The sequence below is a fragment of the Pinus tabuliformis genome, chromosome X (genome assembly GCF_031772625.1).
Source record: "Pinus tabuliformis cultivar Carrire ecotype Pingquan chromosome X, CPIR1, whole genome shotgun sequence".
In the NCBI taxonomy this organism is placed as follows: Eukaryota; Viridiplantae; Streptophyta; class Pinopsida; order Pinales; family Pinaceae; genus Pinus; species Pinus tabuliformis.
Genome location: NC_142308.1, coordinates 229,920,413 through 229,992,501, shown reverse-complemented (window position 1 = coordinate 229,992,501; position 72,089 = coordinate 229,920,413). Strand labels below are relative to the sequence as shown.

Sequence of the window (72,089 nt, the reverse complement as noted above, 5' to 3'; positions counted from 1 at the left end):
TTGTAAGATAGTTAATCAAGCCAAATCCATGCAATTGCATCTATAAAACAATAATGTTGAACAGATTTAGAAATTATATCAAGATGTGTATGCTACATTTTATCTCATCTAAGCTGAAATCATTTTAGTTGACTACTTTGCATGAATGCATGAGCCTCAAATGTTTTTTTCCATGTCATGGATGAATTTCCCTAAACACCTGAAGATCAAGTTTAACCATTTCTCTCCATTCCAAACTCTATAAAGTCACCATTTATAAATATGATATACAAGAAGATGAGCACTACTAACCTTGATTGCATCAATATTTTTTTTCTTGACGCCAACAATAGAGTGCAGAGATGTGAACTTCGCGAAAGAAGTCACAAAACATCTCACTGTGTTTGATTTATCACTGTCTACCACTTTATGTATACAATTATTTAGATACCATAACATATAGATATGCATTGGAGATATGTAATTGAATTAGTAACGGTTACACTTGGAAATCTCCAAGAGATTATTCAGATGACAAGGTACCATAAATGGTAGATTTAGACAACCCCGTGGAAAATAAAATCCTAGGGGTAGAGTCAGACCCTAATAAAAATATGATCCAAATTCATTTGTATTTTTTCATAAATGAGACATTATTAAAAATACCATAGTCTCCATCAACTACGACACTATTAATCTTTGAAAACTATGGAAAGTTGGACAAGAACTAACACAAAAAATAGCATGAAATCAATTAAAGACCATTGAAGTACCAATTAGAACCTTCTCTAGTATGTGTGCATCATAACACAACCAATTGGGGAATTTCTAGAAGCAAACATAATAGAAATCGCCATTGAAGAAATATGCAATGAAATTAGAATGAGCTATGTTCATAGTAAAAAATGTTGTTTTCGAGCATAACAAGCTGCCCAAATTAAACCAAGCTAAAAGGAGTTCAATTTGAAAGATAAAAGAGAACAAACCTCAACATTCCCATTGCCAATGGAATTCCATCGTTGAGTAGCAAATGCGCCTGCAGATAAGATATTTTCATATTGATTTTTAGACAATGCATTAGCTTCTGCATTTATATGCGTGACCATTTGTTCACCTTCGACCATCTGATGCCTAACAGTGGAATTAGTGGTGTCTTGAAGGTACCTGTGAACAGTGGCCTTCTACATGTTGGACATGAGTATGTCTCTCCAAGGCCTTGGTCCAACTTGAAAACATTTTTAAGATCTATCAAAAGAACCCATATTGCATCCTTAGCAAATTAATGGGAAACCAAAATCCTCTGCAAGAACCCATCCTCTACAAGATCTATCAGAAGAACCCATATTGCATCTTTCATAAAATCAAAATGAATCCTATGCTTTTTCTATAAAAAAAAAATGATATTTTTTGAACAACCACTTTTGACTCTAGGTTTTTTGAAACCATAATCGTAAAATCAAAATGAATCCTCTGCTTTTTCTAAAAACAAAATGATATTTTTTGAACAACCGGTTTTGACTCTACTTTTTTTGAAACCATAATGATAGGCCTATGATGGCAATGCCGGACCTGATTTACTATTTTGAGCTAGTACAAATTGTCATAAATTAAGATACAATAAATTGCATTTATATGTATATGTAGTTTGAAACAAAATAATCCACTTTTAAGATTTCTATTAAAATAGAAGAATGAGTTGCAATATTCTTATTGGACAAATCACATCAAAATTCATCAAAACAAAACAAACAAAACATTCATGGCTGAATCTGATAAGAAACATGCATGTCTATATGCAAAAAAGTGATCCACAATGTATTTCAGTCACCAACTTGGCAGTGACACAATTCAATATCTCCTCAAGTGGGCACTTTGACCGAATGAGAGTTAACATCTCAGCCAGTGATTGCCAACAGAGGGATGATATTTCCACTCTAGCCTCTATCCCTTATATTCAACCATATAAATTATTATGTGGACATGCCAGTGGAAATGAAGAGGCAAGGCATTTTAGAAGATAGGCTTCAAATGTGAAGGGATTTTAGTGGTGCCTTTAAACCTAGAATTCAGAGAGCTTTCGTTGGTGTCAACAATGAATCGAGGGGAATGAAACAAGACCTAGAAATGCTTAATTTTATACATTACACTTCATTTTATTCACGATTCAAATAAGCTTCCAGAAACAAATGAAAGAAATCTTGAATTCATGAGAAGCCCTTCATATTAATTCTCAATATAGGGATTGGAATAACCCATGTGGAGGGATCACAAGATGACCATCAGGTCCGACCTTGCCATCCTCCTTAACATTGACAAGGAACTACCTTGAAAGATGTGCCTGAGAAATTCCACGAGCAGTAAGGAACAACAAGTGGTAACCATCATCCCTAAAGGCCCAGAAAAGGTGTGCTACACCTTTCTATGTCCACTATTTTCCAACCAAAGGCATGAAATAGTTTGTTTTTGTTTTTGTTTTTTGTTTTTTGTTTTGTGTTTTTTGTTTTGTGTTTTTTGTTTTTTGTTTTTTTTTTTTGGTGATTATTGCACTTGAACTATGGAAATACTACAATGACAATTAATGAGAATCAAAGCCTATCTCACAACCCAAGTTCCCATTTCCTATGCCAGTAGGTGTCCACCAACATAAATTTCAATACTAGACTCAGATTGCACACTTGTAATCACAACTTCAGTGCATTCTCCCTATGAATAACATCCTCATAACTATTCTTGGAAATTGTGTCAACATAGTAACCACCTACCTTTATTGGAGTGGATTGGGGTTAGGGGGGGGCAGGTTGGGGGGTGTTTACATAATGATCACAATCATTATAGTGTAGCATATCCATTTTTGGTTAAGACTCCTCTACGCTTCAAAAATATGGGAATGATTTCTTTCATGTGGTGTATAAGAAACACCTTTCCTATATCCTTCTATGGAAAAATGTAATCTTTAGTATAACATCTACAGGAAGGCCAATTCCATAGTGGTTTCTAGACTATCCAATTAGGCCTTCACCATGTGTACATTAGACAATGAAGTTGTATATTTCCAACTTTCGTACTAATCTCATAGCAGAATCTCGATGTGAACTTTGTGGGTGACAAAAATATGTAGTGAACATGATGAAACAAACCCCTAAGGTTAGGAACCACTAGGTAATTTTAAAATTTATGATAAAAACCTTTTAGCTTGATCTGCTTGGTGGTCTCTAAGATCAGGCCATCATGTTCTCCATGTGTCTATGGATTTCTTATCAATATAGTCGATTAGTCCACTAAAGTCTTTGGCTTATCATTCACATCAACAATATTACTTCATACTCACTAGTAGAAACAAAAGGTGCACAGTGATTCCATAAAGCATACTTAATTTGTAAGATAGTTAATCAAGCCAAATCCATACAATTGCATCTATAAACCAACAATGTTGAACAGATTTAGAAATTATATCAAGATGTGTATGCTTCATTTTATCTCATCTACGCTGAAGTCATTTTAAAAGTTGACTACTTTGCATGAATGCATGAGCCTCAAATGTTTTTTTCCATGTCATGGATGAATTTCCATAAACACTTGAAGATCATATTTAACCCTTTCTCTCCATTCCAAACTCCTTTCTAAAATAAAAGTCACCATTTCTAAAGATGATATACAAGAAGATGAGTGCTACTAACCTTGATTGCATCAATATTTTTTTGCTTGATGTCAGCAACAGAGTGCAGAGATGTGAACTTCGTGAAAGAAGTCACAAAACATCTCACTGTGTTTGATTTATCACTGTCTACCACTTTATGTATACAATTATTTAGATACCATAACATACAGATATGCATTGGAGATATGTAATTGAATTAGTAATGGTTACACTTGGAAACCTCCAAGAGATTATTTAGACGATAAGGTACCATAAATGGTAGATTTAGACAACCCCGTGGAAAATAAAATCCTAGGGGTAGAGTCAGACCCTAATAAAAATATGATCCAAATTCATTTGTATTTATGCATAAATGAGACATTATTAAAAATACCATAGTTCTCCATCAACTACGACACTATTAATCTTTGAAAACTATGGAATGTTGGACAAGAACTAACACAAAAAATAACATGAAATCAATTAAAGACCATTGAAGTACCAATTAGAACCTTCTCTAGTATGTGTCCATCACTTTACATAACACAACCAATTGGGGCATTTCTAGAAGAAAACATAATAGAAATGACCATTGAAGAAATATGCAATGAAATTAGAATGAGCTATGTTGATAGTCAAAAATGTTGATTTCAAACATAACAAGCTACCCAAATTAAACCAAGATAAAAGGAGTTCAATTTGAAAGATAAAAGAGCACAAACCTCAACATGCCCATGCCAGCGGAATTCCATCATTGAGTAGTAAATGGGCCCGCAGATAAGATATTTTCATATTGATTTTGAGACAATGCATTAGCTTCTGCATTTATATGCCTGACCAGTTGTTCACCTTCGACCATCTGATGCCCAACAGTGGAATTTGCAGGTGTCCTGAAGGTACCTGTGAATAGTGGCCTTCTACATGTTGGACATGAGTATGTCTCTCCAAGGCCTTGGTCCAACCTGAAAACATTTTTAAGATCTATCAGAAGAACCCATATTGCATATTTTGTAAAATCAAAATGAATCCTCTTCTTTTTCTAAAACCAAAATGATATTTTTTGGACAACCACTTTTGACTCCACTTTTTTTGAAACCATAATTGTAAAATCAAAATGAATCCTCTGCTTTTTCTAGAAACAAAATGATATTTTTTGAACAACCGCTTTTGACTCTACTTTTTTTGAAACCATAACGATAGGCCTATGATGCAACGCCGAACATGATTTACTATTTTGATCTAGTGCAAATTGTCATAAACAAAGATACAATAAATTACATTTATATGTATATATAGTTTGAAACAAAATAATCCACTTTTAAGTTTTCTATTAAAATAGAAGAATGAGTTGCAATATTCTTGTTGGACAAATCACATCAAAATTCATCAAAACAAAAGGAACAACACATTTATGGATGAATGTGATTAGAAACATGCATTTCTATATGCAAAAAAGTGATCCACAATGTATTTCAGTCACCAACTTGGCATTGACACAATTCAATATCTCCTCAAGTGGGCTCTTTGACCGAATGAGAGTTAACATCTCAACCAACCTAACATTTAGAGAGCTTTGGTCGGTGTCAGCTATGAATCGAGGGGAATGAAACAAGAACTAGAAATTCTTAATTTTATACACTACACCTCAATTTATTCAGGATTCAAATAAGCTTCTAGAAACAAATACTAGAAATATCGAATTCATGAGAAGCCCTTCATATTACTTCTCAATATAGGGATTGGAATAACCCATGTGGAGGGATCACAAGACGACCATCAGGTCTGGCCTTGCCATCTTGCTTAACATTGACAAGGAACTACCTTGAAAGATATCCCTGAGCAATTCCATGAGCACTAAGGAACAACAAGTGGTAACCATTATCCTTAAAGGCCAAGAAAAGGTGTGCTACACCTGATTATGTCCACTATTTTCCAACCAAAGGCATGAAATAGAGTGTTTTTTTTTTCGTTTTTGTGATTGTTGCACTTGAACTATGGAAATCCTCCAATGAAAATTAATGAGAATCAAAGCATGTCTCACAGCCTGAGTTCCCATTTCCTATGACAGTAAGTGTCCACCAACATAAATTTCAATACTAGAGTTAGATTTCACACTTGTAATCACAGCTTCAGTGCATTCTCCCTATGAATAACATCCTCATAGCCATTCTTGGAAATTGCATCAACATAGTAACCACCTGCCTTTATTGGAGTGGATAGTGTGGGGGGGGGGGGGGGGGGGGGGGGGGTTGGTTTACATAAAGATCACAATCATTGTAGTGTAGCATATCCATGTTTGGTTAAGACTCCTCTATGCTTCTAAACTATGGGAATGATTTCTTTCATGTGGTGTATAAGAAACACCTTTCTTATATCCTTCTGTGGAAAAATGTAATCTTTAGTATAGCATCTACAGGAAGGCCAATTCCATAGTGGTTTCTAGACTATCCAATTAGGCCTTCACCATGTGTACATTAGATAATGAAGTTGTATATTTCCAACTTTCGTACTAATCTCATAGCAAAATCTCGATGTGAACCTTGTGGGTGACAAAAATATGTAGTGAACACCATGAAACAAACTCCTAAGGGAAGGAACCACTAGTTAATTTTTAAATTTATGATAAAAACCTTTTAGCTTGATCTGCTTGGTGGCCTCTAGGATCAAGCCAACATGTTCTCCATGTGTCTATGGATTTCTTATCAATATAGTCGATTAGTCCACTAAAGTCTTTGGCTTATCATTCACATCAACAATATTACTGCATACTCACTAGTAGAAACAAGAGGTGCACAATGATTCCATAAAGCATACTTAATTTGTAAGATAGTTAATCAAGCCAAATCCATACAATTGCATCTATAAACCAACAATGTTGAACAGATTTAGAAATTATATCAAGATGTGTATGCTTCATTTTATCTCATCTACGTTGAAGTCATTTTAAAAGTTGACTACTTTGCATGAATGCATGAGCCTCAAATGTTTTTTTCCATGTCATGGATGAATTTCCCTAAACACCTGAAGATCAGATTTAACCCTTTCTCTCCATTCCAAACTCCTTTCTAAAATAAAAGTCACCATTTCTAAAGATGATATACAAGAATATGAGTGCTACTAACCTTGATTGCATCAATATTTTTTTGCTTGATGTCAACAACAGAGTGCAGAGATGTGAACTTCGTGATAGAAATCACAAAACATCTCATTGTGTTTGATTTATCAATGTCTACTGCTTTATGTATACAATTATTTAGATACCATAACATACAAATATGCATTGGAGATATGTAATTGAATTAGTAATGGTTACACTTGGAAAGCTCCAAGAGATTATTCAGACGATAAGGTACCATAAATGGTAGATTTAGACAACCTCGTGGAAAATAAAATGCTAAGGGTAGAGTGAGAACCTAATAAAAAGATGATCCAAATTCATTTGTATTTATGCATAAATGAGACATTATTAAAAATACCATAGTTCTCCATCAACTACGACACTATTAATATTTGAAAACTATGGAATGTTGGACAAGAAATGACACAAAAAATAACATGAAATCAATTAAAGACCATTGAAGTACCAATTAGAACCTTCTCTAGTATGTGTCCATCACTTTACATAACATAACCAATTGGGGCATTTCTAGAAGCAAACATAATAGAAATGACCATTGAAGAAATATGCAATGAAATTAGAATGAGCTATGTTGATAGTAAAAAATGTTGATTTCAAACATAACAAGCTCCCCAAATTACTCCAAGATAAAAGGAGTTCAATTTGAAATATAAAAGAGCACAAACCTCAACATGCCCATGCCAGCGAAATTCCATCATTGAGTAGTAAATGGGCCCACGGATAGGATATTTTCATATTTATTTTGAGACAACGCATTAGCTTCTACATTTATATGCCTAGCTAGTTGTTCACCTTTGACCATATGATGCCCAACCGTGTACTTTGCAGGTGTCTTGAAGTTACCTGTTAACAGTGGACTTCTACATGTTGGACATGAGTATGTCTCTCCAAGGCCTTGGTCCAACCTGAAAATATTTTTAAGATCTATGAGAAGAACCCATATTGCATCCTTAGAAAATTAATGGGAAACCAGAATCCTCTGCAAGATCTATCAGAAGAACCCATATTGCATCTTTCGTAAAATCAAAATGAATCCTCTGCTTTTTCTAAAAACAAAATGATATTTTTTGAACAACTGCTTTTGACTCTACTTTTTTTGAAACCATAATGATAGGCCTATGATGGTGTAATCATTCATATTTCAAATTATAAAATACTAAATCAGTTATAAGTTCTTCAAACATTTCTGAGCCAGCCCTCCTACGTTTTGAAATCTAGCGTATCATTTTTTTCTCTTTCGATCAATCATTCAACATCTTCCTTTTTTAGTCATTTTTTGTCTCTACTCTTTCTCTTGGTAGCTAAGGGCTTAAGTAGATCTATAAGAGAATCCAAGAGATCAAATGGTTTAAACGGAATTAAAATAGGGATCTCTTTTACCGTGAATCATGTTTTATTTGTGAACAATGTCTTGTTGTTTATAAATGGATCTGTTTGGAAAGCAAGTAAACTGAGAGAGATTTTGGACAGTTGCAATATGGGTTCAGAGATGGAAATAAACTTCCAAATCAACCACTCGTTTTAATGGTTTTAATGAAGAATAAGAACAAAGGGGCCTTCTCTATTTCCATATATGTTATTTATTTTCAATGTGGGGTCAAATACATGGGTTTAAAACTTGAAGCCCAATGACTACAAGAAAAAAGATTGGGGATGGCTATTGGAAAAGCTGTAAGCTTAAATTCCACATTGGAGTAACAAATAGTTGTCACTTGGAGAACAGTTGACATTGGTCAAATCAATATTAAAGTCATCCCAGTATTTTGGCAAGCTCCCTAAATTCAACGTTCATTGTGCCCTGATTCCAAAGAAAGATAGGCCAGAATCCTTTGCAGAATTCAGACTCATCTCTTTGTGCAACTACGTGTACAAAATTGTTTCAAATATTCTAGCCTCTAGAATATTTTTTTTATCACAAATTCCATTTCTCGAGAGAAGTTTGGCTTTCTTGGAGATAGGCAACTTTATGAAGCAATTGGTGCTGCCCAAGAAGGGCTTCACACAAGAAAATCTAAAAAGTGCAAGGCAGTAGTTTTAAAACTTCACCTCTTCAAGGACTATGATCAAGTTCTATCACACAGGGCCATGTATCCTACTTTTCCATGAGTTCAACATGTAAATTAGTTGAAACACAACATGTCTTCTACATGCCTATGAGAAATTTCTGTATAGCCTCAACTTTTGAAGTGATTGAAATAATTTTTCTAAGCAGATTCAAAACTGTAGAATCCTCCATTTTTTTTTTAAACAGAACATATTATTTTAATAACTTTTGATTGTTTTTCGTAAAATCAAAATGAATCCTCTACTTTTTCTAAAAACAAAATGATATTTTTTGAACAACTGTTTTTGACTCCATTTTTTTTAAACTAGAATGATTGGCCGTAATCATTCATATTTCAAATCACAAAATACTAAATCAGTTATAAGTTCTTCATACATTTCTGAGCCAACCCTCCTACGTTTTGAAATCTTCCTTTCTATAAAACAACAATTGAATAAATATGGATTTTATTGCAAATATGGGTAGCAAAAGTCCCTATCCAAAAAGATGAAATTAGCATAATCCCAAGACAAGATTAAAACAAGCTCTATCTACTTGGAATGAGATATGGATCCCCCTTCTTGCACTACTAGTTTCACTTCCTTGCTCAGCTCCTCTGCCCTTTTCATCTCATCTCCTTCTCTTCGCATAAATTGTTTCATTGCAGTTATCAAGTCATCTCTATTGGGCACTGTGGTGTCACCTTCACAAAACTTGATTCCCACCTTGAGATAATCAACTAATAATGCATCAATATAGTATTGATCTGCAGTCATGGGCCACGTTATCAGTGGGACTCCCATTGTGATGCTCTCCAGGGTAGAATTCCACCCACAATGGTTAAGAAAACCTCCAACAGATGGGTGTGAGAGGACCAAGAGATGGGGTGCCCAACCTCTGATTACCAAGCCTCTGCCCTTCATTCTCTCTTCAAAACCTTGAGGAAGCATGCCATATTCATCAGCAGACATACTACTAGGTGGATCCCTGATGACCCAGATGAAGGACTCTTCACTTGCCTCCAACCCTGCTACCATCTCCTCTATTTTTTTATTTGAGACAAAGGTCTGGCTGCCAAAGAAAATATAGATAACAAACTTATCCTTCTGAGAATCCAGCCATTGCAGACATACCAATTCTTTGATTAAAGTGGGTTTCCCTCTCTCAATCATGTTTGTTCCCCACTCCAACCCGAAAACATCAAGAGGAAGCAAAGGACCTACAGACCAAACAGGCCTACCAAAAACAACCCTGCACAGATGATCTATATAAATGGCTTCTAGATCATAGAAAGTATTGATAAGGGTACCTACAGAGAAAGAGGGAGATTTGATACCGAGGAAAACTAATAGGGTGAGGTAGATCAAGAATATGGATTGCATCATTATCTACTGATACTTGTTCATGCGGCATGTATTTCTAGAGAGCATGAATGACAGAAGCAGAAAAAGCAGTGATGGGGTAGAATACTATCCTGGGTATGCCGAGCTTGGCAGCTATGTTCTGAGTCCATCCAAGGAAGAAATCGTTGATAATGCAAACAGGAGGGTGGAACCCATCTGAGCTCTTCTTCTGATGGTTGAACCAATCTTCTATTGGATGAGCAAGCTCCTTGATTGAATACATGAAGAGTGGGAAGAGATGAAGGGTGGGAAGCTGCTCTGTGTTTTCACATCCCGGGGGAATTCCTTGGGTAGGAGGGAAGGGGATGATAAGAGTTTGAGGCTGCCTCCTAGGTAGTCTGCACTGCGCAACCCTAGAATCGACTCGACTGACTGTCACCCAAAATAGCGCAAAATTTTCCCAGCAAAACATTTCAATCTGCACTACCCACAAGCACATCAACCAAGCCTCCAGCTGATTAACGAGAGAATTTGATCGAACAGTGACCCCAAGACTAACTCCCCTAAAGAATTGCACAAAAACTGGAACGCATGCCCACTCCGTTGACTGAAGAAACTATGTAGACATGCTAGATAGACACACTGTGTCAGTCACTATCTCCCTAAAACAATTACACAGTTTTTCCAGTCAATCACGTAGTTAGATGGCCTACTGCATACCCAAAAAATTACGCAGTTTTCATGAGCATTTCCCTATATACCCAGCATCCCACTCAGGTTAGAAACTACACAAGGACGTCCATCAGACCAACCTCCCAACATTGCGTATTTTTTTCCAGCAGCACTCCCGTAGCTTGCTAGCATCTCCCCAGAAAAATTGCGTAGTTTGTGCCAGCAGCACTCCTGCAACCCACTGCAAGATCCCTAGAAAAATTGTGCAGTTTTTCCCAGTAGCACTCCTGCAGCCCGCTGCCAGCTCGCTAAAGAAATTGCGCAGGTTTTGCTGTCAGTCCCCCTCTACTACCTGCACTACCTCCCTGAAAAAATTACGCAGATCTGCCCTCCAACCAAGCTAGATGCCACGGACAGTCACTGTTGATCTAGATTGCTTATCACAGACTCCTAGTGACCTCTACGCAACTTTTATCAATAGTGACCAGAGCCTGCATCCCGGCTTGAAATATGCCTTGCGCAGTTCCAGACCCTTGTCCTCTCTCTCGGTCACCCACATCCGAAAGCAAGTGACAATGCATCATGGTAGACTAGGAGATTTCTATATTTGATTTCGTCTCATCATGAGTGATTGCAGATGCAGGTATGTGGATGAGACATGACGTGACGATGAACATGATGAACAAGGAGAGCATACGAGGAGATTCATTCACAAATAGACGAACAAGGAATGCATGCGAGGAGATTGTTTCGCGAACAGATGAAACAAGAATGCATGGAAGGAGATTGTTTTGCGAACAAAAGAACAAGGAATGCATGCGAGGAGATTTATTCGCGAACGAACGAACACATGAAGCATGACAAAGTATAAGTGAAGGAGCGATGTGCACATGCAACATCAATCAAACACAAAGACCATCAAAGACTCTGCACACCTTGCCATGCAAAGGTGAAGCTATGATACACCAAGAGGACATCCATAAATCAACAACATTGTAGCTCGACATGCACGCCACTAGCAGCATGAACATACCAGCTCTGTCATGTCGATTCATGCCATGAGTCATCTCGGCCACATCACTACAGTGGGCCACACTATTGTAATCAATGTAATGTAACGTGGAAGTCCAAGAGACCCACATGTAAATGTGAAGAGTCATGTAAATTTGAAGAGTCATGTAAGTCAAACAGTCATGAGGGAAGTCAAATAGTCACAAGGGCCAGTTTTCCCTTGGCTATAAATACCCTTCATTTGTACATGAAAAAGACATTTCATGTTGGCTCCTCCCACATAGCCTTAAGAATCTGTAATATTTTCTTTGAGGAGAGAGAAGTGGCTCCAACGCCCCGCTATCGGGGTTAGTGATGTAATGGTGTACCTATGTGTCTTGGAACTTTTTCTTTATTAAGAAGCCTGCTAATCGATCAACACATTTTCACACATGTATTATATTCATTTGTAAGACTATTCTTTGGACGCTTGTAATGCATGTTGCTTTAACCTGTATTAAGACAGTTGAACTATTTCAGGTGTTTTAGTACATATGTTGTTGGAAATGTGTTGTATCAGTTGCTAATGTTGTCTCGGTCATGTGGGCTATCCCACCGGAAACTCAACAGATTCATTCGTGTAAAATTGTTATAACGTCTGTCAAACTCATGTGGAGTATTCCGCTAGGTGTTGTACATTCTATCTATTCACCTTATGTTTGTGACTACTGCATCCATGTGGACTACTCCACTGGAAGTTGCGCATGTCCTATTATCTTGTGTGTCTCTAGCAGAGATGGGACTATTCCCTTTCAACCTGAGACTCACTTCCACCCTCTCCTTCTGCAAGTGAAAGAACTTTCACACATATAACACCAAGCACGCAAACCTCATTGTCCAAAGAAAAAGAAGACCACTCTCATGTGCTAACAAGCAAGAGATAAGGCATATCTTTAAGATAATGGCAACTGGGCCATCATACCGGATGGTACTCCTACACCAAATGGTGTGAGGTCTAGTTGGGACTTCATATCGTGGAGATCCCCTTAATGTTGGCAGGTCTAGCACTGTCAACATTTCTGGCACTAGAAGGAGGGCTAGATGACAAGCTGAGCCCTCACAATCTGTTTTGAATCTCCGCACATCTATCATGGAGTTTGTTATAGTGCACCCTCTGAAATGTTTGTCCAATGGACACATCTTTCACGTCGAGAGGGAGTTCTGGGATGACTTTTCAGAAATCACGTATGATGGTGGAGGTGTAGTGGCCTGGCCTGAGCATTTAGATGACTTCAATGCACTCATGGAGAATGTGGAAAATTTTAATGAAACAGAGGTCTGTTCACTACTCGCACACACACTTCATGACAAGCCATTGCAATGGTGTACCATATTGCCTCATAACTTCGTGCACTCATTCAAGAAGTTCAATGATCTAATTGAATCTTCTTTTTACCATTTTGATCCTAAGGCACTTGATAAAAAATTGCTAAAACAACAGAAGGCCCTGCATGAATCGCCTATGGATTTTTCAAAGTGCTTCCATCTATTCATGTTTGAAGATCTAAAAAGTCAGATGAAATTCCAGTATCTCACCAATAGATTTGAATATTGCCTCACTAAATCACGTTGTCCCAAGATGAAGCTAAAGTTCAAACCCCACTCAGCATACTTCAGTGATGGAGCTACACAATCACAAGAGGATGTCATCGCTGTCGCAAGTGACTGTCCGCCTTCTCCTCATCAGACAACTCCACCCCCGTAGAGTAATGTGGGAGAACATGCACACACAATTGTTCAATTGTCACATCCTCCCACCCTCACTACTCTCAATTTCTACACAGATTTGGTTGGGAATCCCATGGGTAGTCATACACACTTGTTACCTCAACCTTCGTATGCACGTTCTACTAATCCTCTTGATTGCACTATCTTCTGTTCTTCCGTTCTGAACTCTACACCTATTGTGATCAAGGATCAAGCCATCAACGAAGTTGATGTTACACAACCAACCTGCGCTGTCATTCACGAAGATTATGACCGAGCATCTGAGCATGAACCCACAGTGAAGGATGACCTCCTTATGTCCACACCTCCTCTGCTTTTTCTTGACATCGTTGGTGATTATGTTATCTCTGATTGGACTTGTGTAAATCCATCCATAGATGCATCTATTTATGATCATTAGCAGAACAGACCTAATGTGAGTTCATCATTTGATAGTGGAGAGTACAAAACTTTCATTGACAATCCACTTAACGTTTCATCTAATTTTCCGGAAGTGAAAAGGGTGAACATTCTTGCCTCTCATCTACCCCTCCGTATGATTCACCAAATCATGAAGATGTCGATAAACATCCTGAATTTTTTGATCATGGTTGTCACAATATTTGTACTTATTCATTTGATCACGATGTTCATTCACTCGTTGTTAATTGGTCTAAGCCACTGGTCCCCAATGATCTATCTATTGATGAAGTGGAAACCTCGCGGGCTATTGAGGAACTTCATTCAAAGCTGATGGTCATGTCAGGCCCTCGCTGTCCTGAGGTTAGTTCCACTTCTGATCAGAAAATTTGTGAAACACCCAAGGCTCCTCATCACTCATGTGTGTGCACTAAAGATAAATCCTACACACATATTTCTCCTCTCCCACCAGAATCACATGATCCCATCACTTGTGCACTGGAGAAATCATCCACAGCAAGCACACTTGCAAGGTGTAAGTTATCTCATTTTCTCATTTTTTCTTGTCTGCCACAGTCAAGAGAGTGCATATGCTTATCATCTATATGAAGTGTGTCAGAACACCATGGTAAGTCCACAGAGTGTTTGTCTTGCGCTTTCACTCATTTCTTTTATGTGGACACATTTAAACTCGGAGTGTGTTGATCTTCATTGTTATATATTTTATGTTTTTTGGTTCGCTTGACTGTGCTTCTCATGAACCATGCCTTCACCAACATGGGCAAGCCAATGTGCCTGTGGCTGCATTGGAAATATCACTTCACGTGAGTAGGCCCATGCACTGTTTAGCGTAGGAGTAGGAGTAGTGTTTTCTTTCTTTCTTGCATGTTTGTTTGCTTGCTAACTTGGTTTGGTTTGTTTGCTTCCTCGCTTTGCTTTCTTTTTTTCTTTTCACTTTACTTTGCTATTTTTGTTTCTCTTTGTTATGTTTGCTTAATATCATGCTATTTTTGGTTTTTCCAATAAGTGTTTCCCTCTACTGAATTCTAGCTTTTGAATGAGTATGTGGCTGAGATCCAAGAGTCTTGTGACACTACAGTACTTGGCCAGTCCTGCGTCCATCTTCTTTGTGCTTGGTTAAACCTTTTGGCCGATGAGGTATTGACAGAAAATTGAACCGTCTACAAGGGAAGCTTGGCTCCAACCATGAACCTATGTCCACACTGGGAAACCCCATGCTTGCACTCAACCTTCTGCTCTATGTGATCAAGATCATCCAACTAGTAGAGATGGAGAAGGGGAAAATCTAAACGAGCAAACCTATGTCAAAGGTCTTACATGCTTCTCTGAAGGAACAAGCTCTTCTGCTCTCAATACATCGGGATCCTTCTTCCGCCCCAAAAATAAATAAGTTCCTATGCACATTCCTCTTAAAAAATAAAAAGGCTTAAGAAGATAAAGGCTTCCTATGCAGAGACGTGAAGCATGAAACTCCACCAGGGTACTGACCAAGCTCGTTGGTAGTGGAGAAATGTGTGTGTTCCTGCATGACTCCGTCGGGGTAATTTCCAGGCCTTCTGGCAGTAGAGAAACGCCAAAGATGAAAACTTATACTCTGAAAATTTTTAAATCACGAGGAAAACTACCCTTCCCGATTTCGAAACAATGTGATCAAGTTGAAACTTGTTGTTGTGTTTAACTGAGTTGGAAAAAGGTGAACCATGTCTATCCACGGGGTAAGTGGGGAAGCCGAAGTAACCCGCATAGCGATTCAATACTCCCTGAAAGACCAAGGCCCTCTGCTGTCAATAGACCAAAACAGAGTAGCTAGAGTTTGACCAGTGTGTTTCCAAGTGTTGTAGCGACTGCAACACCCTCCAAAATTTTGGCCTGCACCCAATTTCAGAGCCTTCCTTGGGTTTTTCCTTGATGTTTTCAAGCACTCGAGCTCACCCCGCGAGCTCGTGTTGAGTCTTTTCTCCCTCCTCGCTTGACCATTCAACGGACATCTTTTGCATGTTGGTCACAATGTCATGCTTGCAGTCATGTTTGGGCCATGCACAAGGTCCACCTTCATGTGTACAAGTTGTGTCCACTATGTAAAAATCTATCACACTCACACATGAAGTTGTATGAATTTCTGTGCAAGCATCATTGCAGTTGTTCAACGATCTATCACAAGTTTCGCTCTTTTCGCTCACACCATTAGTTAGTCACATTGAGTGTATGTTGTCTTGTTAGTTTGACATGTCTAGTTGTCAAGTCATGTTGAGTGTGTGTTCGCGAGGTCATGCATGTACGAAGTCACTCATTCACACACTTGGTCATTTTTTTTAAGATTTGTCGACCAAACCATCCTCCAACAACCATACATCCGCGAAGTTGCATTTCGCAATTTCAGCTCTCAGTGATTATGTATTGTTGCCCACAATTGCGTAGAGCTTGAGGCTACCTCCCAAGAAATCTGCACTGCACAACCCTGGAATTGACTCGAACAACTATCACCCAGAACAACGCAGAAGTTTCCCATCAAGACATTTCAATCTGCAATGCACGCAAGAACATCAAATGAGCCTCTAGCTAGTTAACTAGAGAGTTTGACCAGGCAGTGACCCCGGGACTCACTCCCCCAAAAATTTCCGCAAAATATGCAAAGCAAGCCCGCTCCGCTAATTGAATAAAATGCGTAGACATGCTGGACAGAGCCCTTGTGTCTGTCACTGTCTCCCTCAAAAAATTACTCATTTTTTTCCAACTAATCACCCAATCAGCCAGCCTGTTGGTCGCCTAGAAAATTGTGAAGTTTTCATGAGCAATTCCCCAGCTGCCCAACATCCCGCTCAGCTCAGAAACTGTGCAAGGATGCCCATTAGGCTAGCCTCCCATCATTCCGCAATTTTTTCCAGCAGCACTCCTGTAGCCCACTGCAAGCTCCCTAAAAAAATTGCGCAGTTTGTGCCAGTAACACTCCTGCAACCCACTGCCAGCACCTGAGAAAAATTACGCAGTTTTTCCAGCAGCACTCCTACAGCTCACTGCTAGCTCCCTAGAGAAATTGCAAAGTTTTTTCTGCTAGTCCCCCTCTACTTCTTGCATTTCCTCCCTGAAAAAATTGCCCAAATCTGCCCTCCAACCGAACCAGACCCAGTGAATAGTCACCGCTGATCTGAATTTTCCATCTCAGCCTCCTAGTGGCCTCTACGCAATTTTCAATGGCAGTGTCGAGAGCCCGCATCTCTGAATAAAATCTTCCTTACGCAGTTTCAGAGCCATGTCCTCTCTCCCGGTCACCAACATCTAAAAGGGAATGACAATGCATCATGGTAGACTAGGCGGTTTCTAGATTTGATGTCCTTTCGTCATGAGTGATTGCAGATACAGGTACATAAATGAGACATGACGCAATGAAGAACAGGATGAACAAGGAGAGCATATGAGGAGATTTGTTTGCAAACGGACGAACGAGGAATGCATGCGAGGAGATTGTTTCGCAAACGGACGAACCAAGAATGCATGCAAGGATATTGTTTTGCGAACAGATGAATGAGGAATGCATGCAAGGAGATTTGTTTGCGAATGGACGAACACATGAAGCATGCCAAAGTACAAGCGAAGGAGGAACGTGCACATGCAACATCAAGTGAACACCAATACCATCGAAGACTCCGCACACCTTGCCATGCAGAGGTGAAGCTATGATACACCAAGAGGACATCCATAACTCAACAACACTATAGCTCGAGTGCACACCACCAGCAACATGAACATACCATCTGTGTCATGTCGATTCATGTCATGCGTCATCTCGGCCACATCACCACTACGGGCCACACTGTCGTAATCAATGTAATGTAACGTGGAAGTCCAAGAGACCCACATGTAAATCTGAAGAGTCATGTAAGTCAAACAGTCATGATGGAAGTCGAACAGTCGAAGGGCCAGTTTTACCCTTTGTTATAAATACCCCTCATTTGTACATGTAAAATACTTTTCACCTTGGATGCTCCCATGTAGCCTTGAGAGTCTATAATATTTTCTTTGGGGAGTGAGCAGTGACTCCAATGCCCCACTATCGGGGTTAGTGATGTAATGGTGTACAGATGTGTGTTGTAACTTTCACTTAATTCAGAATCCTATTAACACGCCAGCATGTTTTCACATGTGTATTGTATTCGTTTATAATACTATTCTTTGGACGCTTGTAATGCATGTTGCTTTAACTTGTATTAAGACAGTTGAACTATTTTGGGTGTTTTAGTACATATGTTGTTGGAAATGTGTTGTATCAGTTGCTAACGTTGTCTCAGTCATGTGGGTTATCCCGTCGGACACTCGACAAATTCATTCGTGTAAACTTGTTATAATGTCCATCACACTCGTGTGGATTATTCCGCTGGGTGTTGCACATGCTATCTATTCACCTTGTGTTTGTGACTGCCACATCCATGTGGACTACTCCACCATAAGTTGCTCATGTCCTGTTGTGTTCTGTGTCTCTAGCATAGTTTGTACTGTTCCATTTCAACCTAAGACCTACTTCCACCCTCTCCCTCTGCTGTGAAAGAACTTTGAAACAAGTAACACCAAGCACTCACCAGGAACACGAACCTCTCTTTTCGAAGACAAATCATACCACTTTCACGTGTTGAAAAGAAAGACCTAAGGCATATCTTTAAGATAATGGCAACCGGGCCATTGTACCAGATGGGACTCCTACACCAAATGGTGTGAGTTCTAATTGGGACTTCATATTGGGTAGATCCCTTGAATGTTGGCAGGTCCAGCACTGTCAACATGGAGAGAACTAGGAGAGAATCTAGGGGGGTTTTCCACCTCCTTAACTCCCTAAACTCGACTTGGGATCAGAATATCCTCTCTCACTAGTTCGAGTTCAATGGTAGCCAAGTGACTCCTAGTCCAAGTGAAGATCAAGACGGACAAGATCCACCATTTTCGATATCAAGGAGGGAACCAATCCTACTTTCAAGGGAGCTGCTTCAGCTTCCCTTTTATATAAATAAACTAGAAGAAGATCTCATTGGGATTCAAATTTTTTTTTCAGTTAGGTGTAGCTATTGAGCTTCAAGCTTGACATTGTTATTTTCAACTTTTATGTGATGTATCAGACCTGCACTTTTTGATAACGAGAAGTTGGATTTTAAGCTACATCTAAGTTAGTTTCAGAGGGTTCAAACTCTTAGGTTTGGGCCCAACCCATAGGCTTTGGTCTGTCTTCTTGTACTTATGTTTCTTCTTAAATCCAAGCAGTTCATAGTTTCTTTCATTTGAGTAGAGATTAATCTATAAAATCTTGTGGTTGCAACCTCTACATCACCTCTCTTGTGGGAGAATCAGTGGAAGGATTCACAACCACAATCCAAAAAGATTATGTTTATGATTTCTTGGAAATATATTAGTGTTAGTTGTCTTGTTTTACATTTTCTTTATGTAGCTTAGAAGTTAATTTAGTGATTAGGTTAGTGATATTGCATAAATTATATGTTATTTAAATTCAACTCATCTTTTCCATCATAAGTTATTTCATTTTGTCAATGATAAATGGGTGCATCTATGTGATTGATTGCATGGCTGGTTGATCTGCAAGGAAGGGAACCTTCACCACTTCCATCTTAAGATCCTTCATCTTCTCCTTCCACTTCCAAATTTTGTCCCAAAACCCTGTTTATAAGTCATTATGCCTAGTACACCGAGAGCACTCATCCTAGTGCAAGACATGCCTCCGAGAGGTCCTGAGCTTGGCTAGGGGCTCAAACCAACCTCCCTCAATTTGCTTCAACTTCCATCCACCTCTTCATACTCTCAAGACATCATTTTCACCTTCAAAAACCACTCATATGCCCTCCTGTAGCATCACAGGCCTTCCTGTAGCATTACAAACCTCCTGTAGAAATCACCTGTAGCAAACCTATAGCATCATTTTCCTTCAAAATTTTTGATCCCCACTGCAACTTTGACTTAGTCTAGGTGCATAATGACCCCCAACTATGATTTTATGATCAAGGAAAGCTCATAGGCCACTCCAACCCTTCCTTTTCTTCACTGCAAAAGTAAAGTAGAGTTAGTTTATTTATCATGCAAGTAGGTTACTGATTTATAAGCAAGTGTGAACTAGGTTAATGGTACATGCAATTTTGATTGGTAGTTTGATGAATTATGCAAGATAAATTAGATTCCTTTCTGCAAGTAGATGTGGTAATTTAATGAATTTTGCAAGATAACATAGCTTTCTTTCTGTAATTAGATTAGCCTTTTTCATTTCATGAATTGATTAGTTAGCATTTACAAGTTGAATCAATGGCATTTCTATTTTCATAACTAGAAGCAATTTCCAATTGTACCCTTATCAGTAAGATTTCATTCTAATTCAGTAGGAGGAAGGGTCTATGAGAACTTTTGATCTAATGTCATAACTAAGGGTGGCATGAGTGGAATCCTATTTGTTGTGCATATAACATTGTCACCTCGAAGTTTGTACAAACCCCGAGTTGATAATTTGAGTTGAGGAGCCCTTGGGAGTTGCAACATTCTTGGTGCAATACCAGGGCTCACCATATGTTTTGGTGGCCATGTTTAGTATCTTTTATGATAGAGCACGGATATATCCGCCTCGGGGATGTTATCAACACATATGAGACTTCAACATTTGGTACCTTCCGATCCTAGTTCTTGGCTTTGTCTCCTCCCTGCTATTTTGACCTTTGAGCTTTATCATAATGAATTTTGGCCATCAGTTACTCTTTTGACCTCATGCATTAGGGGGAATCTATTATCAGCCTATTTTTCTCCCTAGGGTTAGCCCTCTTGAGTCACTATGTTGTTGACATTTTTCCCTGACCTTGACTTCTCTTTTTCCTAGCTTTTCTCCCAACTGCATGCAAACTGACTTGTGAGTTTGGTTGGAACCTTCCAACCACACGAAGGATACTTATTCCACATGGTTATGACTGAAATTTCATAGTTTTTTCCATGCAATTTGGGGACTTGTTCTAGAGATTTATGATTCCTAGGATATCAATTCGACTCATGATCTTATCTCATCTATTCAAGCTGGCTAGGACACATTATTGAGAAGTTTCTCTAACTTCTCTTAGTCCTAGGCATCTACACTCATTCTCCTGGGACTCTTATACTTCCTATTTATACCGGGCTATCCTAGAGGGTCACGCTAGTTAGAATTATGGAGTGAGAGTTTTGTAGTCAGAATTATGGAGTTAGAATTTGTGGGAGAGAGCTTGAGCTAGAGAGTCATATGCTACTATTGTGATTCAGTTTTGAGAGCTTCATGCTTCTTTGAGTACTTGTTCATTATAGTGGGGAGACTCTATCGGAGTTGGGAGAGGAACACCAAAGATGAAGGTATTGATGTATTCTTTATTATATGGTTAATTAAGATTCATGTTCCCTTCCTTTATATAAATATTTGCAGTGAATTATATTCATGTATTTCTTAATGTTTTGAGCTAAGGTTCTTCTGTAGAAAAATATTTTTTGTCTCTATTTGTTTGTGTTTATGTGTAGGATTGGGATCCATAGCGAAAGGAAGAGTCCTTTGGGTTGGAGAAAGGGAATTTTGCATCAGGCCCAAAACCCTTCACCAACCTGCGAGGAGGCAAGGTACTTGCTCAAACCCTATGGCATTAGGAACTGCATGGAGACTGCTTACATGATCATTTGACTTGGGAATTTTTTTTGTCTTCGGTTAGCCATATCTTTTTTTTGTCTAGTGATCCTAATAGGGCATAGGATTACAAACCAATGGCTCTTTGTGTGTACAATTTACTGCAATAGTGTCCTATTTGGGTTTTCGAAACTCGGAAGAAAGACAAAAAAATATTATTATTACTCCATTTCTCTAGTTGTACTAGGGAAGTTGGGTTATCAGATTGATCACATCCCCGAGGGTGAGGGGGCATTCTTATAGTAGCTTAACTGTTGGAAAGCATATCCAAGTGAAATTTTTAAATTATTTTATTTTTTGTCCCTCTTCTCAGTGTTACAAATTAAAATGTATGGATAGAAAAAGTTGAATGAGAAATTTTGAATTATGGATATGATGTTTGGAAGTTAGTTTGTGAAGGATATCACATAGATTCTTCCCCACCAAAGGTGATGCAGCAAAATGCACAAGCAAAGTGTGTTATCAATGACAATATCTATAATGCATATATGGAGAAGATACCAGATTTGAAATCTGCAAAAGACATTTGGGATAGATTGCAAGTGTTGTATGGAGGCAAAAATAGTAGAAACACTGAAGAGAAATAGAAGAAGATCAAAAAGAGAAATAAGAAGAAGGCCTCATAGAACAAAGTATCTGAGCCATAGCCTCATCCCCTTAGTGTGAATGGTGCAAATGAATCTTTAACAAAACCTTGTGTGCTCTATTGCAACATATCCGAAGGTATAAATACAGATGAATTATTTTTGAGTTATGATTTAGATAGATCTGATGTTAGCCTTGTTGAATCAAACAATCAGGTTGATGAATATGATAAATTGATGATTCTTCAAATTGAATATGACTGAACTACGGATATAATAGAGAAATTATTTATTGAGGTTACTAGGCTAAAAACTACATGCAAATATCAAGAAAATATTTTTAAGGTTTCTGATGAGGAGGAGAATGTGATGAGAGAAGAATTCCTCAATCTAAATATCCAGTTGCATGTGATGAGAAGGATTGAAGAGGCTATGAGAAGCCAACAAAAAGAGAAGGAGGGCCGAATTGAAAACCTTGAGGCTAAAATTGTCACAATGAGGAAGCAGCCGGAAGAGAAGGACAATCAACTCAAGCAGGAGAAGAGCACCAAGCCTTTGGACAACCTACTCAATATTCAAATATCTCCCTTGAACAGATCTAGTCTTAGTCAAATGTCAAATTTATGAGCACCAAATTTGTGAATGCCAAATTGGTCTTATCTAGGTAGGTCTACATTTCATGTCTTGGCAAGAGCTTTGGGAATTCAGTTCCCTCCACCACCCCCATTTTCTGTGCCTTCTAATCCCTCAAATAGCTAGTACTCCTCTTCTTCAAGTCCTTCAAATTGGTATCTCAAGGTGAAAAATTGCCAAGTCCTGAGAAGATGGTGGTTACAAGAAGGGAGGAGAATATATCTGAATAATAAATACTAATGGGTAGTGATGCGAAGGAGTAGGCCACTAGTAGCAAAGGCAGTTATAGTGGACAAGACCATCATGGCTGAAGGAAGGCTAGGATGATCCCTTCAATTAATTCTCATCATGTATAGGAGCACTATCTAGAATAAAAGTAATATGTTTTTAGCCTCTTCTATTTTTTTACATATTAACTTTGTTTTTGTTGTTAAAATCTTGCTTCAAGGTGCTCACAGAGACCATGTGGTTTCCCATCTATGGGAATATAGTTTCAGGTTAGACAAGTTTTTTGGTTTCTTGAACATGCTTAATCCAAACAAGGGTAATATGTTTTCAGCCTCTTTTGTTCTTTTACATATTAACTTTGTTTTTGTTGTTAAAATCTTGTTTCAAGGTGCTCAGTCGTTTCCCATCTATGGGAAGATGATTTCACGTTAGACAAGTTTTTTGGTTTCTTGAACATGTTTAATCCAAACATAATTTCATGTTAGACAAGTTTTTTGGTTTCTTGAACATGTTTAATCCAAACAAGGGATGTTGACCATTCTACATGCTTGTACTCTATGTAAATTCTCAATAATCTAATGAAATCTTGCTTATAAAATTTTAAAAAAATTACTATTGGAAAAATCATCATTGTGAAAACTTTCAGCCCCAAAACTATCAATGGTAAATTGACTATTTTACCTCAATTTTATTTTGATTATTACTTTTACTTTTATTTTTTTTATTTATATTTAATTTGACAGCGTCAAAATGTTTAAGACATGACATTATAACATCTCTTCCATATTGGGTTGGAGAGCTTATCTTATGCAATAATTAAATTATAATTTTCATTTTAAATTATTATGATTAATATAATCATAAAATTAATTAATATGTGAATTAAAAATACACATTTAAAAAAACATGTAACATAATTTTTTAATTATAAGCATAGTGTTTGATCTAGACTTATTTTCTATTATGGAACTTGTGCCTAGTAAAACATCACATTTTGTTTTAACCCTTCAGCTCTCATTAATTTTGTGTATTCAATACTTACTTTCTACTATGAAACGTGTGCGGAGGATTGATCAAATTTGAAGGGCAGGTCTTAATTTCAATTAGAATCACATATATTCATGTCGCCCTTCCATAATGAAAAACTTAAAAAAACTTGTGTTTCAATTGACAAGTGTATATTATCTTCACATTTCATTTTTAGGAAGAAAAAACCAACCATCTTTGTGTTAATAAAAGGCTATTACATATAGCATAATTTTGAGAGAGGGAGAGCCTTCAGAGATCTAATTTTTTTAGAACGAGGGTGGAACTGTTGCAAATAGATTTCAAACACCAGAACTCCAGAGACAGAAGTTTTAGAGCTCTACTTGTTCACTGACATACAAAGTAAAACTTCATAACCTTCCATTTCAAAGAAAACTATAAAGAACCCTGCGGGCCGTTTGAATAAATATATTCCATGATTCATTATAAAAATAAATAGCCGAGGTATTGGATTAATTCCCATGATTTTTTTTATTACAGCGTATGAAAGAAGGTATTGGATTAATACCCAATAAGAATTTTTTTATTACAGCCTATGAAAGATACAGAGCTCTAATACAGAAAGAAACCCTTAAAACCCCAATACAATCATAGTGGAGTTTTAGCATAAATAATCGAAATATCTTCACTGCAAAAAGTAACATACAAACTTTAACAGTTTTAAGCAACACGGAGAAAAGGAGAAGAATAAACTGTATAAATAATGGCCGTCTCTTTTTTCCGCTACAACTCTCACGACGGTAATGGTTGCAGACTTGCCACTGCTAGAATTATATTTTATTTATATATGAACATGAAATACAAACGAAAAACTCCAGATGAATTTTAATTTGGAAATAAACTTCCTTTCCTAGGGTCTTAGTACACTAAAAACCATGCCAACAACAAATGATTTTAATAGGTTTCGACCTCATGGTTGTAGAACCTGGAAGCAAAAGGAAAAATAGGTAAGAACGTCCAAATGGGTACTTCGATAACATGGCTCCAGAGTGGTATAATACCTGCGTGTCGACGAAGAGAAGGGTTAGAAACACTTCCGTCAAGATGCAAAGGGAAAAAAATGTAACCTAGAAACAGTGAAATATGGTTATGTGCGGGAGAAACCCTGCTTGGGTTATAGAAATCCTGTGATGCCATTTTTTTTTTACCTGTAGCCATTAGCATATCCATTAGCATGTCGCATGTTTGAGAAAACGAGAACAAGCTTTATTTACTTTAATTAGAAATATGCAAAGATACTGTAATCCTTGTAATGGAAAAACTTACCCAATTTGTGAATTGATGTAGTTCCTACGAGTTTGGAGGAACTTAGCTCTAATAATCTCTTAAAGTACTATGTAAAAACCCTGGTGAGGAATACCCAGGGAGGTTATCACAAATGTAAGAGGGAGGAAAAAAGGAAAACCTAACTTAGACATGTATACACTAGCAGAACACCAACCATTGTTCTCATCATAGCCGTATAGGTTGCAATATCTCTTCTGCGAACGAGAAAGCCATTACAATGAGAATATTCATGAATAGAAGCCTAAAAACTGACATGGTTCATTCCACAGAAGGGAAAGAGAAAACGAGGTTCGCGAGGCAGCATTTTGGGAGGATAGTTACACTAAATGATACAGAAATTTTCCCTCCCGTTGATCAAGCCGTGGCATCTGATGGTTGTCCATGTTTGACTCCTCATACAGGCTTAATTAATGTTGATAACTCCAAGTTGTAATAATAGATAACCAAAATTTTCAGATATAACCTAAATTTTCAGAAAGGTTTCACAAGACATTTTATAATATTATTTAAATTTTTAAAGAATGTGCAGAAATCAAATCTTATATTTTTTTGGCTGGTGAATTTTGCTGAGCACTAGGCTTCTTGAAAAACACTGATGTGTTAAATTTTGAATCAGGTAATTTAATGAGATTGTTTTTGTGGTTTGAAAGTTATGAAAATTTCTGTTTGAAAAAATTTGGCAGGGATTTTTGTAAATCTAAGTTAAAATTGTCAAACTTCAAAATTTTAGGTGTTTCAGAAATTTTTGATGGTGCTGAATCTATTTCCACCATCAAAAATATGATTTAAACACTGTCTACAAAAAAAAATTAAATATTTTTTACCCAAATTCCAACCACTTTTAACAAGCAATTCCCTCCCCACGAATCCATTTTGAACACTGAATAAAACATCACACGTATTTTAACCGTTCCGCCGTTCATTATATTGGTTTAAATGCAAAAAATTTAACCATGTATTCAAAAATGCAATGAAGTTATTTGTGAAAATTTGGTGAATTTTGCCGCGCACTTCTCTGACGTAGGCCTCTTGAACACTATGCTAGAGTAAAACATCACACGTATTTTAACCCTTCCTCCGCTGCCCATTATATTGATTTAAATACAAAAAAATTTAAACATTTATTTAAAAATGCAATGAAGTTATTTGTGAAAAATTTATTAAGCTGACATTGTCAATTTAAAAAATTAATGTCAACTTTCAATAAAAGAAATGCCTATGAGTTAATTAAATCTAATTCCCAACTTATTTTTGAAAAAGAAATAATTTGTTCTTTCAACCGACATCGCTTATTGTTCACTGATTATTATGAACGTTATCATGCCCACGAAAACAAGATACATTGCAAAACATGTAAATACGACATTTACCAGTGTACGTTAATCAGGAGCAAAATGGCACTTATGAGGTGACGGTTCAGAAAGCAGTCTTGCTTGAGGTCACGGTTCAGAGAAGGCTATAAAATACAAATTTGACGGTTTAAATTAGTTTTTAATTGAAATATTTATATGTTTATATAAAATGCAGAACTGAGGTTTTGATATAAGTTATTTGTGATTAGTTAAATCAAATAAATTGTAATGAGTGTAATTATAAATTAAATCGCTAATAAATATTAATAAATTATAATTTATTAAAAATATCAAAATATTATATTGTCAAAAATTAAAATATTACAAATAATAATTAAATTATAAAATTATTATTATTATAAAAGAAATTTAATATGAGTTAAAAATAAATGTATTTAGAGAAACATGTAACAAGGATTTTAGTCTGGCAGCTAAATCAGGCTGGAGATTAATCTCGATGGAGAATCTTTGGACAAGGGTGGTTAAAAGGAAGTACATTGATCCAGTTCCTTTGGAAGATTGGATTCGGAGCCAGGATAAGAAAAAGAAGAATATCTCAGTCATCTGGAAGGCCACGGTGGAGGCTTTCTCTATGATTGAACAAGGTTTGGCATGGAAAGTGGGAGATGGAAGACTAATTAGAATTGGCAGGGACCCCTGGGTAGGTTGTAATGAAGCTTTTGCCTTGTCACCTGGCCTTCTCAGACATCTTGATAGTAAAGGAATTTTTACTCTAAATCAGGTGGAGAAAGTAGGCCACTCTACCATATGGGGTCAGGCTTGGAAAAATGACGAAGATTTAGGAATAAATATCAGATGGAAGAACGAATGGGTTTCTTACATCCAAGAACTGCATCGTTCAAATGTCAGACTTAAAAACGAACCTGATCTGCTGATTTGGGCGCAAGGAAAAACAGGTGAATACTCCCCAAAAGATGGATATACCTTCTTAATGAAAAAGAAAGGTTGGGGAATACCAGATTGGTGGGCAAAAAACATATGGAAATTAAAATGCCCAGCTAAGGCCAGGATTTTCCTATGGTGCATGCTAAAAAGAAAAGTCCCAACTTGGGACATTTTACAAGCCAGATACTTAGCTGGGCCAGGGAGGTGCCCCTTATGCAAGTTTGAAGAGGAATCAATAAGCCATCTCTTTACAGCTTGTGTAGTCTCTCTAAAAATTTGGGAGGAGTTAACCTGCTTGCTCAATGTAAAGGTACAGTGGGGACTAGATCCTTTGGAAGAAGCTTGGAGGAAATGGTGGCAAAACTATCCGGAGGGAAACATGAGAAATCTGCCTCTTATATTCTTTTGGGGTGTATGGTTAGCAAGAAACAAAAGCTTGTTTCAAGACAAGGATACTCCCACATCCGCCATAGCCATCAATTGTGCTGCCATTTACTCAGCCATCCCGATCCCTGAAGCTAAAAATCCTCAAAATCATCAAAAGCCTGTTACTATCTTGGAGGGCATTCCTTGGGCCTATTTTGACGGAGCATCCCAGAATAACAAGGCTGCTACTGTGCATTCACTTGAATCCTGATCACTCTTTAAAAGCATGTGTAGGGCTAGGACCTGGTACAAATAATTATGTTGAGCTGTCTGCCTTGCGCCTTCTCCTTTGCTGGTTACTTCAAAGAAACATCTTCACAATTCAAATCTTCGGAGACTCTCTGAATGTCATAAAATGGGTTAATGGGAATGCATCATGTCAAAACCAGATTCTGAAGACACTTTTAGAAGAAATTATGTTTTTAAAGTCATCTTTTAACAGTTTTACCATCTGCCACATCTACAGGGACAAAAACGAGGAAGCAGACCAGCTTTCTAAGGCTGGTTTACAGCAAGATATGGGCAGCTGGTCAATAGTAGAAATCAGTCAGGGGCAGTCATCCAATTCTCAACAGCCCCCTTTTGCTCCTCCACAATGAACGAGGCTCGTCTTTTTCTTTTTGTCAGCAGTTACATGGGCACAATGTTTTTCTGTTACAGCTTTCTCTATATTTTTGTAAGTTTTATCATGAGCACTTCAAACAGAAAACTCAAAACTTTTTGTACAGTTTCAGTTGTCTCACAGTTTTATATACAGTCTTGTAAGGGGTTGTTTTCCTTCTCTGAAGGAGACCCCAGAGTATGCATAGTATAACTTGTTCTTAAGCCTCCTGAAGGGAGGAAGTCTAGTCAGTTTTATTTTCAGCAGTATCAGGACACATCTTATCATCCACAATCAGTCAAAAAAGGACTGAGATTTTTGCTTGTCTTACTTATAAGAAGAACAAAACAGCAATCATGTGAGCCATCAGGTCTGCTCAAAGTTTTCAAACAGAATGTAAACTTTTTATATGCTTAATAAAAAGTTTTGCTTTTTTCTTCGGAAAAAAAAACAAGGATTTTAGTCATAGGTATTTTTAAATTGTAAATAAATTTTGTGACAATAACATAGCTTATTAATGTATGGAGTTTTACTTGTAAAAAAAAATATGACTTATCAATACCACAAATTTAAAAACATCATAATTCATTTTATGATATTTTTAATTAATTAATTAATTTAAATAAAAAATTATAAAATACATGACATACTTTAGATTTACTACCACTTTTAAAAATATTTTAGAATAATCAATAAAATTTAAATTCCTACCATTCTTTTAATAATTAAATTAAAATTATAAAAACACTTTTCCAAAATAATCAACATAAATATATTTGATCGATGTTTCGAACCAACTAATGTGATTCGTCCCCGTGATGAACCACATTAGTTGGATTATCCTAAGGATGAATCACATTAGTTGATTTGTCCTAAGGATGAACCATATTAATTGGTTCCAAACATCGACCAAATCATAAAGATGTGATTAATTTGAAAGACATCTCTATTATATAAAATAACGAAAGTCTCATATCTAACATAAATATATTAATATAAAAATACAAAACTCAATCAAATATACCACACTTATAATATAATAAAATTACTATGATTCAACCCACATAATTATAATGATATTATAAATATAATTATATTATAAATATAGTAATAGATTCATTCTAGCAAAGTAATACGTTCCTTTACCAACGTTTCCCCTTTTTCACAAAATGACAAGTCTGAGAAGTTGATATGTTCCAAAAGAATTTATATGCATTTTGAATCTGCAAAGTAATACGTTCCTTTACCAATGTTTCCCTTTTTTCACAAAATGACAAGTCTGAGAAGTTGACACGTTCCAAAAGAATTTATATGCATTTTGAATCTGTAACTCATGCACAAAACGTCGATTAAATGCCATACTGATCAATAGACCTAATACCCATGTACTGTGAATCACATTTCTTTATCTAAGTAAGCTGAACTAGCGATATGACATTATTCACACTGCTGAGCAACGGAGAGAACAGAGAACACAAAACACACACCCATTAGATCCACCCTCTTTATATGCGCGGCGATGGACGAGCAGTATTAAAATGACTGTCTCGCTGACTATCTCTTCAATGCTTTAGCCACGTATTCAACACACGTTTCACCATCGCTTCTTCATACCTGCGGAGAGTTCGGGAATATTAAGAATTGATGTACAAACCTAAAATTGAAGAAATATTAAGCGTATAATCGATGTAGAAACGAATAAATAAATAAGAACAAAAGTAAAGCTGAGCAGGGGAGAGTAATTAGTAACTAACCCGTTGGCGTCCTCTTGAAATGACCACCCAGAGAGATTGGACAGTGCGAAGAGAGCAGCCTTCCTGTCACGCCCCCAAGTCTACGGTTAATTTTTTTCCGTGCCCGGCGGGGTGCGGCACCACCGAACGTTCACTTTTAACCAAGTTCACGCTTATGGACTACGCCTTAACCGTTATAAATCAACATTAACTGATATAACCGTGCGTTAACTGTTAACTTATAATCACATAAAACTTTAATCTTCGTTCTTCAATATACACCATTCATAACATCTTCATGTACAACTTAAACCGAATAACAAATTGCAATGACAAATAGAATGGGAGGGGCAACTCCCAAAACGAGTCTGCCCACGATAATATTTATTATGATAATATTTATTATGATGGCTTCTTGCATGTTGCATGCTAAGTCACTGCCTCATAAGCTATGGGCTGAAGCACTTAATTGTGCTAACTACATCCAGAACAGATCTCCTCATAGGTCTGTCAAGGATCAGACCCCCTTTGAGGCTTGGAGCGGCACTAAACCAAAGGTCACCCACTTCCGTGTTTTCACCTCCCGAGCATGGGCCAGGATCCCCTCTGAAAAGAGGAAAGCTCTTGATCCACAGAGCATTGAGTGCATCTTTGTTGGATACCTTGATGGTGTGAAGGGATACCAGCTCCTGATTTCCTCTATGGACAAGCTCATCATTGAGCGAAGTGTCAAATTTGAGGAAAGTCTCTCGCATGCACCTCAATCGCCGCATGCAGACACCTTTTATCTACCTCATGTCCGAGATGATGACTCAGTACACTCAGATGCAGATACAGAGCATGCAGATGCCAAGGTAGAGCATGCAGATGCAGAGACAGAGTCTTCAGATACAAATCTAGTGCATGCATATGATGATCCACATCCAAGCCCAGATCGGGCTTCCAGCAATGAATCATATTCCCCTGTCATAAATCAGAGAACAAGGAGCTTACGTGAGATATATGCACAAGACCACCCAGCTGCTAGAAATGGTCTTGTGGGGGATAATTCTGATCTGCAGAGGACTAGCTCAGAGTTTATTGAGCCTCCTCTTGCCCTCACTGCCACTGAACCATCGCCATCCTAGCATTGTCATTTGGTTCATTCTTCTGATCCACAGTCTTATGCTGAGGCTACTAGGCATCCATCTTGGGAGTCCGCCATGGAGGAGGAGTATAAATCCCTCCTTGAGAACCAGACCTGGGATCTGGTCCCCCTTCCTTCAGGAAGGAAACTTGTCCGATGCAAATGGGTCTACAGGACCAAGAGTGCTGCAAATGGGAAAATCACCAGATGGAAAGCAAGGCTAGTAGCCAAAGGCTTCCAACAAGTGCATGGCATTGATTATGATGAGACCTTTGCTCCAGTAGCAAAGATGGATTCCATACGCCTTACACTTGCCATTGCGGCTGCCCAGGGGTGGGAAGTACATCAGATGGATGTGAAGAATGCCTTTCTTCACGGAGACCTATCTGAGGAGATTTACATGGAGCAGCCACATGGTTTCATTCAGGATTCATCTTTGGTCTGCAGATTGAAGAAATCTCTCTACGGCCTTAAGCAGGCCCCAAGAGCTTGGTATGCGAAGATGGATTCTTTTCTCTTATCACAAAACTTTGAAAGATGTAAGTCTGATCCGAATGTTTACATGCTCAGGACACATGATTCTCTTCTTATCTTAGTTTTGTATGTGGATGATCTCCTAATCACTGGCAGCTCGGCTTCAGCCATTGCTACAGTCAAGAGGGCCTTGCATGATAGGTTCTTGATGATGGACATGGGTCCATTACACTTCTTTCTTGGTCTTGAGATCAGCCAGGATGCCACAAGCATCAAACTCTCTCAGGGTAAGTATGCACGGGATCTCCTCGAGAGATTTCGCATGACTGACTACAAGCCAGAACCGACTCCTTTTCTGTCTGGGGTCCACCTTGAGGATGGAGGTGACACTCCATTAGTTGACAGCACTCTCTACCGACAGCTAGTGGGGAGCTTATTGTACCTCACCCACTCCAGACCAGATCTCTTATATGCAGTAGGGGCAGTTTCCAGATACATGCAGGAGCCGCATGAGCTACACTGGAATGCTGCCAAGCGCATCCTCTGATATGTGTAGGGCACCATTACGTTCGGGACTCACTATCCAGCAAGCACTGCATTGAATCTCCTTGGCTTCATAGATTCTGATTGGGCAGGAGACCGAATTGATCGCAAGTCCACCTCCTGATATTCACTCAGTCTAGGATCTGGCCCTATCTGTTGGTCGAGAAAGAAGCAGGTTACTATTGCTCTCTCTTCAGCGAAGGCCGACTACAGAGGAGTAGTCAACATCACCATTCAGGCTCTGTGGCTACAACACTTCCTCACTGAGTTGGGTGTCTAGTTCCACCAACCAATTGTCATCTGGTGTGACAACCAGAGCACTCTCAAATTTTGCAGGGATCCAGTACAACGGCAACGAACGAAGCACATAGAGATCCATATGCACTACATCAGAGACTTAGTACATGATCGGGTCATTGATTTGCAGTTCTGTCCTTCAGCAGAACAGACTGCAGACATCTTCACCAAGACATTCACTGAGCAGAAGTTTCGCTCTCTGTGCAATCGTCTTGGAGTGAAGGACACAGTGGCTTAGCAACTGTCTTTTCTTCCTCTTTTCTTTTGATTACATTGTATTTTGAGGGGGGGGGGGTTCCCTCTTTCCTCACTTTTAGTACAAGTTGCACTGTATTTTGGGTGACCTTTGGCCTTAGTTGCCAGGGCCCATTTTCTATTTTTGCCCATAGTGGTGTTCAGGGGGGGGTGTTGGAACTACTACACACCTACATGCAGACTCTTAGTTAAAGTATGGGACTACATGCAAGATTCCTTCTGCATGATTTACTCCTTGATTTGCTCCTTCTTTAACTGTGCAACTAGTTAGTTCCTCTGCATGATTTACCCCCTAATTTGCTCCTTCTTTCACTCCGCAACTAGCTAGTTCTCTCCAGAACTTGTTATAGGTGTTGAGTCTTCTCATTGATCACCACTATGGTGCATTACCTTGGGATATTCACCCAGTAATGCTATATCATGAGCATTGTAACCTATTTTCTATTGAATCATTCTTTTTTTCTTTTGATTTTCTTTTAGTTTTTTTGCTCTGCAAAGCTGTGTGTTCAACCTTTACTAGCTAGATTCATTTGTGCAAGTTTTCTAACACATTTACAATAAGAGAGACTTCTCTGAGGCACCATGAAGATTCTACGTAATTGGTGGAGAATATGGGAATCAAAATGCGGTTGTTCTCAATTGCATGGTGTAAGCCTATGGAGATGTCATTCCCCCTCTAGGGATCATATGTGTCAAGGAATACTCGGAAACCTACGCTGTCGAGGGCGTAGTACAGATGGTCAACGAAGACCTTTCTCACATCACGGCCTCTGAAGCTGAGAAATACGTCGTATCCTCTGTAGGTCGTCCTCTCTCTTCCGCCATTAGAATTGAAGCAGTAAAGGAGGAGATGAATGGCGGCCACTGCAATCACAATTGAAGCGGCAAAGGAGGGGATGGAAAGTGGGGTGAAGGAGGGAATAAGCACGCCCTCACCGAACATGACTGTTTCAGATTAATGAAGGAAAGCAATATCTATGCCAACAAAATGCGTAGAGTTTCTCGATTTATAAACTTTCATCTTCTGATATCCTCCGCGACAACTTTACTGGTCTCACAGCTGGAGCTAAGAATCCTAGTGTTACATTTGGCCCACAAATCCAAAAGCTTTTCTTTTGACTTTTGGATGCATGCACTTGGTCCTACAGCCTGGGTACGCATGGTGCTACGACTTCAGTGGTTTCACAACCGGAGATGAGGATCCTGGTCTTACACCTTGGCCTACATCTCCAAAGGTTTTTGTTTCTACGACTTTAGTGATGTTACATGAATCTGAGAATCCTGATCTCACGTTGGTCTTAAAGCAGAATTATGGGATTATGGGACTAGAAGACTAGGAATTTTTTTTGGGGCTGTTACGACCGTTGTGCATTATAGATGTGAAGTTTGGGGAGTAGTATGTTGTGTTCTATAGATGTGAAGTTTGGGGAGTAGTATGTGGGGAGTAGTATGTCAGATTACAAGTAAAGAAAATTAGAAAGAATTTAAAAATATTTAATTATTAATAATTTCAAAATCATATTAATTGTTTTTTATGAGATCTTGTTGGTTGACACTGGTTTGTTTCTGATGGAGGTTGTGGCTAGCTTGTTAAGTTACTTAAAAAAAGTTGAAAGCATGAATGAAAAATATAGATTGGTTCAAAAAAATCTCTATATGTCAAAGATTTCAACAGGATATGTGATGAGAAGATATATTTTGGTGCCAAAATTACTAGAAATGCTAGACTATTAATAGCACGGTTGAAGACCGTGTCTAATCATCTTAAATGTGAAAAAGGGAGATGGACAACTCCAAAAAAAGAGTTATTTGAGGACCATGTCTCATCATCTCAGATGTTAAACAAGGAGATGGACAACTCCAAAAAAAGAATGAAAAACTCCAAAAGAAAAATGAAAAGAAAAAATCTGCATCTTTCATAAGAAATGAGAGGTTTAAAAAGAATGGAGAAAGGCGATGGGAAACTAGGGTTAGGGTTTGGGATCAAGTGACCCCAGGCGGACCTTCTCCTGGTCAGGGTGTAGGGGATCCCATACCAACCTGCGGAATCACACACCAATACAACGACAGTTTAAATAAGGGCAAAAGGCGTTGTGATAAAGTTAGTCTGTAAGGAAAATGAATGAAGCGAGTAGGGGGAGAGAGATCCCCTCCTACAAGGAGATCACAGTAGGAGAGTCGAGTCAAATCGGTGCAAATGGACGATCTGGGAATCAAAGCAAGGACGCGCCGGTGATGGGAGCGGTATGGCAAGATAGGACGGGGAACAAATGTCTACCGAGGGCAACAAAAAAACCCAGGTTTGTAGTTCCAAATAATAAATTAGAGGAGTACAGAGGATATATGAAAGACCATGCACTTATTTGCAAGTTTGTAGGAACATGGTTGTCTGAGAAATATTTGATGAAATGGATACAACAGAAATGGAAACCCAAAGGGTATATAGATCTTAAACTGGGGGCAAAAGGTTTTTTCACAGTAATATTTGCTAATCTGGAGGATAAGGAGAGGATATTTGAAGAAGGCCCATACTTCTTCAACAACGCAGGGCTATTCATGAGGCAATGGGAAGAATGTTATAATCCGGAAAAAGAAAAAATGTTAGCAGCACCAGTTTGGGTCAGACTATTTGGGCTCCCGATAGAATTCTGGGATCCAGAGATTTTAGAAGGAATTGGGAACTCAATCGGGACCTTTGTGAAGGTAGCAGAAACCACCAAGAGAGGCAGATATACATCATATGCCAGGATCTGCGTCTACATGAATATCACAGAACCACTGCCGGATAATATTGAAATAGAATATCATGATGAAGTTTGGCAACAGCCAGTCGATTATGAACACATTCCTTTCAGGTGCAGACGGTGCCATGAGTATGGCCATTTGTTTAAAAACTGCCCGATGAATGAAGTCAACACCAATAAATCAGGGGGATGAAAAGAGAAGCACGGAGCAGGAGAGAAAGACGTATGAAGGAAACAGGGGAGGGTTTACAGAAGTACAGAGAAGAAGAAGACCCCAAAAAGGAAAAACCAAACTAAACCCCTCTTATCCAGAAGGCAATCAGAAAAGCCAGAATCAGTTCGAGGTCCTATGAGAATTAGAAATGGAAGCAGAAGGTGAAGAAGAGGAAGATGAAATAGGAGAGATCCAGAAAGAAAATAAAAAGGAAAATAAGGAACCAAATAAGATGGAATTGGAAAAAGAGGGAGAGAAGGGAGACCGGGCTCAAGAACAGATCCAAATGGAAATAGATTCTCAGCAGGAACAAGAAGGAGAGGAGGAACAGGTCATGAGGAAACTTCTACAGGAATGGAAGCATCTGGATGAACGGTTCATACCAGATGACCAGAAACAACTCTATAAAGATATGTTCCAAAGATACAAAGAAAAACGAGGGATATGGATAGCGAAGCAACCAGAGCAACTTGGAACACAAGGAGATCAGAATACAGAAATAGGAATCACAGGGAAGGGTGGAAGGAAAAGAGGAAGGAGACCTATGAGTGAGACCATCCAGATGGTAGGATATATGTTGGTGAATTCAGGAAAAGTTGTACCATTGTCAGAGGTTTTCCAACAACCCCTCAAACTATTGAAATGATTATTACAACCTGGAATATTAGAGGACTGAATAGTAAGGGAAAATAAAGATATCTGAAAGAGAGACTCAAAAGAGATAAACCAAATATAATGCTAATCCAAGAAACAAAATTATGAGAAAGAAAACTAAAAGAAGTGATGAGCAATTTTAAGCTGCATTATGAGATCATTGGTCAAGATGCGGCAGGCAGTGCAGGAGGAGTAGCAATCCTCTGGAACCCAGAGGAAGTCTAATTTGAAGACTGGACCAGCATACCACGCATACTCTCAGGAAGATTCAGAATTCTAGGTTCTCAAGAATGGATCCTCTTATCTAATGTATATGGACCCCATATACAGAGCGACCGTAGGGTTTTCCTTCAGAACATGGTAGTAATGCGATCCTTGTATCCAGCTTCGCCTTGGATAATGGGAGGAGATTTCAATATGCTAAAATTAATAAACAAAAAAAAGGATGGACTTAGAAGAACAGAGGCAGACATGGAAGCCTTCAGAGATTGGATAACAGAAAAAAGGCTTGTAGACATACAAACAACAAACGGGATCTATACATGGAATAACAGAAGGGGAGGTAGACACCAGATCGCTTCTAGACTAGATAGATTTCTAATGTCAGAACAGATCATAAATTGGGACATTTTCATTGAAGCTGTGATTCTTCCTGGGATGGGATCGGACCATTGGCCAATTAAAGCAGAACTAGACATTAAAGCAAGCCCTAAGAGAAAGCCCTTTAGGTTCGAAGCCTTCTGGCTCAGGGATAAAAATTTCATGAAGAAAGTAGAAGATTGGTGGAAACAAAGTAGTCAGAAAGGAAGAAACAGAATGCAGACATTTCAGATGAAACTAAAAGAACTGAAAGGAAACATCAAGAAATGGAATAAGGAGGAATTTGGACATATACTCAAAGATCAGCAGCTTCTAGAGCAGAAGATGAAGCAAATCCAACAAGAAATAATTAATACAGGTAGAAGTGAGGACCTGGCCAGAGAGGAAGGGATCCTGATAGGACAATTGGAAGAGAGACGAAAACAAGAAGAGATCTTGTGGAGGCAAAAATCCAGGGTAAATTGGTTAAGAGAAGGGGAACGGAATACAAAGTTCTTCCACCAAGCAATGATTCAAAGAAGGCAAAGAAATAGAATCTTTTCTATTAAAGATGAAGCAGGGACAAGAGTTACACAGCATGAGGAAATAGAACAAGTCTTGGTGAAGCATTTCAAGGATCTCCTCACGGAACCTAATGTAGACCGTGGAGAAGCTATTGAAAGAATATGTAAAGAGATTCCGAGTAGGATCACTAGAGAACAAAACCTAGCCCTGATGAGGGCAGCTACTCTGGAAGGAAGTAGAGGAGGTAGTAAAAGGGATGAAAAAGAATAAAGCCCCAGGCCCTGATGGATTCACGACGGAATTCTATCAAGTAGGATGGGACTTCTTGGGCCAAGATATATTGGATGTTGTGGAAGAATCAAGAAGGAACCAGAAGGTAAGTACAAGCCTAAACTCAACCCTCTTATCTTTGATTCCTAAAGAAACTAAGTCTGAAGTCCCCCAGGGCTTTAGACCCATTGCCCTCTGTAATGTCATATATAAGATAATAGCTACCTTAATGGCTAAAAGACTCAAGCCTATCTTATCTAGCATTATTTCCCCGGAACAAACAGGCTTCGTTGAAGGTCGGCAAATCCTGGATGGACTTGTGGTCTCCCAAGAAGTAGTGCACTCTTTGAAAGTTAAAAAGGAAGCAGGTATGATGATTAAACTTGACCTCTCAAAAGCTTATGACCGTCTAAATTGGAAGTATTTGAAAGAAGTTTTAAGGGCTTTTGGCTTTTGCAATAGATGGATGATCTCCTCAACCAATTTCTCCATCCTTGTGAATGGAACCCCCTCCCAGCCTTTTAAAGCGTCTAGAGGACTCCGACAGGGGGATCCTTTGTCGCCTTTCTTGTTCATCATAGCTGTAGAAGGCCTAGGTAGGTACATCAAAAAAGAAGTAAGAGAAAGAAAGCTCAAGGGAATACAAATATGGGGTAACAACCTTCCTATTACTCATCAACAATTTGTAGACGACATTATGTTGTTTTGTAATGTGTCCCTTAGAGAAGCCCACAGAATCAAAGCAATTTTAGACCTTTTTATGACAGCTTCAAGTACACAAATCAATAATGACAAGTCCTGCACTTATTTTTTCAACACTGCTCGAAATATCAGAAAAAATTTAACAAGAACTCTGGGATTTCGATCAGGAGAACTCCCAACAAGATATCTAGGAATGCAGTTAGCCCTGAATCCCCTAAGGGTGTCAAATTGGCAACAAACCATTGAGAAAATTGCTAGGAAACTAGCTAACTGGTCTTTCAGAACTTTGAACTTTGCGAGCAGAGTTGTTTTAGTTAAGGCAGTCCTTCAATTGATTCCAATATATCAACTATCGGCAATGGCTGCCCCTAAAGGAGCGTGTACAAAGATGGCAGAAATCTTCAAAAAATTTATATGGGGAGGTCTGAAGGATCAAAGAAAATGGTCTTTAGTATCATGGAAGGATTTAGTGAAAAGCAAGACGGAGGGAGGATTAGGACTTAGAGATCCCTATATCCTGAATCAAGCAATGGGTGCTAAGTTGTGGTGGCACTGGATGAATGGAGGAAATGATCTATGGAAAAGAATATGGACAAAAAATATAATATGCCTACAAAACTAGAGGAAATATTAAGAATAAGGGATACACCGAAAGGGTCGACAATCTGGAATTTAGCCAGTCTAAACAAAGAAATAATAACTAGGCATGCTTTCTGGGAAATCAGGGATGGCAGCTCAGCCAGGTTTTGGGAGGAGGCCTGGCAGCAAAGAGAAAGATTGAATGGACTGCAAGCCCTATCAGATATATGCCAAAAAGTAGATGAGAGGGGAATGAATTTGGTAAGGGACTTCTGGAAAATGGAGAGCCAAGATGAAGTCTGGAGAATCTGGAAGAATCCAGAAGAATGGATGGATCAAGTCGATGGAGAACAAAGGGAGTCATACCAAAAGGAAATGCAGACAAGGAGAATACCTATAAGATCTGGACCGGACATTCTGAGATGGGGACACACAATAAAAGGAAATTTTTCAATTAAAGAAGCTTATCATCTTTTAATTCCCAGAGAACCAGAGGATACGACAGTCAATTGGAAACAAATATGGAATAGCAATTGGTGGCCGAAAGTGGCACACTTCCTTTGGTTGGTAAGCAAAGGTCGTATCCTGACCTGGGACCAACTCCAAAAGAGAGGCATACACGGTCCCCCCAGATGTATTCTCTGCAAACAAGAACAGGAAACACAAGAACACCTCCTAAACTCATGTAAAGAAACTCAGCAACAGTGGGAAGAGGTCAGGATGCTCTTTGGAAAAACCCACAGAGATCAACAGAGCATTAAAAACACTATTAAAATCTGGGGAGGAGGACATTTTATGAGCCCGGTGGTAAGACGAGCTTGGAGCCTAGCAGTAGGGATGAATATGTGGATGATCTGGAAAGAAAGAAATAGAAGAATTTTCCAAAACAAAGAGATGACAAAAGACCAAATCTGGGGAAAAACCTTGAGCCATATTCGTGAGACTATACTTGCGGACACTTGGAATGGAGAAGACTGGGAAATGATGCCGGAAGAAGATCAGATTTTAAGGAAGCTAAACCTGCATCAAGGGATGGTGGCCCCACAGATGTGGAAAGAACCCAAGACAGGATATAATGGCACCATGCACTTCTCCCGCCCCATGGCTGGATTCATAAAGTTAAACTTCGATGGAGCCTCTAAAGGAAATCCAGGCCCAGCAGGGATTGGAGGTCTTTTTAGGGACGATCAAGGTAGAACAAAATGGATTTACTCAGATAATGGTGGCATTATGAGTAACAATGAAGCTGAATTGATGGCAATACGTCAAGGATTAAAGATAGCAATCAGAAATGGATATAATAACCTGGAAGTGGAAGGGGATTCCCAAATGGTCATACAAATACTCAAAAAACTTAACAATGGGACCCCATGGGACAAAGTTACGCAGAGTTGGAGAACGGCCAGTCTAATCCAAGAACTGGAAAGTATCCTAAGAAGATTTGAATATATGATCATTAAGCATGTTAGAAGAGAGGCTAACAGAGCAGCAGATTATCTTGCGAACTGGGGTTGCCAGGAACAGGGAAGGAAAATGGATAATATATGGACTATGCATTCAGAGGACTTAGAATTAGAATAGCTAAGAATGATTCTAAACCAGGATAATCATGAAGACACGATTCAAAGGCAATAGAGACAGATGGCTCCCGATCGGGATGTGGAATAAGGTAGGTGAGGGTGGCAGGAGTGATTATGATCACGAAATGACAGATGGACGTAACCATTGGTACGAAGATGCCCTTCCAGCCAAAACAATGAGTAGTAGGACGACGCAAGTTTCAAGAAATTGAAGTGGGGAAGGTGGAATGCAGAAGATTAGTAGTAGTGGTGGCGATAGTGGAAGAGTGAGAAGGTTGGTGAAGAGGAATTATATGAAGGTGGCAGAGTATAGAAGAAGGGGTAATCTAAGCGAGACGAGGGAGGAGTAGAGCGCAGTGCAGCCAGGAGGAGCCATCAAGGAGGTTAGTGATTCTGGGTATGTTAAACCTGAGATCCCTGCATTCCTTTTCTCTATCTTAGTAGGTATAATGGACAAATTTAATACATGTGAAGCCCCTGAGGAAGAAAAGGGCTGGAGTGAGTTCGCCCTTCACTCAACAATACATTGTGAGGGGCAATTGGGTCAGAATCGGGGGGGGGGGGATTCTCGATGAATGGGGGAATTGTAGTCAGGAGCATAGTCCGAGAAGAAACTTGGGAGACTATGTCAAACAATCCATTGTAAAAGCAGAGGGGAAGTCTGAAAGAGGGGATTCAAAAATCATGTCCTTAGCCCAACAATTGATCTGCATGACAGAGGGTCTTATACACCTCTTGTATCCTGGAAATAACGAACAACGTCAAACCAAAAAAAGGGTGGCGACTGTAGCAGAAGCAGAGGAACAACCATAGAGAAAATTGCGGTGGAAGACATCGATGAGAAACTTAAAAATATGACCCCTGTGATTGATAACTGTCAACAGGAGAAGGTAGAAAACAGGATGGCACGCCCGAGTCGTGGCAGAGGACGTGGAGGCCGTGGGTGACCAAGGCAAGGGAATCAGGAGAGCCGGCCAACAGGTTTCCCAAGTAACCAGAGCAGAGGGAGACGGTCCACCTTGACAGCAGTCCAGGAAGTGGTAAGAGCGTATCGGGAAGGTATGAGTGAAGACATTCGCTGAATCATTCAAGACACGGAAACCAGTGTGTTGAAGGAACAGTCTGAATCCGAGGCAGAAGAATGGGCTGAAATGATTAGAGATCCAAGGAATATGCGGGGAAGGCTGACTCTGTATACGTAGTCTCTACATATCTATTGGGTACTAAAACACCTCCTGGCAAAGGCTCTGGAATAGGTGGTAAAGGAAATGGTGGAGATTGCAAACGACATACCAAATATGCAGAAAGAAATAAAAAACTTTCAGGTTATCATGATCAAGCAGAACAACAAACTTGAGGAGATGAATCAGCTGATGTCCCAGTGGATCGCACAAACCCAAGTAAGGATGAACAAATGGATGCTCCCATGGACATGGACCAGAATACATGCATCAGGAAAGAATGATCCTCTTGAGTCTCTTAAGCATTTTTTTGTGAACCTTTTATTTTCACAGTTTTATGCATGACAGTAGCTTAATTGGTAGTTTCAGTTGTATTGTGCATATAGCCAGAATGGAAAGACTTGTTAAATTTTGTTTTTGGAATGCTGATAGCAAACTAAGGTGGCCAACAGACCTCATTTCCCTTCGGGGTAGGTTGAGGCCACCAAAACGATGTATCTAGTCTCGTTGGTTTTTATAAATAGAAAAGAAAGGCACTACCTATACTTACAAAAAAAAGAGAGGTTGAAAAAGAATGACACTACACCATAAATTATCAAAATTATGAGGATATTCATAATCAGTTTAATAGCATTCCGAAAATGGATTGTTTGAAAAAATTGTTCAAAGAAACGAAGCTTACCATTTCTCCACAGCTCCAAAACTTGTTCTCGGGCTTTGGCCTTGTGCATTTGGTCCCACAGCTCCAAAAATTTATCTCGGGCTTTGGGCTTATACACGTGGTCCCACTGCTCCAAAAAAATTTCTCGAGCTTCAACCTTATACACTCGTCCCACATGTTCAAAACTTACAACTGGGCTTTGGACTTATACACTTGGTCCCACAGGTTCAAAACTAGTTCTTATACACTTGGTCCCACAACTCCAAAACTCCAAAACTTTATCTCGGGGACTCTGGACTTATATAGTAGGTCTTTGGGATTATACACTTGGTCCCACATGTCACACCCCTAGGCCGGCGGTAGTCTTTCAACCGCGCTTGGCGAGGTGCGACACCACCGAACACTTTCTTTTCACCAATACTTATGTTCATGGACTACGCCTAACCACTTATCCTACTTAGTTTGTGTTTCTCAACCAAGTAATTATTAATGTTCCTTTATACCAATGAACACCCACAATTGCATAGTATAAAGGGAGGGGCAACTCCCTGAACAATGACTCTGCCCAAATAATATATTATACAACTTTACAAAGTTACAAAGCTTTACAAGTATACTTGGAAACCCCAAGTTTCATACTTAGCCAAATTTACAACTTCATCACACCACCGTGTGACAACCAAGATTTCCTTGCCCAAGTCGGGCGGGCGCACCCTCACACGAGCTGCCTTCCGCACTTCACAACCGAACCTTGTTTTCGTGCACGACGGGTGGGTGACTCCACCAAGTCACCAAGACACCCTCTTCGCACAACCAGCTTCACCAACATTCCACTGTTCTCCCGGCTTCACTAACATTCCACCATTCACCAACTTCACACCGGCTTCACCAACCAGTGGGTACTCCTACCCGCGCCCTCACCCAAGACCGAGACAGCATGCCTACCTCCGTGCGGCCTTGCCCAAGAGTGGGCGCATCACCAAATCTGCACCTTCCCTTCTATTGTTGCAGCTACACTTGTCTTGCGCACTTCTCTACATTAGATGATGAGCGAAGTTGTTCGATGTCAAATGCCTCCACGCCTTCGTTTACTTATATGGTGCGTTGGGCAAGTCTTGGCTGCCCAGCCGACTTGCCAACGCCCTACATTTCCATCACAAATGCCCTCAATCATAGTCAACCTTCATTCCAAGTGTAGGCCGGCTCGTGGGTAATCCAACCATGCTCCATGCCTTATAAAACCAAGTCGCTCTCCCTTCTTTATGCGCATTATCACATGACTTCATCACACTTTAAGTCTGAGCTCCTTACTTCGCATATTTTCCTTCGTTCAAGTCGCTCGTCTGCCAAGTCGACTTCGCACATCGTGCCGGTGGGCGTGCCAAGGATTGTAGGTCCTTACATCCTCCTCCATCTGAAATCATTGTCGTCCTCGACAACATACCATCCTGGTAGCTATACACCAAGATCATCAACAACTCATCCTCGGTCCATGATGTCAACTCCTCCACATACTGCAAACATCCCTGCAACATATGTAGAACTCCCATCTCCATCATGTGTCGTCCCATCCTGTGCACTGTCCTCCTTGCCTACCTGATGCCAACATCTCTCTGTGCACTTCCAGACCCCATGTTTGAAATAGTTGGGTAGCTAATCCAACTGTCACGCTCAAGCCATGAGAGTGAACATCCTTATACCTTTACCAGTCTATCTCAAATTCTGCCACATCTCGGACTCACCAAGAATCTCACCCATGCTCAGGTCCATGGAAACTCCATCCCATCTGCAACATGTCATGATGCTTGATGCCAAGCCATCCCTGCACCTTCTGCCATACCTGCTTAACCTGCTTTAAGGACTCACTGCCATGAGCAGCTAACAATGAGCCCCATCTTCTACGTCATCTAAGAAGATGTGGAGGGAGTAGAGCCTGAAGGCTCACCCTCACTAATCATCTCAATCCATCTGTAAGGATTTTATATCTCCATCCTCTATAGATAAGTGACCCGATCCTCCTCCCGGACATTCGGCCTCACATAAGCCTCCTCATGATCATCATCATCATCCTCAGCCACTTCTAGCCTTCTTGAAAAATCCAAGATACTATCAGAAAGTGTCCTGAAGATCAATGACTGCTCGGTAAGCTTTGTCTCAACCATGGACAACCGCTTACTCATATCCTCCATTCGCTTCTCATCCTCCATTTGCATTACTGCCAACTTACAATCAGGTTTTGTCACTCCAATGGTTGGAACACCAATGGGTACATCCTCCCTTCCATCGTAAATGTACAACCTCTTCAAATGTGGAACAATCATAGCATCAAATTGTTTCAAGAATTCCATTCCCAACACAGCTTCATAGTCATCTATCCACACTATAGTGAAGTTGACCTTCCCTGTCCACTCACCTAGTGTTGTGTCCACCTTTTCAGCTACACCAAGAACACAATCAGGAGGAGAATTGACTGTCTTCATTTGTGCCTTCACCGGTACAAATTTCAGCCCAATCCTTCTCGCAGTATCTTCACCCATGAAGTTGTGAGTAGCCCCACTATCCACCATAGTGAGTATATCAGCATCCCAACCTTCATCCGAACATACTCCAACTTGTTCCTCTCAGGATCCCTCTGATAGATCACCTCTATAGCAGCAGCAACACCAAGTATCTGCATCATTCCCACAGAAGCTTCTTCATTCTTCACATTAGATTGTGCTATAGCAGTGACTTTCAGTCTAGAAGGACAATTCTTCACTGTATGTGGTTCAGCACATATCCAACACTTTAAGGCTTTCTTCATCTTCGTCTTGTCATCCGATTTCAAAGCATCATCCTTCTTTTTCTCTTTCGGTTTATCAGACTTCTTCTTCCTATCATCAAAAGTCTCATCATAATGCTCCACCAACCTGTCCACAGCAGCAAAAGCTTCCTCAAGTGTTTTAATCTTCTGCCTCTTCACTTCATTGCGTGCCCAAGGATTTAATCCAATAATGAAGTTGAACACCTTGTCCCTCTCCGCCATGTCAGGAAGTTCCAGAACTGCACTTGCAAACTCCCGCTGATATATCTGAAGGTTCCCTATCTGCTTTATAAACTTTATCTTCATCCTTTCTTCCCACATTTCATCTTAAGGACTGAAATGGGTCTGCAAATATTTCTTCATCTCATCCCACGAAGTAATGTCACCAGCACTGCCATTGGCAATCTGATCTATCGTCCTTCACCACCACATCTTAGCATCCTTTGTCAAGAACTAAGCAGCTACCTTCACTTTCGTCTCATCATCAGATAGACCCAATCATTCCAAGTATTGCTCCATGTCTCATAGAAAGTTACCAAGAGTCTTTGCACTCCTTGTACCATCATAAGATTCTGGTTTCTTGACTTTCACATGAGGCACTCCTCCACCTGAGTGATGCCTCATGGCCTTCTTCAACACGCGATCTCATCTCTGGCTTCGTCAAGAGATTTCTACAAGTCCACGATCTCTGCCAAGCCTCAGTCTCTTGCCTATTCAACCTCCTTGACCCTTACTTCAAGTTTTGTACACAAAAGATCAGTGTACTCGTGTTGAGTCCGGAGTTCATCGAGCTCTTCCTTCATCTTCGAATTGGCCTCTTGATCTTTCACGACCAAGTCCATCTTCTTAGTCCAGTAAGCCTCTAAGTCCTCCATCCTTTCCAACACCTTTTCAATGAATGCCATAGTAGCATCCTTCGCACCATGACTAGACCCAACCTGAGATTCACCTGCCATTGCTAACAGTTTCCTTCTTTGCGATCTAGTTTCCACCATCCAACAGCTTCACCAAGATGCCTGCAACCATGAACCAGCCCTTGTTCCACTTGTATGTGAAATAGCTTCCTTCACCTGCAAGTACCTGCTTCACTGTCACCAATTTCCAAGCTTTGACCAACTTCCTGCAAGACTCCTCCAAGTCTTCAAACTAGCTCTGATAACACCTGTCACGCCCCCAGGCCGGCGGTAGTCTTTTAACCGCACTTGGCGAGGTGCGGCACCACCGAACACTTTCTTTTCACCAATACTTATGTTCGTGGACTACGCCTAACCACTTATCCTACTTAGTTTGTGTTTCTCAACCAAGTAATTACTAATGTTCCTTTATATCAATGAACACCCATACACATTCATTATCATCAGCAATTATACAAGAGAACAAAATTGCATAGTATAAAGGGAGGGGCAACTCCCTGAAAAATGAGTCTGCCCGAATAATATATTATACAACTTTACAAAGTTACAAAGCTTTACAAGTATACTTGGAAACCCAAAGTTTCATACTTAGCCAAATTTACAACTTCATCACACCACCGTGTGACAACCAATATTTCCTTGCCCAAGTCGGGCGGGCGCACCCTCACACAAGCTGCCTTCCGCACTTCACAACCAAACCTTGTTTTCGTGCACAATGGGTGGGTGACTCCACCAAGTCACCAAGACACCCTCTTCGCACAACCGGCTTCACCAACATTCCACCGTTCACCAACTTCGCACCGGCTTCACCAACCGACTGGTACTCCTACCCGCGCCCTCACCCAAAACAGAGACAGCGTGCCTACCTCCGTGCAACCTTGCCCAAGAGCGTGCGCATCACCAAATCTGCGCCTTCCCTTCTATTGTTGCAGCTACACTTGTCTTGTGCACTTCTCTACATTATATGATGAGCGAAGTTGTTCTATGATCAAATGAATCCACGCCTGTGTTTACTTATATGGTGCGTTGGGCAAGTCTTGGCTGCTCAGCAGACTTGCCAACACCCTACACTTCCATCGCAAACGCCCTCAATCATAGTTGGCCTTCGTTCCAAGTGTAGGTCAGCCCATAGGTAATCCAATCATGCTCCACACCTTATAAAACCAAGTCGCTCTCCCTTCTTTGTGTACATTATCACATGCCTTCATCGCACTTTAAGTCTGAGCTCCTTACTTCGCATATTTTCTTTTGTTCAAGTCGCTCGTCCGCCAAGTCGACCTCACACATTGTACCGATGGGCGTGCCAAGGATCATAGGGCCTTACACCATAGATCCCAAACGCCATTACATCACACGACACGCCAAAGTGATTCACCTGAACAAACCTTCCGCTATTGGCAGACAGTCAAACTTCGGATGGTATGGACTATGTAGTCGGTTGATGAGTCTATCACTCTGCGCATGCCAATTATAAATGCTCACTGGCTTGTAGAACCCATGGATCTTTTCTGAATTGAGTTTCAATTTTGAATTTCGTCAACGCTCCATGGATTTAGATTTGATTTTGCGAGCCAGTGCGAATGCATTTGGAAAGAAAGAGTTTGAATACCGCAGGGGAAGGAGTCGGAGGAAGCCGTGGCAGACGCTGTTGCTGCCATTCACATTACTACATATAGAGAGATTCAGACGAAAGTAGAACGATTCACCTTCACCTGTGGCCGCTCTATGCTTTGGTCCTCATACGCCCCACATGTCCTGGTCTAATTCTCACTGCAGTTTATTTGTTATATATTGGGGAGGTTTTCAGGTTTAATTGTCGGTAGTATACCGTTGAAATCACAAGTTGAAGTGGTGAAATCTTCACAATTCGTTTCAAAGGTTTTTTAGCTATTGAATTCATATATATAGTCAAAAATTAATTTTAAACAATAAAAATAAAAATTTCACTCAAAAATTCAAATTTCCAAAAAAAATATCCAATATGTATAATGTTTAGAAAATTATTAAATTTCTATCCATTACAAATTCAGAAATATCTTGAAATTTGATAATCAAGAGAAAAAACAATAATTTAATCCTATCATCCACATAAAAATACCCTTAAACAAAGCTTTAATTCTTAAAAATACGTCTCATCAAAATTATCTTTTAGTGGCATTGCTTCTTTCAAAGTTGATTTCTCCTAATATTGTTTCAATGCACCTGCTTTAGGAAAGAGATTTATGGCTCAATACTGCAACCTTCATTTAGGAATTTGTATAATTAAAGAGTTGATCTCTCCTAATATTGTTTCAATGCACCTGCTTTAGGAAAGAGATTTATGCTCAATACTGCAACCTCCATTTAGAAATTTGTATAATTAAAGAGAAGATAACAAATGATTATTCTATTTTAACTTTGGTGTTTAAAAATTAATTTTAAACAACCAAAATTAAGATTTCACTAACAAAATCAAATTCCAATAAATTAAAAAAAAAAAACAAAATGTATAATGTTTAGATAATTATTGAACTTATATCTATTACAGATTCAGGGATATCCTAAAATATGATGGTCAAGAAAAAAAGTCGATTATTTAACCGTTCAGAATCTCTATTTCTCTTGAAATCTACCATCCACATAAAATCCATGTAAAAATGGCGTTGCTTCTTTCAATGTTGATCTCTCCTCACATTGTTTCAATGCACCTTTTTTAGGAAAGAGATTTATGGCTCGATACTGCAACCTCCATTTAGAAATTTGTATAATTAAATAGAAGACCAATAAAACTAAACAAATCATTAATTTAAAAAGAAAAAAAATGAAAAGAAACTTTTACTCTTGTTTTTAGTGAACGAATAATTTATTTTATTTTATTGTGGTGAAGAAATAATATTGGATTTCAATAGATATCATTTTGGGATTCAACTGCGTTGATTTCTGGGATTTGCATCCGATAACCATGACTTCCTGGGAGGTCACCCATTTCTCATGATTTTTGAACCAGCACCCGGTAACCATGACTTCTTGGGAGGTCACCCCTTTCTCATGATTTTTGAGTAGTCCACTTAGCACTCATTGCATCGAGTGATGCTCACAGGGGTGAAGAATTGGGATTGAAACTAGTAAAATGAATCGCATAGCATCAATCATCACTTCCGGGGCTTGCACCCGTTAACCATGACTTCCTGGGAGGTCACCCATTTCTCATGATTTTTGAATAGTCCACTTAACACTCATTGCATGAGTGATGCTCACAGGGGTGAAGAAGTGGGATTGAAACTAGTAAAATGAATCGCATAGTGTTAATCATCACTTCCGTCATCACTTCTGGGGCCTGCACACTAGTAAAAAGAATCACATAGTGTCAATCATCACTTCCATCATCACTTCCAGGGCTTGCACCCATTAACCATGACACTCGTTTCTCATGATTTTTGAATAGTCCACTTCTGGGGCAGTCCACTTAGCACTCATTGCATCGAGTGATGCTCATGGGGGTGAAGAAGTGGGATTAAAACTAGTAAAATGAATCGCATAGCGTCAATCATAACTTCCGGGGCTTGCACCCGTTAACCATGACTTCCCAGGAGGTCACCCATCCTAGATCACCTCTGGCTCAAGCATGCTTAACTGTGGAGTTTTCCCCACAATCAAGCCCACTTAGTTTGCTACCCCATTTTCATTATTTTTGTTAATCTTAATCATCCATATAAGTATTTTTATTTTGGAATAATGCTCTTAAAATTTTAATTTAATTATCAATAATTATTAGGTGGATGGTAGAGATTTAACCTTCTTGGAATATTCTAAAATATTAATAGTAGTAAATGTCATATGAAATGAGTTATAGTTTTTGTGACATGTGGTATTGATATGTCATGGTATTGGCCCATGGTATTGTAACAAATCCTATTTATAGATTAAGAATCTTCATTGCAAAGCGGGGGTAAATCTTAATGGATAAGAATTTTGTTCCATGTATTTTCAAATGTATACACGTTTAACTTATATATTAATTCTTTTTATAAAAATAATAATTTAAAATAATGTTGTAATTTAGTTTATTTTTTTTTTTTTAAATTTCAACAATGTGAGATGTATTATGAAAGAAGTTTATTGATGATTTTTATGTATTGATGTTTATTGGAATTTACCATCCATTTCACTTATATGAGTGCAATAGTTTACTCTAATGGGAACCTCATTCCCATTTCTTTCTCAACATATCTACGAAGGTCGTGTATGGCATACTCCTCAACAATTTTCATGTGATATGTTCAAGGGGAAATTATTGACTATGATAGCCCCTGGTCATTTCTCCACCATTGTAAATAATGTAATTATTTGATAAATGGGGCCAAGTTTAGGGACACAGATTCCAGAGTTGAGGGGGACTATTCCTAATTTTTATGGTTTTTTCTCAGCCAGGGAGGATGACAGGTGCACAAAAGAGGTTCAATGGCCACATCACCAATCATAGGGCATCCATTGGTGACTAGATACATGCAGGAGTGAGTTGGCCACCCACTGCAACAACAAAAAAGACACTAATAGACAAAAAATATGGGGGGACATAGAATTACATGACACCAATGTGATTGGCCCGCAATAACCTAGCCAGACAAACACAAACAAAATGAAGAGTTATGGCCAAACTGGAAAATAACAACCTGAAGATGGGATTCGAGCAACTATAAGGGAGGCATAATAGGTAAAAATAAAGGGGGGAATGAACAATTACAAGGAGGATACATAGGTAGAGAATGAACTAATAAAGTACATAGAGGAAAAACACTAGAGAAAAAAGAAATTGGAGTAGACAAGACAGGAACATTTAAGCTGAAGGTGATAATCACATTGTTGTTGAGGACCCATCACATTGTCACACAAGAGATGTGGGAATCTACACAGAAGGTGATCATCATATTACATTGAGGATCCTTCATGCAAATGCTAAAGAGGTTGGGATAACTTCCCAGAAGGTGATCATCATATTGTTGTTGGGGATATTTTCTTTTTGGACGTGACACTATCATTCACAACTGAGGATTTTTTCACATGCACTTGCTCAAGTTCCAGGGAGAAGCAGTCACGAAACCTCTTATAAAGCTACACTGGACAATTGACATGTGTCAATAGTGAAGTCGTTGAGGGAAAGCTTGGAAAATTACAGAGAGGAATTTTTGTGCACATCCTTGGACTGAAGAAAGCTGAAGGCAACAACATTTAAGAAGGAATCCTACTTTCTATTGTTGTCGTTCTGTATTTTTGAGGTTGAGGGAGTAAACACATAGGACAACATCAAAACCACTTTGGAAGTTGGGATCTAGCCCTGCCAGCTTCAAAGAGGGATCTCTCTGTAAAATTTAGCTTTGTTTTTAGTGTAAATTTTAGGCTAGTTATGATTGTACTCATTGTTTTGATTTGAATTGTTTGGTTGATTAAACTGTCATAATTCCATTGGGCTATGGAGTCTATAGATTAAACTGGATTTGGCATCAAATTTTAGAGGAGTTTCACAGGGCAAGCTAGGTTGTACTATTTGGATCTTTCAAAATATTAGATGGATTGTGAAATAGAAGATAATGTAAGGTTCAGTAGAAATTAAGGAGCAATTAAGAATTCCTTAATTTGACTTCAGCAGAAAACATTAAAATCACCAACAGCCAGAATAGGGTGCTCTAAATAAAAAATCCTATTCCTCACAATTTCTGTTAAGTAATTGAGATTTTTAGAATAACAGAGAAAGAAAACCAATGTTTAAACAAATAAACAGTAGAAACACATCACCATTTGGTACACCACATGAATCCTGTGAAAGGTCCTTGTATTATTGATGCTCCAGTACTTTGAAAAATTACAATATGCAGAGGAAATTACATTTAGAAATCAACCCTTAATACTTCAAACAGTGAAGTATTTATACTAATAATTACAAAATCATTGTCTCAATAGACAGTGTATTATTAGCCTAATTAAAAACAATAATATTTATCTCTGGTAGAACAATAGGCCATGTAGATAGTTGGAAGGAAAGGTGGCTCTGTTTTGGTGGATTTGGTTGCTGAGTTAACTTGAAACTGTGTTGCGTTGATGTGCCGACTGTTGTGTTGGCTGATGTGCTGGCCGCTGTCTTACTGCAACCGAATTACCTTTTTAGTCCAGTAAATCACAAATTTCTTCCCATATCTTTTCATCAGGCATGGTTAATTTAATCACTCTTCGGTAAATCTCATCAACCTCTGTGTATTTTGCAAAAGTTGGCTTCGCTGTAAAAACATGTTTTACCTCATTCTGGATGTAGAAATCATTTTCCATGATTTCTAAAAATGCTTTTTGCTTTCATATTTCCCTTTATCCCACTCAACTTGACACTACTTCTAGCCATTTCTTTCATTTTCAAGACATAGTCTTCCTGAGTGATCAATTTATCATTAATTACATAAATGTTAGGCAGCCCTTTCTGGATTAATGCTTCAATTCTGTTAGAAAACATGTTTACTTGCATCTCTAATGTTTCACATCTTTCCTCTAATTGATCAATGAGGTTCATTTTAGTCAATACTTTCTTGACTTCTAAAATAGTGGCAGTCCTATCACTAACTCATAATTCTTCAAGCTCATATTTTGATTTGGAATTTAGAAATCTGATAATGTTGGAGGCTTCTGTGGGCATCTCTCCAAGCTTTTCTCTTACTTGAACAATGGTTTCTGTGACTTTTTCCATTAACTCCTTTTGTTCAAAGATGATTTGGATAGATGGCCAAATATCATTCATAGAGTCCAGAATACCCATCCAAATGGTTTCCTTGGCTTGGGCCAAGGTCTGACCAATGGAGGTATCCTTTTCTACCTTCTGCAATTTCTCCAATAATCTCTGTGATAATTTTTGTACTTCAGCAAGATGAGAAGCTTCAGCTTTGGCTTTCTGTGCTTCTAGGGCTTTGAGCTACCCCTGCAAAGTCTTGTTCTCTTCTGACTGGATGGACATGTTCTCCAGTGTCTTTGTGACATGTTCAACACTTACGGTTTGAGTGGAAGAAGTATCTGCAGTGGTTGTCCCTGTTACTGGAATTTGGGAAATGGCTATGGCATCCAAGGGAACAATGGCCATCTTCTGACTATCTTCTTTCTCCTTTATCATCTTCTCCATCTCTGCCTCCATCTATCTAATCTGTATGTTTTGCTCTATAATCAACTTCATCATGTCAGCCTTATGTGCCTCATTTTCTTCAATGTCCTTGGTTAATGGATCCTCTGTGGCTGTGAGCTTAAGCTGCTTTCTTAATGCTGCAATATCCAAATTCTTCTTCTTGATAATCTCTTCTACAACATTAACATCTTTAGGATCATATCCTATATTTACCACCAAATCATCCAAAGACTTGATCCTAGTATCCTTTGCTAAGGAGGATACCTTTTCCATTTTTAACTGTGACTGAACATTGGCAAATGAAACTTGCAACTTGGACAATGACATAGAAGTATTAGTCAATGTAGAAGATATGATTTCACGAGTTTGCTTATGCATCTCCATTTGATCAATGGGATGAATGTCTTTGGTGTTAAACTCAAATGTAGTGCTCTTGTAGTCTGTTGTTGTTTTTGGCTGTGGAATTTGGGCCTCAAGGAAGGCCATTTTCATCTTTCCATGCTCTGTGTCAAACACTGATAACAATCTACTCTGTGAGCTGGAGGTCTGCTTCCAAAACTGATTATAAGTATTGTTTTTAAGAATCTCATTCTTCAGCTTAATTTATCTGTACCTATCAAAAACAGTCTTTTCCTTCTCTCCTTGGACATTCTGAGAATCCAACTCTGATTCCTTTTGACCCTGTAAGGATGAAGGTGCAGTAGAGGATGTTACAATTTTGCTGCATGCAGGTGGTGAGTCTGTAAATATGATTGCAGCATGTTCTTCTATCTCTTTGTCTATTTCTGTCCTAGGAGTCAATTTTGGTCTTTCCCTGTAGCTTATCCTAAAATATTTAGCTTCACTACCTGTTGTTGATGAAGATCCCTCCTCCCTTTGTCTCTTACTTGTTTTCTCCTGAGGAGTGGAAGTCTGCAAACTGGAAGTAGAAAAGAGTTGTTCTTCAGCTTCCTACAAGGTGTTCTCTGTCCATTCTAACTGATTAGCATACTTTTCTATCTCAGGCCTTGAGGTATGGATGTAGAGAGTACTTTTATTTTCTACTCTGAGCTTTGAAATAATACCACAAGGGTCATAAGACCATGTAAAACTTAGGCTGGACTTCATTTCTTTAAGAATTTTTTCTTCTTCTTCACCTGTTGTCCTGGAATTGCATACAAATGAGCCCACCTGTGTCTTTATACGAAACTGTGATTTCTTTTTAGCCACCACAAAATGAATATCATCAGAATTTAACATCTGTGTGATGTATTCCAGGGAAAAAATCCTCATGGGGAGGTATTTAGGGAGTTTGTATGGTGCCAATTCACAACCATAAACCCTGATTTCTGTATAGTTTGGGTATAAATACCAATCCCCAGTCTTGGCTTGATCTGTTAGATGTAGAATTATTTTAATATCTTCACTAATCATGGGTTGTATTGAGTTGTTAAGAATGTTCATGACTCGGTGAACAAACTTCTCAATAAACTGCTTGTAAGAAAATTCCTGCTGCTCTTTCATGACCAATGAGGTCCAAAAAATCATTGGTTGCTGGTTTCCTACATCATCAAGCTTCTGCATTGAAAAATTGAACTTATCTACTTGATAATAAAGGAACATGTAGATTAAAATGGAAGTGTAATTAAACATCTACTCTCTGGGAAATTTTATAAATTGCTCATGAATTCTATCAACCAAGAATTGACTGAAATTGAATACAATGGATGGTTTACTGTCTATGGAAAATATGGAGAGGAATCCTAAAATGGGCTCATCTACCCACTGATCAGAATAATAACCCAAAATATAGGAAATTATAGATACAATTTCTTTAGCTTGATCAGGGAAGATGGAGGAAGGGTATGGAGGATTCTTCTTAGGTAGCTAGGCATTTTCAGGCAAGAATATCTCGAAAATTTTGGCTCTGGTAGCAAAATCTAGCTTCTGATAGAGTTGGGTGAGGGATTCTAAGGAGAAAGGAGCACTATTTTCCAAAGAGGGAGCTAGCATGATTTGATTTATATAATGGGCAATAATGATAAAGAGAATGTCACTAGATGGGGCCATGATAGCTCTTTGGGCAGGGACATAACAAGCCTGACATTTTCTGGTGAATTCAGGGGCTTGGAAGGTCAGAGGGAAGATATAATGGGGAAGGTTTGACTCCGAGAGTCCAATTTCATCAGTTTGGTCTGCATGCTTGTCTTCTAGCCAACAATACAACTCTAAAAAATCAGAGTCACATTGGGTTTCACTAATCCGATAATCCATGTCGGTTAAAGGGATGTGATCTAAATCTATGGAGGAAGGGATTAATGGATTAACAGTCTTCTCTTGGGTTTTTCTCTTGGGAGGCATGACTATATTAACGAAAGTAACAGTAAGAGAAAAGATGGCTTATAGGGAAATAGCTCAAGTTGAATGAATTGTTAAACAAAATACTGACAATTCAGATGAGGTTCAAATCGAGAGAATGCTTTGAAAGTGATCGTTGTGTCAAGCTGTGAATAACAGAGAATTAATAGTAAAAATGAGGAAAGTGAGAGGATGAGCAGTAAAAGGAGGAAAACGATGGTTCCTGAAAGCTTTTAAAAGGCAGAGCATGGTGAAATCCGTTGGAGGTTGCGTAGGACCATTAAGTTTGAACGGTTACTCGGGAAGTGTGAATTTAATGTGGAACAGTCATTTTCACTGGGAGAGCATTCAATTGGTTAACGGTTAGGCGACGTGGTGGAAGGTGAGAGGCGAAGGTATCGTGGTGGGGACGTAGTGAAGCGGGCGAGGGGAAAGCAGTTTCGGAGGGGGTAGCGGGTGGTAAATTGGATTGTAATGGGGGGGTGCGAAATTGGGAAAGGGTGCCATGTTAGGATGGGGCCTCGCAGAAGAAACACCTTTTCGGACCCCCCTCCCGACGGTAAAGGCAGGATGGAGAGGGGGGCAAAGAACAATACGGACCGTGCATCACGAGAGGGAGAGGATCCTGATGCTCTAACGACGTTATCCTTTAACCGAATATGACAAAGAGATTTGTCCATATACGCCTTATGATTTTTCCTTTTTGACTTAGGATAAAGGTGGAAGGTGAAATAAAAAAAAAAAAAAGTAAAAAAACACTTTATCCTATCATGCATATTTTTCCTTTTTTACAATGTCTTTAAACTTAGGATAAAATGGCATAGGAAAATATTTATAAAACCATCTAATTTACATACCCTTAACTAAGCTAACATTTTATTTTTCTAAGGGGTGCACTTAGACTAGCAAAACCCACATTATTTTCTTTTATAAAAAACTATCTAACATATCCCTTATTCTCCTATTGATTCAAATTAAACAATTGAATCAATGTCATTTTCTACCTAACCACTGATTTACCAAGATTATACTGTTTGGCAAATCTTTATTCTCTAACCTAATTTACATAAATTTAAACAAGTTTAACCATGATTGTACTGTATGATTAAACAACTAACTAGTCATTGTGGCATTTTAAACAAGTTGCACACAATCTTTATTTATCAATGATGAAGAAAACTATCTATCAGTAGTGGCATTTAGACTTGCAAAACTTTAAGTATTATTTCTTTTTTATTTTTCTTTCTTTTGGTGGGGTTCAATCTTTTCTTCTTTTTCAATATTTTTGTTTTTTCTCTTCTTTTTTTATTTATACCGTCTTTTCATTTTTTATTCTATTTTTTCTTTAACTTGGAAATAATTTGCAGATTGACAATTATTTACAATATAGGATTCCTTAGATAAAATACTCAATCACCTTGAGATCCTATAAATTATAGAACCGTAACATCTATAACACACATAGTAGAAAAATAATCTGGTTTAGCAATAGGAGTACTGAAAGAATTTCCTTCGGGTGAGGACCATAATATTTAGATTCCTTGTGGGTTGGAGGGTGGAGATGGCCTTCTCTAGATTCCCTTAACAACCAAGGTGGAGATTGTTCCTTGAATTCACGATAAGGAAAATCATGAAGTCTCCTTGCTTATTTTTTGGGTTTCTGCAATGAGTTTTGGACTCCCTTCATTAGGTGGAACTACTAGGTCTATATGATGAAAGGGTAGAGGTGAATCCTCTAGACTCCCTTGTGTTTGGTTGAGGGTGGAGACCGAGGTCTCTAGAGTCTCTTATGCCTAATTGAGGGTGGAGACATAAGTATCTAGATTCCCTTATCTTTATTGAGGGTGGAGGTGGTAGACCTCTAGATTCCTCAACTAAAGATTGACTACAATATATTCAACTGGGACTGTTGGTCTCATCCATTGAGCATACCTCTTCAATTCTAGAATCTGGCTTAGGGGTTATGGGGCTGCAAGAAAAACCACAGTGCAACCAAATCTATAGTTGGGAAGAGAGTTGCAATCCTTGACTCAATTTCCCTGTCTTATTTTACGATAAGTATCTATCATAATTGAAGTGATCAATGAGTTTCATGTTTATATTGTTGGAATGGTTTATGTGCTAAATTCATTGTGTAAAAGATGCCTTCTCATGGAATTGGAATTGCTCATGTTATGATTATACTTAGGCTATTGATTTGATTGTAGATGTTTGCATAATTGGATCCTTGCCTAATGCTACAACAAATAGCTTGTAATTTTATTATTATTATTATATATATATATATATATATATATATATATATATATATATATATATATATATATATATATATATATATAACTAAAAAATCCTACATGTTGTAGTCAAACTCTTAAGTTAACAAATTATATGTATCACAGGGCGCAACATAGTCATTGAGAGACTGACTGTAGTTACCATGGAAAACCCTGGGCTACAAGGGCATAGATGAGCATTTATAGATTTCTCCTGCACAACTTCCTGCTCCATATGTTTTTTAGGGACCGTGTTTACTTTATAGTTTTCCTTCTTAGCAGACCGAGGTCCAATCTTGTTTAGTTTAAAGATATCATATTCATTAGCTGTCAAAATAATTCCTGACTAAATTATTACGATTATGAAAACTTTTATAATGATTGTTGTTGTGATTTCAAATAAAAAATTGTGGCCAATTTGATGTGACTCAAGAATATTTTTATCCAAGAAAGAAATAATGATAAGAATGGCTACAAAACAACCCATCAAAATGAAATGGACTTCGTTGTCATAGATACAATTAGAGGAGGAAACTACTTGCCATAACAAATAGCATGTTGATGTTAGCAATCAACTTGTGTTGAAAGGATGGCTTAGTTCGTTAAACTCTCTAAAAAACCACCTTGACCATTATACCATGTTAGTGATGCTACCATGCTTCGTCAGTCGTAAAGTTATCTTACATGCTTAAAATAAAGATATACCAACATGAAAATAATAAGAACTGTAGTGAGTATTACCTTGAGCTGAAATACACCATATTGATTCCCTTGATCTTGATTATGAACCTACAAGCAGTTGTCAGGAGTCAAAAGAGACAAAGATCAAAGAACATGCTCCACTATCCTAGACTAATCAAACATCCAAACTGAATAGGACCAATTTAAATTTGGACGATGAGCATATGGAATATTTTTAGGACCTGAAAATGTGCAAAGTTAATATGTTTGTTCATGTTCTACTTCCAATACATTAAACCTAAATTCAACCTATTTTGAATTATTAGAAGTTGCTCGCTATAAAAAAAGAGTGTCAAGTGGATCTCTCTATATTTCTAATTGGTCACGTTTTACATGGTATGTAGCGTGAAAAGAGAAAATAGAGTTTTTTTAACATGGACCTATTCTTAACACTGTGTTTTCTACATGGGAACATTTCAAGTGGGCTGATAGACTAGCCAACGATCACTTTTCCTGAAGATAGATCTTGACAAGGGTTATGATCAAATTGATTGGTCTTTCATTTAAAAGATGTTGATTAATTTTGATTTTGGTCCATGGAACACCCTCTTCGTTAATGCACTGACATTTCTATTGTTAATAATGTCTTATCTCTATTCCCCTCATGTACCCATGTGACATGGATACCCCTTAACAATTTATTTTATGTTTTGATGAAGAATTATTTGGGTTATTTGTTAAGATTTTTCTTATCTCCAAGGATATTGTTATGAAACGAGCTCACAAAAAGATAGAAAAGAGAGATCCATGCCTTAAAATTCAGCCTCTTCGAGGGGGAAACCTCCTTTACATTACATAAATGAGAAATTCTTCGATGATTCAAATGACAAAACCTCCTTTCTATATATAGGAGTCTAAGGAGTCACAATATAACCCAGCCGACCTAACAATAATAATATAAAGCCACAAAAATAACAATAGAGGGATTCTATGGGGCACAGTAATAACAATATGGGGCCAATAGGGTACAACAATATTAATAAGGGATACAACTACAATAGTAATGGGGTAATCACTAGTATTATAGGGACCCAACATGCCCCTCTCCTTCAAAAAAGTGTTGTCCTCAACGCTTTAGTAGTTCTGGATCCTTCTGTATAAAATTCTCATCCTCCCATGTGGAATCTTCAGCGGATAAGTTCTTCCACTTGATAAGATACTCCGAAATTTATCGATTTCGTAACTGTCGAGTTCTTGTTTCTGTGACTGCTTCTGGTTCCAATATAATTTTTCCTTCCTCATCACGTTCTGACAATATTGTTTGAACTGGGAGCTTGTCGCCTATAACCTTCTTTAAACATGAAACATGGAATACTGGGTGCATTCGAGAAGCTGGAGGAAGCTCCAATTTGTATGCCATAGTACCAATCTTTTGCAACACCTTGTACGGACCATAATACTTTGGTGATAATTTATTATCCTTCTTAGCTTGCTTGAGGGACATTTTCTTATATGGCTGTAGCCGTAGGAATACCCAATCACCTACATCAAAACTTCTTTCGCTGCGATGTTGATCTGCCTGTTGTTTCATTCTATTCTATGCCAACACGAGGTTATCCTTTAAGAGTTGGAGGACATGTTGTTGATGTTCGATGTGATGTTCCACTGCTTGAACCTTAGAATTTTCTCTTAAATATGAAGTGATGGATGGTGGCTGATATCCATAAAGTTCCATAAATGGGGTCATTTTTGTTGCTGTATGGAAGGAAGTGTTATACCACCATTCAGCCAGAGGCAACCATTTGACCCATTGTGTTTGTTTATCAGATACAAAGCAACTAATATATCCTTCCAAACATTTGTTTACTATCTCAGTTTGCCCATCAGATTGAGGATGATAAGATAAGCTATGAGCTAACTGAGTACCAAGATAAGAAAATAATTCTGTCCAAAAATTTCCAGTGAAAATGGGATCTCTGTCACTTACAATAATCTTTGGGTTTCCATGTAGCTTTTGAATTGTTTCCATAAATGCAATAGAAACTGTACTAGCTCTAAATGGATGTGATAATGCACAAAAGTGTGCATACTTGGTAATTCTGTCAACTACCACCATGATGACACTCTTTCCCTCAAACTTGGGTAAACCTGTGATAAAATCCATTGAAACCTCCTCCCAACGTTGGCTTGGAATGGATTAAGGTTGTAATAGACCCCGTGTCTTAATTGTTTCAACTTTATTTTGCTGGAAAACCAAACATTCCGCCACAAACTTTTGAATATCTAATTTAAGGCCCTCCCAAAAAACTCCTTCTTAACCCTGTGGTAAGTTTTTAAACATCCTAAGTGCCCTCCTAAGGGAGAAGTGTGCAATTCCATAAGAATCTTTTGTTTTAGCTGGGATTTCTTACAGAAGTGTAAGCGATCTTTGTACCATAACGAATCATTTTGCAAGCTAAATGTATCAGACGTACTAGAGTCTTGTTGTAACTTTCGAATAAGTGCCCACACTTCTTCATCATTCTTCCATTCCTCCCTTGCTTCGTTTATCCAATCTAGTTGGATAATAGAAATGGCGCACAACAATGCTTCCACATCCTCATCCTTTCTTGAGAGTGCATCCGCCACCACATTTTGCTTCCCTTTTTTGTAGATGATTTCAAAGTCATAAGCCAACATCTTTGTGACCCACTTTTGTTGCTCTTCAGAGGATAATCTTTGTTCTAAAAAGTATTTAAGGCTATCATGATCCGTTTTTACCTTGAAGTGTCTTCCCATTAGGTAGGGTCACCATTTCTTAAGTGCATGGAGTATTGCCAACATTTCCTTCTCATAAATAGCTTTGTGTAAAAACTTTCCCTTGATTGGACGACTTTCGAAAGAAATGGGTCTTTCATCTTGCATTAAAACAGCACCAATTCCATTTCCTGAAGCATCACATTCCACAATAAAGGTTTTTGTGAAGTTTGGTGTAGCTAAGACTGGTGCTTGGCACATTGCCTCTTTAAGATGCTCGAAGGCCTTTGTTGCTTCTGGAGCCCATGAAAATGCATCTTTCTTCAATAATGTTGTCAGAGGTGCTGCTATTCTCCCATAATTCTTAACAAACTTGCGATAATACCCTGTCAACCCGAGAAATCCTCGCAGATGCTTTATGGATGTGGGGATTTTCCATTCCTTAATGGCTTTAATTTTGCTAGGGTCTACCTTAACTCCTTCATGAGATACAATATGACCCAGATATTCCACCTCTTGTACTCCAAAGAAACATTTGGATCTTTTTGCATATAATTGTTTCTCCTCCAATAATTGTAACACCCCATCAACATGTTCAACATGATCCTTCCAAGACTTACTATAGATTAGTATATCATCAAAAAATACTAACACAAATTTTCTAAGGAATGGTTTGAAAATTGAATTCATCAAACCTTGAAATGTTGAAGGTGCATTAGTAAGGCCAAAAGGCATGACCAAAAATTCATAATGACCCTCATGAGTTCTAAATGTTGTTTTCGGAATGTCTTCAGTCTTCATTCTGATTTGATGATATCCTGAACGAAGATCCAACTTGGTGAAGTAAATTGATCCATGCAATTCATCCAGTAATTCATTAATGACTGGAATGGGAAACTTATCTTTAATAGTGAGCTTATTGAGCTCGCTATAATCCGGACACATGCGCCATGATCCATCCTTCTTGTGCACCAATACTACTGGAGCAGAGAAAGAATTTGACTCTGTTGAATTATACTAGCCTCTAGCATTTCTACAACCATACGTTCAATTTCACTCTTTTGGGCATAGGGATATCTGTACGGCCTGATGTTTGGAGGAACACTTCCTGGAATCAGATGAATAGCATGATCATGATCACGAATAGGTGGGAGACCTTTGGGAGTCTCAAATACCTTGGAATGATTGTCCAAGACTTTTTGGAGATCTGGAGAAATAGATTATTCCAATGTGGAAACATCTAGCGAACATAATTGTGCAATTACACCTCTTTGTTCTTTTTTTAGAAGCTTTCTCACACCGTTAGAGCTTATTATATTTCCCGGTTTCCCTGCAATACCCCTTAATTCAACTTCCTTTCCTTCCACAAAAAATTTCATGAAAAGTTCTTGAAAATTAAAAGCTATTGTACCCAAGGATTTTATCCATTGGACTCCTAGTACAACATCAGCACCTCCCATTGGAATGGAAAGCATTGGGCTAGTCAATACAAATTCTCCCATGGATAGCTTGATATTATGGCACTTTCCAGAGCAATTTATTGTTCCTCCATTTGCAACCATCACTTGACACTCTGGTGCTCGATATAAGAAGCAATTCAATTCTTTTGCTACCTTACAATGAATAAAATTGTGGGTACTTCCTGAATCAATCAACACTGTTACCTTTTTCTTCTTGATTTGTCCTTCTATCTTGATGGTTTCAGGAGTGGTAATTCCTGCCAATGCATTACAAGATATGGTCGAATTCATTTCTTCTTTATCTAGGCTTTGTTCCTGGAGCATATGCTCTTGTTTTGACCTTTCTTGCTCCTTTTCTTCTTCCTCTTCACAATCTATATAGAATAATTTCTTCTCAGCACACTTATGACCTTTAGTGTATTTTCTATCACAACTGTAACAAAGCCCTTTTGCTCTTTTTTCTTCCAAATGTTGTGGTGTCAACCTTATAGGTTGTGGAAGACTAGGGGCAACAATACTTCTATCTTTATAGTTGTGAGTGGTATGCTTTCTGGTTGCCATAATTTTGCTTTCCATTTTTCTTGCTAACCTCAATGCCTTCTCTAATGAATCAGGTTCCCAAAGGCAAACATCATGTTGGATATTATCCTTTAAATTCCCTATGAACACATCAATCCTATGCTCCTCTGGAATATTTTTTACCCTTATGTTCAATTTTTGGAACTCCTCAATGTGCTCCATTATTGAACCCTTTCGTTTGAGACTTATCAATTGGCTAAAAAAGGTGTTGCTTTTTGTATCCTCATACTGTGCTATCTTCCGTAAAAATTGCTCAAGTGATAATTTGTTTACGAGAGCAAAGCCATTGACACCATACAAACTGATTTGGTTCCAAATATGAAGTTGTAATACGTACCTTTTGTGTGTTTTGCACATTATTGAGATTGAAAAATTACTGCATCTGTAATATCCATGTTGCGGGATCTTTGCCATCAAACTTCCTCATATCGATTTTTGGAATATGGTGGGTCTTCGATCCAACATTAGAGTCTATGGAATCATGATTAACATTTCTTTTGTTCTCATCATGAGTTTCCTTTACTACCCTTTCACCATTAGTGACCATTTCTTGTAGCAACTTATTCATATTTATCTTCAATTCTTCCATCTTATCATCCATGCCATCAATTTTAGCATCCATGCCATTCATCTTAGCTTCCATGCCATCCATCTTAGCTTCTATGCCTTTCTTTAAACAATCCATCTTAGATTCTACACCTTTCTTTAAACCATCCATCTTAGCTTCTACATCTTTCCTTAAACCATCCATCTTAGATTATGTTGCTTTTTGTGCAAGTAACACTTGTTGCACTTGGTCTCATAATTTTGATATATCATGTTGCATTTCTTCCTCTTCTTCATAAGTCATGCTAGAGCTTTCAGGTTGCTTACTAGGTGTTTGCATTTTCTTTCCTTGGGGCATCAATTACCGATTCAAACTAATTTTTCAAACCAAGCTTATGCAAAAAATTTAAAAAAACTACACACCTTTTTTCACTTTGTAGAAGCTTGATATTGAATCTGATGTATCTATGCAATTTCGGATCATCCAGTTCTGAAATTGTGACTTGTAGTAGCCCTCTATGTCCTCTTTCCAATGCCACCAGTCTGATCCAAATTGGATTCTCCAAGGAAGAGTTATGCACAATCTCCCAAGATGACCTGATTATAGACTAGTTCAGTAGAGCGAACTTGTATGACGTGCCACGAGTCACTGTTTTGACCTTTGGATCTAAAAAAGATATACAAGAAACTACAGTCCGTCCTCTTTCTGTACCTTCTTACGAAATTTCAATCCGATGCTCAGAGAGAAAGTTATGACGATTTTCCCCAGGTCACCTCTTTGGAATGTAATTTAGGAGTCTGCAAAAAGACCAAGTTTCTCAAATCATATCTCTACAAATATAGCGCAAAAAGCTGTGAAATTCGGACCCGAGATTCAGCGTGATTTCTTCTCAAATGGGTTTTTTTTTTAGCTTCTGAAACATCGCAGAGAAAAATTTATAGCGAAAATTCCACAATGACCTGTTTGGAGCAACGAAACCCTAGAATCCAAAGCTCTGATACCAAATGTTATGAAACTAGCTCACAAAAAGATAGAAAAGAGAGATCCACACCTTAGGATTCAACCTCTTCGAGGGGGAAACCTCCTTTAAATTACATAAATGAGCAATTCTTCGATGATTCAAATGACAAAACCTCCTTACTATATATAGGAGTCTAAGGAGTCACAATATAACCCAGCCGACCTAACAATAATAATATAAAACCACAAAAATAACAATAGAGGGATTCTATGGGGCATAGAAATAACAATATGGGGGCAATAGGGCACAACAATATTAATAAGGGATACAACTACAATAGTAATGGGGTAATCACTAGTATTATAGCCCAACAGATAGATTTAAAACATTGTTCTCTTGAATTGTTCAAATATGTTTAACAACCATTTATAGGTGAATCCCTTAACTAGGGCTCAGTTGATGGATATCTTCCACTTTAACACTTTCTTCTCTACTTTAAGTGTATAGACCCCAAGTGATGAAAGCTCTAAACATATGGGACAACCTGTTAATTTGAATGATGACCAGCCAAAAATCTTATTTGGGCCAAAAGTTGAAGGAAAACAACAGGAAGGGGGTGTTCCTCCTTTTTATGTTAGCCTAAATATTCTTGATAAGATCCTCCATAATTCTATGTTAGATTCAGGGGCTTCCCACAACTTAATGCCTAAAGTTGTTATGGAGAAGTTAGGACTTGATATTACTAGACCTTACAAAGACCTATATTCCTTTGATTCCAGTAAAGTAAGATGTCTAGGTCTCATCAAAGACCTGTGTGTTACTTTAGGTCAAATCCCAACCAAAAGTCTGGTAATGGATATAGTGGTTGCAGATATTCCCCCTAAGTATGGCATGTTGTTGTCACACTCATGGGGAGCAAAATTACAAGGAACCCTACAGATGGATATGACCTTTGCCACCATACCAGTTTTTGGGCAGCAAAGAAGATTATATAGGGAAACCTTGATGAAATTCATGGTGAGTAGTGAAGAGAAATCTCACAACTATCCTCTTTATTCTATCCACTCAGATTTAGACTCTTTCATTCTTTATAATGATGGAGACATAAACACTCAGGTGATCAAAGAAGAAACTGAGATTCCTAAAATAAATCCAAAACAAACCCAAATAATAGAACAAAACACTCTTCTAGAACCTCTTTGGAACATGAGTTTTGATGGATCTTGTAGCAAATATGGTTCTGGAGCAGGAATTTGGGTAGTAAACACAGGAAACAATCATGCTGAAGGAAATTCATACAAGCTCAACTTCTAATGTACCAATAACATAGTGGAGTATGAAGCCCTTATATTAGGATTGCAATTGTTGAAGCAACTAGGTACCAAGAGGATCTCCATTCAAGGAGATGTTGAGTTAGTTATAAAACAAATTAAAGGAGAGTATTAAGCTAAACATGCTAGAATGATAGCATACATAAATGTTGTGCTTGATTTTCTAGAGAGTTTTTTGGATTATGACCTTTCTGCAATCCCTAGAAAACAAAATATCATTCCAAATAGTCTGTCCTTTTCAGCCAGCTCCTCTAAAATGCCTTACCCTAATCGAGAATATACAGTGGAAGTGAAACATCGACCAGTTGTACCTAATAGCATGAAGTATTGGCAGGTGTTTGGCAGTGATAAACAAATTGAAAGTTTTCTGCAATCTAAAGATGAGTTTCAAGATGATAGTATTGATTTGGAATCTGAAGTAGAAAATCAAATAGTTGTACATTCTAATATAGAAAGGCAGATAGAAAAATCAGATGTAAATATACATATAGATAAAGTTGTAAATAAATTAGAATTGCTTGAGATAGATCCAGAAAAGGAAGAATTTGAAACACTTCAGCTAAAAGATAATATTTTACCTAGAGGTCTTGTTCCACTAGAAGAATTATTTGATTTCAATGATGTGGAAAAAAAGCCTAAGATTGAGCCCATAGGAGAAGCAGTAGAAGAATGTAACATAGGCAATGAAAAAGATCCCAAAATCATAAAGCTATCTAAATCACTCCCAACTGCTGAAAAACAAAAATACATTGCTGTATTCAAGGAATTCAGTGATGTTTTTATCTGGAGCTATGAAGATATGAAAACATATGATACAGAGATTATACAACACAAAATTCCAATTAAAGAGGATCATAAACCATTTAAACTAAAACTTCGAAGAATAAATCCTATACTGATGCCTTTAATTGAGAAAGAAATTAAAAGAATGTATGACTCTAAAATCATAGTTCCTCTTAGGTACTCTAAATGGGTTTCCAATATTGTGCCAACTAGGAAGAAAATAGGTGAAATCAGATTGTGCATAGATTTTAGAAACCTTAACAAAGTTTCCCTAAAAGACAACTACCCTTTACCAAAAATGGATCATATTCTACAGAAAGTAGTTGGGTCTTCTAGGATTTCTTTATTAGACGGTTTCTCGGGTTATAATAAGGTTTTAGTTCACCCTGAGGATCAAGATAAAACATCCTTTACTACTCCATGGGGTACCTTCATGTATGTGAAAATTCCCTTTGGGTTAATGAATGTTGGAGTCACATTTCAAAGAGAAATGGATATTGCTTTTGCTGATGAAATTGGCAGGTTTATTGCGATCTATCTAGATGACATTAATGTTTATTGTGATCTATCTAATGCCTCTTGAGGGTTGGAAAGTGTCAGAGGGAGAGCCATTGACAAGAATGGAGAAGAAGGTCGTGGAGACGAGGGACATGATCTATTGAATCTAGTGGGTGCTAAGACCAAAAGCTAGGAGGATGCTTTTGGTGTAATCCTAATTGAGCTTGTCAAAGGCCTTGGACATGTCTAACTTTATGAGCATTCCAGGATTTCTTGAGCCATTTGAGAGAGTGGATGGCTTCATGTTCTATAATTATGCCGTAAAGGATATGTCTTCCTTCAACATAGTCAGATTTCTCTAGGGATATAAGGGAGGGGAGAATGGGGCTTCAAATGGTTAGCAATGAATTCAGTGATGATTTTGTAAATAACATTGCACAGAGTTATGGGACGGTATTTACCTGGGGATGTTGCATTGTCCTACTTGGGTATCAAAGCTAGGAAGGTGGCATTGAAGGCTGGAAGGATGTTTTTGTTGATCCTTGATACTTCAACAATTGCATGGATTTCACTATCAAGGAAGTGACAAAATTGTTTGAAGAAGGTGACGGTGAATCCATATGGTCCTGGAACCTTTCTTTCTTCCATCTAGTGGAGGGCCTCCATAATCTCTGTTTCTGAAACAAGGCTAATAAGCATTGTGTTCTGATCCTCGGCAACTAGTTTGGGGATGTTTGTTATGATCTGGTTGATGGCTTCCCTACATTGAGGAAGAGGATCTTACACAATATTTGTAAAGTAAGTTACCAGTTCCTTCTCAATGTCCTCATGTTTCTCCACAGTTTTTCCTGCTTCATTACGAAGAGAGGTGATGTGATTTACAACCCTGTGTTGTATTGTTGATCTATGGAAGAATGAGGTGTTTCATTCCCCTCTTTGAGCCAACTGATCTTTGATTTTTTCTTCCAGTATATATCCTCTTATTTGTAGCATTCCTTCGGCTATTTGGTAAGAGTTGCTTCCTTCCCTTCAGCCTCCTCAGTGTGTTCATTCAGAATAATCTCTTATTGAAGGGTAGACATTTCCTTTTATAAAGTACGTTTTTCATGGAAGATGTTGCCCAATTGGTCCTTGTTCCACTTTTTAGGAGGAGTTTGATCTGTTTGAGATTTTTTTGGAAAACATACAATTCAGATCCTCTGATGTTGCTCATTCCTTTCCACTAACTTTCAATTTTATATATGAGAATGGGATCTAAGAGTCAGGATTGTTCAAACCTATAGGTGCACTCGAGGGGCTTTCCAAAGGTTCTCCATGACAGTGATATGGGTCATTGGTTTGATCTCAATGAAGGGACAATCTCTGCAGAGAGCTCATGACCTCCAGTGATGATTTGTCCTGCCACCAGAAAGAAATCTAGGTGGGAGGAAATCTGCACCAAACACCCTCTTTTGTTATTCCAAGTGAAGAGGCCATTGGTGGTCTTCATGTCAACCATTCTTGTTTATTCTATGAAGTTCCTTAGGTCGTCATATTCAGGCTCCAGATGTTGCCTACCTCCCTTTTTTCTCTCAATGAAGTGATGATGTTGAATTATCCTCTCATTATCAATTTGTATGGTTATAGTTGGTCCTTTAAGGAGTGTAGGTTCTTGAGCATGTCCTTTTTTTGGATGGGGCTTGAGGTCCATATACGTTGGATAGGAGTCCATGCAAATTTGTGCCTGGAAAGTGAAAGGATGCGGTGAGGACAAAAGGATTCATAGGCAGAAATTCCATACCTATTTGTGAGGGATCCTAGGAAATCCTTAAACCACCCAAAGCTCCTTCTGCATCCACCATCATGCTTCAAGCTTTCTTCTATAATTTTTCCATTATGGATTCAAAGTCTTTAATGGAGAATTTTGTTTCTTCGATTAACAGGATTTTCAAGAGATCCAATTGGATATTTTGCATAGAATACTTTGCTTGGAGGGGTTATTCAGACCCTGTGTGTTCTAGGAGATTATCTTCATGGGATAATGGTGGTTTGAGAGGAGTACATATTTGATATCTTGTATTTTCCTAAGTCAACCAACATCCTTCCTAAGGTGTCCAATCTCTGAAGTGTTGATTTTCGTCCTCTTTTATTGAAATCTTTGTTGCTCTTCTTTCCATATTTGGTGGTGATGGTTTGAACCCCTAGCTGCATTTTGGCTTTGGATTTTTGTAGCATGATGACCAGAAGTTTGATATGTTTGGGAGGGATGGTGCTCATAGAATTCCCACAGCAAGCATCTTCTGGGGCCATTGGATATAGTCCTCCAAGATCAGTAAATTACTCGTCCTCGACCATTTGGATGTCCTCTTCTTGTTGTGGAGTGCCCCACTAATCTGTGATGACAACATCCATTGATTTTTTTTGTCTGTTCTTATGGTTGTTCCGAAGGATCCTCTGGAAGGTTGCCTAACGCCTCAATGCTATTACTGGTAATTTGACATTTGGGAGCTACGAAGGTGCTAGATTTCTTGGTGTGACATTGCTTGGAGGGGATCTCCATGAATCCATCAACATCTATTGGGTTAGAGTTCTTTGGGTCTGGTTGGGATCATTCAAGGGACAATCCCTAAATAGCTTCCCATGTTGGTGGCATTTCCTACACTAAAAAGGAGCATGTTTGTAGTCTAGGATATGAAACGAGTCTCTATCTTCTGACTCTAGGGAAATGGATTCTAGAAGGGATCTAAAGATGTTCATGTAGACATAGATTCTAGCATAGGAGGTTTAGAAACCTTGTCTGGTTTGCTACGAAAGGAAAACAAATTTTCCAAGATTGTTTCCAATGTCTTGTAGAGTTTTTGGATCCCAATATTCGTATGGCAAGGATAACATGTGGATCCAAATGGGAGCCCAAGAGAAATCTTCTTTATCCTGATTAAACCTGGCTATCCATTATCGCATGTAAAGACCAGTTGAATTGAAGAAGTAGGGATCACCTTCGATGACCTCTTTTAGGTATGCTTGGTGAGTGAAGATCACCGTGAAGAATAGCTTGGATTCGAGATTGATGTCATAGTCTGCATTAGGTTTCCAACTCTGTGCAATCCAGTGCAGGAGGGCCTTTTGATTGGGCTAGATCCCAATGAAGCTTTAGATCAGGGTGTTGTCTTGCATGAACTAGATATTGTTGTTAAGTATTGTCGGGGGAACATGGATTCGCGAGATCTCCAATGATTTCGTGAGGCATGTGCTAGTATTTCCTTAGTAGAGGTTGCAAATTGTTTTGGCTCTGCGTAGGTCGATGAAACCACAGGGATTGCATCAGTTGATTTGGAGTTTTGCAGATCAACTTTTGCAAAGTTTGGTAGGCTCGAAGAGAGTCTAGGGTCGGTTGCATTATGCTAGTCGAGATGCCAAGGGAGGATGGAGGGACTAGCCCCCCCCCCCCCTAGAGTCGACATGTAAGCTGGGGATCAGATGCAGACGAAGATTAGGGTTCTCAGAGAAGGATGAGATACACGGATTAAGGTTCGAAGGAGGGCGAGGTTAGAGAGCTCATGGAACACCTTCGATAGAATTCCATGTAAATATGATATCACATGTTTCATATTGATACGATAATCATGAGCAAAATGGCATTTATGAGGTCGCAGTTCAAAAAGCAATCTTGCTTGATTATAAAATTTTGCATTATTTAAAGAGAGGGCCATAAAATACAAATTTTACAGTTTAAATCAATTTTCAATTGAAATATTTATATGTTTATATAAAAATGCAAAATGAAGTTTTGATATAAGTTACTTGCGATTAATTAATTTAAATAAATTATAATAAATGTAGTTATAAATTAAATTGCTAATAAATATTAATAGGTATCAATTCACTATAAATATAAAGCACTCTTTTCATGATATATCTCATATTGCCAAAGATTAAAAAAAAAAAAACATAAATAAATTATAAAATTATTATTATTATTAAAATGAATTAATATATAAGTTAAACATAAATATATTTAAAAAAACATGTTTAAATTAATAATAGACTTTGTAACAATAACATGGCTTATCAATGTATGGCATTGTACCTTAAAAAAATAACCGATGACTTATTAATACCACATGTATAAAACCGATAACTCATTAATGACACTTATTTATATGAATTTTTTCCAAGTAATCAATTTAATTAAAAAACT

The 72,089-nt window shown here is 38.4% G+C and overlaps 2 protein-coding genes and 1 pseudogene across 2 annotated transcripts; 2 read left to right on the top strand and 1 right to left on the bottom strand.

Moving 5' to 3' along the window:
• Positions 1–9,350: 9,350 nt before the first annotated feature.
• Positions 9,351–9,836, bottom strand: LOC149139194 (UDP-glycosyltransferase 89B2 pseudogene; annotated as a pseudogene).
• Positions 9,837–35,300: 25,464 nt separating this feature from the next.
• Positions 35,301–36,119, top strand: LOC149139193 (uncharacterized). The gene has a single exon (XM_089450632.1). The coding sequence runs from the start codon at positions 35,301–35,303 to the stop codon at positions 36,117–36,119; it is 819 nt and encodes a 272-aa protein (XP_089306758.1).
• A 1,041-nt stretch (positions 36,120–37,160) lies between these two features.
• LOC149139192 (uncharacterized) lies at positions 37,161–38,168 on the top strand. The gene has a single exon (XM_089450631.1). It carries the CDS (start codon positions 37,161–37,163, stop codon positions 38,166–38,168), a length of 1,008 nt encoding a protein of 335 aa, XP_089306757.1.
• Positions 38,169–72,089: the final 33,921 nt, after the last annotated feature.

What these genes read in the sequence shown, in the direction of transcription:
- LOC149139192 (XM_089450631.1), top strand. Translation starts at nt 37,161, where the DNA reads ATGCGATCCTTGTATCCAGCTTCGCCTTGGATAATGGGAGGAGATTTC.
- LOC149139193 (XM_089450632.1), top strand. Translation starts at nt 35,301, where the DNA reads ATGAATGAAGCGAGTAGGGGGAGAGAGATCCCCTCCTACAAGGAGATC.